This window comes from Hesperophylax consimilis, chromosome 5 (genome assembly GCF_061612785.1).
Source record: "Hesperophylax consimilis isolate HC1 chromosome 5, BYU_Hcon_1.0, whole genome shotgun sequence".
In the NCBI taxonomy this organism is placed as follows: Eukaryota; Metazoa; Arthropoda; class Insecta; order Trichoptera; family Limnephilidae; genus Hesperophylax; species Hesperophylax consimilis.
The window spans coordinates 37,714,431-37,786,519 of record NC_142840.1 but is presented as its reverse complement, the minus strand read 5'-3'; the positions used below and the strand labels follow the sequence as shown (position 1 = coordinate 37,786,519).

The 72,089-nt window shown below is 35.3% G+C and overlaps 2 protein-coding genes across 3 annotated transcripts; one reads left to right on the top strand and one right to left on the bottom strand.

The window, feature by feature from the left end:
* Positions 1-14,061: 14,061 nt before the first annotated feature.
* LOC149423908 (DNA repair protein complementing XP-C cells homolog) lies at positions 14,062-38,183 on the bottom strand. The gene is made up of 10 exons (XM_089632184.1): positions 37,591-38,183; positions 37,294-37,508; positions 35,993-36,254; positions 29,703-31,829; positions 28,906-29,204; positions 25,407-25,648; positions 22,317-22,539; positions 18,892-19,060; positions 18,046-18,200; positions 14,062-15,066 (listed from the first exon to the last, which is right to left on the bottom strand). The coding sequence occupies exons 1-10, from the start codon at positions 37,997-37,999 to the stop codon at positions 14,812-14,814; spliced, it is 4,356 nt and encodes a 1,451-aa protein (XP_089488310.1). The 5' UTR covers positions 38,000-38,183; the 3' UTR covers positions 14,062-14,811.
* Positions 38,184-39,750: 1,567 nt separating this feature from the next.
* Positions 39,751-59,201, top strand: LOC149423907 (D-3-phosphoglycerate dehydrogenase). Of its 2 annotated transcripts, none has more exons than XM_089632183.1 (8): positions 39,751-39,906; positions 48,845-48,994; positions 54,303-54,454; positions 54,999-55,218; positions 56,360-56,492; positions 57,921-58,036; positions 58,300-58,402; positions 58,970-59,201. In XM_089632183.1, exons 2-8 carry the CDS (start codon positions 48,857-48,859, stop codon positions 59,089-59,091), a joined length of 984 nt encoding a protein of 327 aa, XP_089488309.1. In that variant the 5' UTR covers positions 39,751-39,906; positions 48,845-48,856; the 3' UTR covers positions 59,092-59,201. The 2 variants fall into 2 exon arrangements, with proteins under 2 accessions (XP_089488309.1, XP_089488308.1); XM_089632182.1 differs by having other exon boundaries at positions 39,756-39,906; positions 48,841-48,994.
* The last annotated feature ends 12,888 nt before the right edge of the window (positions 59,202-72,089 follow it).

Here is a 72,089-nt window from a genome sequence, read left to right as displayed (position 1 = left end):
ATTTTTTTGGCGAGATTGTTCTGGGCAAGATGTGTTGATAGCTGTATGTGAGCCTGAGCAGTTAAAACATTTAGGTGAGGAGGAAGAAGGACATTGGTCAGCTGCGTGGTTATCTCCACATTTAAAACATCTGGGTTGAGATCTGCATGCAGCTTTGGTATGACCAAAACGGCAGCAATTGAAACATTGAGTGGTGGGATATGTATACATTTCAACTGGTAATGAGTTGAAGAATAAATATATATGGGAGGGAAGAGATTGACCTTCAAAGGTGATAACAACAGATTGGGAGGGATTCCAGGTAATTATACCCTCAGAGGAGTCCTTGTAATTTAGCCTCCTGGCTTTTATGGGATTGCCAATATGTTGGGGGGTTGAAAGTGAAGACAGAATTTCTTCGATGGACAGATCGGTCGAGATACCTCTGACCAGGCCCATGCGAGTGACATTAAAAGTAGGGATATATGCCTTGAACTTTGAATTAGATGAAATGAAGATATTTTTGATGAAACTGTTGGCAGCTGGCCCTGAGAGGAGTTCGACGGAGATTCGGAAGCGACCCTCGGCTTTTACACCTCCAGGTTTGATTGAAAGATTCTTGCTATTTGATAGGAATTTGCCAAATTCAAGAGGGTGGATGGTTTTTCCTTGCTCAGTTTTTTGGGCGTATGCTATGAATGGGCCACGGGAATGAGGAGAATAAAAGTTTGTTGGAGGAAGTTGAGAAAGTGCTGGTGGGGACAGTGAAGTCGAAGGCAAGTCAAGTTTTATTGGGGAAGAAGGAGTAAATTTCCTTTTTTTGGTAGAAGTCAAGATGACAGAATCACTGTCAGAAATTTCTACATTTTCCCCGTCTGGGGGGTCTGGAGAGGGATCTGGGGGCTTTGTAGGGGCTCCAGGGGGGAAATCTTCCTCCATTATTCACAACAGTAAACAACTACAATAATAGTATGAAAAATGACAGAAGTAAAAAAGTTTATAAATATCTGGAAATCAGCAGCGAAAAGTGACTCCTGGAAGATCAGGAGGGAGAAGAAGCCTCAAGGCACAACACACTACACTTTTTTTTGCCAGAAAACAAAAAAGAATGGTAAAAAATTAATTTTAGATAGAGCAAAACAAAACAACTGATGACAGCCAAATGTTATTGTTGCAATCAAAATAATGCTTCTAATTTTGGAAAAATCTGTTCTTTTTAATAACAAAAAATGCCCACTACTATTGTGCACAGGTTCCTATTTTTATAATTTTGTAATTACCCATTATTACCAGCTCTATATTGTTTTTGTTAAGTTATGTTTATGTTACACCCATGTTATGTTTATGGTAGGTTAATGTTTATGATATGTTATGTTCATGTTATGTGCATGTTATGTTATGATATGTTTATGTTATGTTCATAGTATGTTTGTGTTATTTTTATCTTTATGTTTTATAATCATATGCTGTGTTTGTTTATATGATTGCCAATTTCATAATTCTATTTTTAAAAAACGCTACTAATTACGCTGCTACTATTATTTCCACATTAAAATCATTTATTCAAAATGGCTCTTCAGGATGTCAGAATACTTCAGTGGAATAGCCGAAGTGCTATTTCTAACAAATCTGATCTCCTTAACCTATTAAATTCCAACTTTATTTCTTTGGCTGCTATCTCGGAGACTTGGTTTACTCCATCCACCCACTTTAATGTGGGAGGGTATTCCTGTCTCCGCGACGATCGCCCGGAAGGTTCGGGCGGCGGTGCTGCCCTTTTTATTAAAAAATCCATATCATTTTCCCCAATAAATAATATCAAACCCCCCAATGCTGACTTCCAAATGGTTGCAGCTAAAATAAAGGACACATCCTTTATTTCAGTCTATCTTCCCCCAACAGCCCACTTCAATAAACAAACTTGGTTGCAAATTGTAAGTCAACTAAGCCCTCCTTTCTTTATATTAGGCGATTTTAATGCCCATTCCCCCGTCTGGGGTTCTGCTTTCTCCGACCGAGATGGTCGAAGTGTGATGGATTTCCTAGATCAATCCAACCTTTTCCTTTTGAATGACGGATCTCCTACTAGGATCTCACGCCCCAGCACAAACCCCAGTGCAGTGGATCTCTCGATATGTTCTACTAGTCTGGCTTCTCTCTCCTCGTGGGTGGTGTCCCCCGACCCTTGCTCCAGTGATCATTTCCCGATCATCATTACTTATCAAACTTCTTTCCAATCGGACAAGTCTCATATTTCGACAAAGATTAAAACGAAACACACCAAATGGGATGAATTTAACTCTCATATGGACAAGTTCCTACTAATTTCACCCGCCACCGATATATTTTCCGTCAAAGATGATTATAATAACTTCAAATCAATGCTCATAACTGCAATAAATAAATCAAATCCTCCCCCTAAAACTAAATCTCTCAAAAAACTCCCTCCAACTCCCTGGTGGGATGAGGAATGTTCCAAAGTAGTAAGAATTCGGAAAGCTAAATCTCTTTCCTATCGTTACAATATGACTATGGAGAACTATCTTATATACAAAAACGCTGAATCCAATGCCAAAAGGGTATTGAGGTCAAAAAAAAGATCCGGGTGGTACAACTTTTGCAGTTCAGTATCTCCGAACACTCCAATTTCGGAAGTTTGGTCTATGATCCGAAGATTTCGATCCTCCTTCAGTTCACCATCTCCTCGAGCGTCCCATTCTAAATGGATAGATGAATTCTTGGACAAAATTGCCCCCCCTTCTGTTCCTAACTTAGATGAAATAACGCCCATCTATAATACTCCCATGTCTAATCATTGGCTAGACTCTCCATTCACCTTAATTGAGCTAAAAAATTGTTTATCAACAGTCATGGACTCATCTCCAGGCAGAGATGGTATACCTTACAGCATAATCAAAAATAGTAATGATAATGTTCTAAACCACTTCTTAAGCATCTTAAATAAAATCTTCCAGACTGGTATAATGCCTGATGACTGGAGTTCTCAAATAATCATCCCTATTTTAAAAACAAACAAATCTCCAAATTTTGGATCCAACTACAGGCCAATCGCTCTTTCATCCACCCTCAGTAAACTTTATGAAAAATTAATTAAAAACCGATTAGAATTTTTTGTCGAGAGTAAACAGCTTCTCTCTCCATCTCAATTTGGATTTAGGAAAAAAAAATCCACTCAGGATAACCTTGCCATCGTCAGCACTGATATTAATTTATCAATTTCTAAACAGGAAGTTTGTCTTGCCGTCTTTATAGATATAGAAGGCGCCTTTGACAATGTTTCCATCCCAATCCTGAAAAAAAAACTTCTAGGCCTTGGCCTTCCCCCCATGTTTGTCCAATCAATTATTAATCTATTTCTAGATAGAAAAATTTTCATTGAACTTCCAGATATTTCTCCTCAAAGTAGGTCTATTTGGAAGGGTTGGAGAAGATTTCATGGCTCCTAAGACAAGGCGAAGTGATTTTGACTGGATTTTATCTAATTTATGAGAATTTGAAGTGGACATTGGATCAAACAGACAAGATCCGTAATCGAGATGGCTTCGGATGAGGGCATTGTATAGAAGTTTTAATGAAGCTGGGTGGGATCCCCACCACACTCCTGCTAGAAATCTGAGGGGATTGATGTTGCTTTCACATTTTGTAACAACGTGATTTATATGAGAGTTCCAAGTAAGCTTGGAGTCCAAAAACATTCCAAGGAATTTAACTTCCTTCGAGATAGGGATCACTTCATCGCCAAATATTACCTGAATATCCGGAAGCTTTCGTCGACGAGTGAAGATGACAACTTTGCTTTTGGCAGGGGAAAGTTCAAGACCATTACTATTTAACCAAGCCAAGAGTTTTCTAAGAGCGTTGTTAATTGCTGATGCTGCGATGAAAAGATTGGCGGATATTTTGTAAAACGTTAAGTCGTCAGCATATTGGAGTATGTTGCACATGAAATTAATAGATTTTTCCAGATCGTATGTGTAAATATTATATAGTATCGGGCTTAAGACAGACCCTTGCGGGAGTCCTTTGAATATTTGTCTTATGTGGGGAGAGGATTCGGATCCATCTACAAAAACAGTTCTCTCGGAGAGCAAATTGATAATGAATTGAACCAATTTAGGAGGAATACCAATCGCCAGTAATTTTTCTTTAAGAATGGGTATATTTACATTGTCGTATGCTCCACAGATGTCTAAAAATACTGCAATACAATATTCGTTTTTAGATAACGCTAATTTGACATCTGTAACAAGAGAGGAAAGGTTGTCAAGGGTACTTTTACCCTTTCTAAATCCAAACTGAGAAGAAGGAAGAATATGATTTTTCTCTACAAACCAGTCTAATCTATTCTTAATCATTCTTTCAGCTACTTTGAAAAGTGTTGAAGAGAGAGCAATCGGTCTGTAACTTGAGCCTAGACTTGGATCTTTGGTACTTTTGCAAATGGGAATGATTTTTTGAATTTTCCAGTCCGGGGGAATAATACCAGAGTCCAGAAAGATACTGATGAGAGAGAGAAAGTCGGAAAGGGAATCGTCATCAGTGTGGCGAATGAATATGTTCAAGATTTCGTCATTGCCCGGAGCTGAGTCTTTTAGGTCTTCCGTGGCTCTTTTTAACTCGTCTATGGAAAATGGAGCATCTAGCCAAGATGAAGAATTTGGGGAGTAAGATAAAACAGGCACTTCGTCAAGATTAGGTACATAAGGGGGAGCAATTTTGTTAAGAAAGTCAGAAATCCAAATACCAGAATAGTGAGATGACTTCGGCAGGGAAAAGGAAGACCTAAACCTGCGAATCATGGACCAAACCTCCCCCGCCGGAGTAGCAGGGGATATATTAGTGCAGAAATTACGCCAGCTGTTTTTTTTTTAAAACGGAATGTACGTTTAGCAACAGCTTGGGCATTCTTGGCTTTCAAGAAATTTTCCATTGTCATCTGTTGGCAGTATATCTTATTGGCCGCATTCCTCTCCTTCAGCACTCGAAGGCATTCTTCATCCCACCAGGGGGGAGGGTGAGCCTTCGTGCCTACAGGGGATGATTTGGGAATAGACTTGTCTGCAGATTTTAGAATGGAATCAGACCAAGATTTGTAAGAGGAGGTGCAGTTATCTGAAGAAGGGGTAGGCAAGGAAAGGGTGTGACCCTGGACAGATTCTCTAAAATGGCACCAGTCGGCTTTTTTTGTGATAAATTTTGGCTTTCTTTTAAAGAGGTTAGTATTTAACCCTTGAGCCAGATTTATAATAATTGGATAGTGGTCACTTCCGCAGGGGTCTGATGAAGTTCTCCAGGAAATTATTGGATATATACTTGGGGAACAAAGAGTTATATCCACCGCACTAGGGCTCTGCCCAGGTAGACTTAACCTTGTTGGGGATCCGTCATTTAGAAGGCACATGTTCAAGGAGTCCATAAGGTCAATTATTTTGATTCCTGAGGGATCCGTTGATGAAGAACCCCAGAGAGGGGAGTGGGCATTGAAGTCACCCAGAATGACCAGGGGAGAAGATATTTTTCTAAACATGTGGATCCATAATGAAATGTCAAATGGGGTAGAAGGGGGAATGTAGAGGGATACAAACGTAATATTAGAGACAGTAGCTCCCACTAACTGGAAGGATGAATCTGGGGGTTTAATGGAAATAGGGGTGAAGGACAGGGAGTTTTTGATTAGAAGGGCTGCACCACCCTTCCCATCAATGCGGTCGTCCCGCAGACATTGGTAGCCACTCACCTTGAAGAGCTGAGATGGTTTAAACCAAGTCTCAGAGATGGCAGCAATAGAAATTGTGTGTAATTGTAGAAGGCGGATGAGGTCAGCCTTATTGGAGAAGGCGCTTCTACAATTCCACTGAAGAATCCCTGCTGTCAGGGCAGCCATTGGAAACAAGAGAATTTAAGGAGGAGAGTATAGAGGCAGCGTTGGACGGTAGGGAATTATTATTATTAATTATAGAAATAAGTAACATGATGAGAGTTTGAATAATATTAGAATTGTCATTAGAAATGATGTTGTTTGAGGAATTGGGATTTGAATCAGGGATAAAGGAATTGCAGTTCAAAGAATTGGTGTTAGAAAAGACGGTATTTTGTGGAAATGGGGAGCTGATGTTACCATTTGGGAACAAGAGCTGGGAGTTATAGCCGAGATGATCATATCCGGGGGATTTAAGAGGACGAGAAGCAGATTTTGTCATTACAGTCTTCCTGTATGACAAGTTTGGAGGAATAATGTTTTGAGTTAACTGGGGTTGAGAGGCGACTTCAGCAAAAGATTTTTTAGAGGGAGCTATTATTTTAGAAGCGTGGAAGTATGATACGCTATTGGAAGCCATATAACTTTTAATGTTTTTTTGGCGTGAAAGTTCGGGGCAGGATGGATTTATGGCTGTGTGAGAGCCTGAGCAGTTGATGCAAGTAGGGGGATTGGAAGGGGAGGGGCATTGCTCTGCTAAATGACTTTCTGCACATTTAAAGCAGCGAGGAGAAGAACGACATTGTACCGGACAGCAGGTGGATGGACATAATTATTAAAATAATTAAGGAAATGAATATTTACTGTTATCATGCAATTAACGATGCCGAATCCCTTTTGAAGCTTATCACCGGACACGTATCATGTTTCAAATGGGATTTAACCGTAGTAATTAAAATTTGGTTATTTTTCTTGGTTCCTTAATGCTCTCATGCATCCTGTTTAGAGATAAGAATATTTGATGTACATTAACACGTGTTCAATTCGAACTCAATAAATATGCAAACAACTGCCACAATCAGTCAGTTGTCCGACGACATTCGCAAGTTGTGTTTCTTTGAAAATCCTTACATAAGGTACCCCCGAGAGGAAACCGGCATTTACAGTCAATGTCACTGGCGTAGGTGTCCAGTACATTTATGGTCCTTCGAGCCGGATTTTCCTCAGAAAATCAAGAAACATGACACCGTCACTGCGCTCCTGGAAAGGCGCTGAAGCACCTGCTGCTTCCAGGAGAGGATTAGTGCCGGCACCCGAAGACAGCGGCAACTCATGCTCTACTTGGGAAACAGTAAGAGCACTACAGGAGGAGAATTGGCGCTTACAACGCCAATTAGAAGAAGATTGGCGCTTACAACGTCAACAGGAAGAGATTCGGTACTTACAAAGCCGGGAAAAAGAGTGTACACCATCACTGCGCTCCTGGAAAGGCGACGAAGCACCTACATCCAGGGGAGGATTAGTGACGTCACATGACAACAGCGATAACTCACAATTTATAGAGGAAATCGCTAGACCGTTGGGGGCAGAGCTTCGGAGACAAGAGAAGTCATTCTATCGTGGACAAGAGGCTGCACGACGTTTCCGCTGCCTACTAGAAGAATCTACTCGGCGCTTTTGGCTTAATCAAGATGAGCAAGAAGAGTGCAAACGGCGCTTCCGTCGTCTACAAGAAGAGTCTACACGGCGCTTCCATAATCAACAAGACGAGGCTGCACAGGAAATGGGTGCAGTAATGGCAGCTTACCTTTGTAGCGTCCCGTTGCTCCCCCGCTTAGTACCATCTGAGGAAAAACGGCAGACTTCGTTCTCACCTCAGCAGATTACGCCCGATGGATCCACGGCTGTGATGGACATTCCACAGTTACAGTCATCTTCTGAGCAGATGCTTCATAAAAATGAAGAAAATGAAAATGCACACAGTGCAACTCGTCAGGGTGGCTGGAAGTCCACCCTCACACTACTGCCTGAGGATAAACCGGAGACACCGTTCTCACTTCAGGATCCGCCAGAGGATTCTACAGCTGTGATAGAAAAGGCACAGCTACCGTTAACCCCTGTGCGGCAGCTTCATAAAAATGAAGAAAATGAAAATGCACACGGTGCAACTTGTCAGGGTGGCTGGATGTCTACCCTCACACTACTGCCTGAGGATATACGGGAGACACCGTTCCCGCCTCAGGATCCGCCTGAGGATTCCACGGCTGTGATAGAAAGGCCACAGCTACCGTTAACCCCCTTGCGGCAGCTTCATAAAAATGAAGAATATTATGAAACATTTTCGCTAAATAATGTTAGAGAAAAGAAACGACTCGCAAGGAAAAGGGTCGACAACCAGGCACATAATATGGCGCTGATGAAAAGTGAAATTAATGATGCCGCATTATCATCCGGAGACGTATGGAGCCCCGGAAACACCATTTACGAGGACGATTCAAGATTTGTAAAAATAGTGAAATCTGTGAAAATTGTGACATCTTTGAAAATTGTGAAATTAATAAATCTGCCGAATGATACTTATCAGCAAATTAATCCATGTGAAATCGAAACACTAGCGGCACAAGAAGTGTATCCACTAAAAATATTAATCGAACGAGATAATGGTGACAGCTTTGTTACACGAGAAAACAATGAAGATAATGTTTATGTTGCGCCCATCACGGCGCTCCAATGGAGAGAATCAACTCGGTTCCTAGATACGGGACAAAGAATTGCCGTTGCTGCAAACATGAAAGAAATATTTCTCCAGGTGGAAATGAAAACAGAATACCAGAAAAGGTTATTTCTGCCGGGGGAGAATCACCTGGAAGAACCGTGCACATATAATATGACGAAATCAAAGTTCATTGGCACGCCAGATGGAAAAAGTGAATTTTCCGACGCTACTGAAAATACTTATAGTCCTTGTGTTTTCCTGTACTTCCACTCCAAATCTACCGCTGAAGTAACCCAAATGGCACGAGAGTGGAAATCGTTTAAGAAAAAGGTTGTTGCTGTACAAGCTGCTAACTTTATCCTCTGAGCTGAGGAATAAAACTACACAGAGCGTAATTGAAATAAAGATTGGAATAAATAATAAGGTACCAGATAAGGTTCAGATAAACAATAACACTGATTCACGAACTTGAACTACAAACGAAAGATTTGTTTATTATAAACAAATACCACACGTGTAAACACTTGACATGTGGGTCACATAACTCGTTAATGGGTTAGAGGGCCTGAAGGCCGCCCGTTACATTCGTTCATTCATTTTTCTGAAATATGAAAGCTGATTACTTTAACGATCGCTTTATGCTGTGAAAAGATATGGATTTTTAATTGACACTGAAGACAACATATACGTCATCAACACGTACCTCTCAACGACAGAAACTTCAACGAATATCTACAGTTGGAAAACACCAACACACCTATGAAAACCTTAGTTCTTCTCACCTTAAGAAGATACCTTGCTGTCCGATGAAACTATTTGGTGAAAAATACTTTTTCACGTTGGGGGTGTACCGGACAGCAGGTGGATGGACATAATTATTAAAATAATTAAGGAAATGAATATTTACTGTTATCATGCAATTAACGATGCCGAATCCCTTTTGAAGCTTATCACCGGACACGTATCATGTTTCAAATGGGATTTAACCGTAGTAATTAAAATTTGGTTATTTTTCTTGGTTCCTTAATGCTCTCATGCATCCTGTTTAGAGATAAGAATATTTGATGTACATTAACACGTGTTCAATTCGAACTCAATAAATATGCAAACAACTGCCACAATCAGTCAGTTGTCCGACGACATTCGCAAGTTGTGTTTCTTTGAAAATCCTTACATAAGGTACCCCCGAGAGGAAACCGGCATTTACAGTCAATGTCACTGGCGTAGGTGTCCAGTACAGACATGATTGCTTGGAATGGCCGAACCGACAACAGTTAAAGCACTGAATTGTCGGGTATGAATAAATTTCCACTGGGAGAGAGTTGTGGAAAAGGTACACATGAGAGGGAAGAGATTGGCCTTCAAATGTAAGAACTACAGTTTGGGAGGGTTTCCAAACTATAGAATCGAAAGTTCTATCTTTATAATTCAGCCGCCTAGTCTTTAAAACTTTCCCCGAAGATGCTGGGATAATAAGTACCGTGATGAGTTCTTCCTCGGATAGGTCTGTGGGGATACCTCTCACTAGACCCATGCGGGAGACATTAAATGAAGGGATGTAAGCCTTGTATTTTTTGGCAGAGAGGTAGTCAATGGAATTTATAAATTTATTGGCATTGAGTGCAGTTGTGAACTCTACACAAATGCAGTATCTTCCTTCGGATCTGATACCACCTGGGGAAATGCCAAGTGGTTTTTTTCCTACAAATTTACCGAAATCAAGGGGATGCAGTGAGTGGCCTTGTGTGTTGTTTTGCACATACACGATGAAGGGGGCTTTTGCTGAAGTCGGGTACAGTGAAGCGAGTGGAGGAGCAACAGTCTCTACAGGAACTGTAACCTGAGAAGATTCCTTTTTCGGAAGGACGCTAACTTTTCGTTTTTTGGGAGTAGAGGAATCAGTCATTATTTCAACCTCGCTAGCAATGTCATTATCAAAATTAACAGGGTCAGGATCAGGGGGGACGGGATCTGGTGGTTTTTTACCCACGGCAAAGGCCATTGGGGCAAAAGGAATGTATATTAATATAAAATAACACTTACTGGACTTGGTCAGCAATAAAGGCACTCAAAGAGGACAAAAAATATAGTTTTAACCGACAAAAGGCAACAAATTAAGTGAGTTCTTCAACTGTCAAAGTTCGAATCATGGCGGAAGTTCTGTGAGAACCTGTCTCCGGAAACTCCCCAGTCTTCAGTTTGGTCTAGCTTAAAAAAATTCGGATCATCGTATTCTCCGTCGAGAATCAAACATTTATCAGAAGAAATTCTTATAGGATTTGCGGATAAAATAGCCCCCCATCAGTTGCCGGATGTGAAGAAATGCCTTCTATTAAGCCGTATCCATCTCACTCTAACTGGCTAGATGCTCCTTTCTCCATTGATGAGATGAAACGAGGGATAAGAGCCCTTTCTGACTCTGCTCCGGGTCCCGATGGAATATTTTATAGTTTTATTAAATCATTTTCCGATATGGCGGTTGAATATTTCTTATCTTTTATTAATAATATGTTTGAAACAGGACTAATTCCGGATGTTTGGAAAACTCAAAAAATCATTCCCATTTTAAAACCTGGAAAAAATCCATCTGAAATTTCGTCTTATCGGCCTATTGCTCTTTCATCATGTTTGATGAAAGTAGCGGAGCGTTTGATAAAAAACAGACTAGAGTGGTTTGTTGAAAGTCAAGATATTATCTCACCAAATCAGTATCGTTTTCGGAAAAAGAAATCTACAATGGATAATTTAAGTTTGTTCACAACTGATATCCGAGTTTCTCAATCCCTAAATTCTTATACATTGGCCACATTCCTTGACCTTTCATCAGCTTACGATGATGTTTTACTGAATTTTTTGAAAGAAAAGCTAATTAAAAAACAAATCCCCCCGAAACTAGTCCAATTTATTATTAATTTGCTCACAGATGGGTCCATTATTATTGAGTCTTCCTCTAAATGCTTAAGGCGCAAACTATGGAGAGGTTTACCCCAGGGTTCTGTTATCAGTCTTCTGTTGTTTAATATTTATATAAGCGGCCTAGACTCAGTAATTCCTTTTTCTATCAAGCGACTTTACTTTGCGGATGATATCCTTATATATTTGTTACATAAAAATATTATTCTTGCAGCTAAGGAAATGAATTTGGCTTTACAATATATTAAAAGCTGGTTGTCAATAAATGGGATGAATCTGGCGGCATCTAAAACAAGGGTCGTAGCTTTCACGCGCAAAAGAAAAATTCCCCACTTCTCAATCTCTTTTGATAATGTGCCTCTACAAACCGCTACTCAAATCAATTCCTTGGTCTTCTTTTGAACCATAAATTTTCCTGGCTTCCACACATTCAGATAATTTCTACAAAGTGTGAAAAGGGACTTAATATGATGCGAGCAGTTTCCAGAGTATGGTGGGGATCTCATCCTACCACTCTTAAATTAATGTATATTCCCCAGTTCGGAGCCACTTGGATTATGGCACATTCCTTTTTGACCCCCTCCCTAAATATTTAGATAAGAAAATGGAAAGAATTCAATCAAAAGCCCTCAGAATGATTATTGGAGCTATGAAGTCTTCTCCAATTAATGCGCTTCAGGTGGAATGTGAGGAGCCTCCATTATATTTCAGAAGGCAATTCCTTGCCAATAAATATATTTTCAAGGCTTTATCGTTATCACATCATCCTATTAAACAAAGTCTTAATCGGCTAAGTGTTAATTTGAATTCAAACAAAAGATTGAGAGAAAAAAAATGTTTTCCTCTCCTAATTAAAAGTTTTCATCTCTATAATTCTCAGTCATCTTCCCTCCAATATCTTCAAGAAGTTCCCAATCTCCCTATATACAATATTCCATTTAAGGCAATCACTTTTATGCCAAACACAATAACATCAGACTTTCGGAAGAATATTTTATCTTCCCCAAATAAATTTCAAATTGTGGACGGCTGTTTTAAAAGCATTGTGGCTTCAAAATTCCCTGGATTTTCCATCCTTTTCACAGATGGTTCCAAATTTGAAAATAAAAGATGTGGAGCATCGATATATAGTCCAGAATTCAACATCAATCTCACTTATAAATTACCGAAAGAAGTTTCCATATTTACAGCTGAATGCTTTGCAATTGAACAAAGGCTAAATCAAATCCAGGTTCTCAACATTCATCGAGCCTTACTATGTACTGATTCGCTAAGTGCTCTAACTAAAATTATGTCAAATATTCTATGTTATCCGGAAGACAATATTATATGTAAAATAAAAAATCTTCTCAATTCTCTAAGTGAATCTGGGTTTGAGACGATATTGGCCTGGGTCCCTGCCCATTTGGGTATCGAGGGAAATGAGATGGCCGATTCTCTCGCCAAATCTGGTTCAGATTCCGGAACTATCCCACTAAATTTTAGAATCCCTATCTCCGATGTCTTCCCGATTCTTAAATCCAGCATGACTCGTGCCTGGGAAGAAAATTGGGCAGTCTCCAAAATAAGAACTGGATCTTTCTATGCTGGAATTCAAAACCATACCCCTGCTAAGCCATGGTTTCACGATAAAAAACTTTCAAAACGATTCATTTCATGTATTTCGAGAATGAGAATTGGTCACTGTTCAATTGCATCTCACTTGGCTAGAATTAGAGTTTTGGATGATCCGGTCTGCCAGTGCGGTGTGGAAGAGGAAACCCTCGACCACCTTTTCTTTAAATGTAAAAACCATTCATCTTTCAAGAACATATACCGCCGTCTTATTAAAATCACACACCAGTCCCCCCTTAACATTTCATACCTTTTATCTCTTAACAATTCTCGTGTTCATACAGCTTTATGTAAGTTTATTAAGCTGAATGAATCCAACATTTAATTTGTTTTAGCGATCTAAATGAGTCCAATATTTAATTTGTTTTATTATTCTCCCAATAGATTAACGGAATTTTTTTATCCACTGTTTTTTTTTTAAACTGTTACCGGCACAAAGCACTCTTTTCAGGGTGAAATGCCTAAAACAAAAAAAAAAAAAGTTTTTTTCTTCTTGAGATGTTAATAATAGTATCCATTCAACAAGATGAGTAAATAAAATACTACGTTTGATTGAAAAGCATTTGTTATTGTATATTTTCTTTGAAAAGTACTAGTTTTGGTAGTAAAACTTCTTTGGTTAATCAACATAACTATAGTATCTTATAAATATAAATATAGAATCAAAGATAACTATAAATAACTATAACAATACTATAAAAATGTAACACCGACTACGAGGTCGGGTGTGACGTACCCTAACAACCTTTAGGCACGCGTATCTCCGCGCGACACTAAACAATACATCTCGCCCCCCACTCCCTTATCTCCAGCTACTATGACATCGGGATTTGCATGGCGACATTAACATTAAATAATCTGCATTTAAAAACTTCTCGGTCATGACATACCCGACTCTTTCACGCCGGGTTAAAATCATCTTAGGCGATTCACCTTTTCTTGTAACATATGTAATCAAGCGAAATCGCGCACTGTTACACAGATGGTGATGAGGTTGAAAAACACTGACAACATTTTTGATTAGTGCAAAAAAAACATTGTCAAAGTGCAGGTTTTGTTTTATTTTGTTATTTAACACACCTTATTTAATATCACAGCTTATGATTGTTATAATAATTAACTTGGCGATAATTTACATAGATATTTGATATATAATTTTTAAAAATTTTCAACGTGATTGAAAAAAATACATAATTTTGACTTGTTATCAACAGATTCGTATTTACATGTAACATTTTTAGCAAGAGAATGATTGAGCAATCAAAATAATTGATTAGATACAATTAACGCAGAAAACATTTGAACAAAGATTACACTTGCCTATTTAATAGCTATTAATGTGAAAATTAAAATTATAACATAATGAGGTAACACAACACAGAACACAGAACAAAAAACAAAATCACATACTTTACGAACAGGAGGATAATCCCACATTATATAATATATTATACTGTGTTAAAAATGAAATAAACATGTACAAATACAAATATGGAAAAAAATTTGCTACCAAAGTTTTCGCATTACATGCAAGTAAATGATTTGTAATTAAAAACAAGAATTTTTACAAAAAATAACTTAAAAAATGAAACATAACTGTGCCAGCAGATTCCAGGTATAAGAAACAGATGATGAAAACAAATAAATAGCAGAATGTATCCAACGTTTATAGAAAACATGTGCTTATAATCGGGGATATAGAATTGTAGAGGACCATCTTGTAAAGATAGAAAGATTCGAGCCTTTGTAATCCTAAAACTCAATGACATTATAATATGTATGCACAAGCAATAAAATTAAAATAACTAAACACTGTTCGAGTAACCTCGCTACTCTGAGGTAGGTGATGTGTAGATTTGATGATTTAGTATTAATCCGATTCCGAAGATCGTTCCGCTGACCTCCGTTTCTTGGCCAGAAACCGTGGCCCCTTGGGCCTCTTCTTGGCTTTGGAGCCCCCGGGCTCGATGGGCTCCGGGTTCTGGTTCTGCGGCAGTTCGGAGGCAAAGTCGTAGCGGGCCTTGAGGCGCTCCCGGATGAAGAGGCCGCGGATAATTCGTCGCCAGTTGCCGTACACTCGCTTGTCGATCTTTTCGCGGGCGCGGGCTTCGGCTTCTTCTTGTTCCTAAAGAAAGAAATCTTAAATAAAGCAGTATTTAGAACAAGTGAGCAATAAAGTAAAAATTGGTTTCGCAAACAAGGCTAAGCACAATTTCCACACAAAAGTTTTCTCAATTAAAGTCATTGTATTTTCATGTATTATCTCTGCTAAGCTTTAATAATAATAAGAGTTTATTCCAGAATGTATGCAGGGGTAGTGCAATGCAATACATTCCATATTTAAAAATAACAGACAAATAATAATAATAAGAGTTTATTCCAGAATGTATGCAGGGGTAGTGCAATGCAATACATTCCATATTTCGTCTCCAGAGGGATTCCATTAGAGGGGACTCCATTCTGACAGCCATGGCAGTGATGATAGTGTTGTTTGATTGGCGTAGTCTGCGCCATAATTTTTCCATGTGGTGGCGGAGAAGCGCTCTGAAAGAGTGCAATCGTCCCTCCAGGAGCATTTCCGTAGCACTGCAGTATCTCGGTAGGCGGAATAGTTGCCGATAAGCATTATTGTAAGCAACTTTTAGCTTATGCCATTGGGATGCAGTGTAATCTAACCACAGTTCTGACGTGTACAGCGAAGTGCAGAATGCGTTGAGCAGTATCCTTTTGACTTTTGTACTGCAAAAGTGAAAACGCGTTGACAGCGTACATGCTCTAACGGATATAGCTCTTCTTTGTCTTTCCATATCCTCAATGTCTTTCAAGTCGTCTGTGATAATATGTCCCAGGTATTTGACGCTACGACTAACATCCATTTTCCTTCCGTCTGGCCAAAGTGAAGGTGTTTGCATGATTTACCCGGCGTTGATGGGGATTACCTTAGGAGATAGACATATCATCACGGACTTTTCTGTAGGTCTTTTTAAGATATACAATTCCGTAGTACATTATTCTGATATATCTCAGAGGTTTAGCCAGCGTTATCAATGTAGTGCCTGAACATATATTTTTACGTCTTGATTATGAAACATCGATTTTTCTCTACTTGCTATAAATATAATATGCATGTATTATATGGTGACCGGATAACTCAATAAAATGACAATTTAACACACCTATAAAAAGTGTAATAAAGTTATGAAAAGTGATGAAACAAAAACTAGGTTAAATAGGTTACATATGTAGTTTTTGTTTCATCAGTTTTAATAACTTTATATCACCTTTTAAAGGTGTGTTGAATTGTCACTTTGAAGAGTTATCATGGAACCGTATTATATATGTAAACCTTGCGGAAAAAATTATCTAAATGGTAGTGAAAACCCAATCGAAATCCATTGCGTAGTTCCTTGATTTAGGGAGGGTAAAAAGTGAAGATATGTTGATCAATAGATAATCTCATTATAAAAAATTATAAAAAAATATATATGTACATTATTGTCAAAACACTGATACATAATTTTTTAAAGTCCATACAATACAAAAACACATATTTATCACCTCTGAACACAATTGTCAATTCTGTATTAATCTGTACTTTATTTATCAATGCTATCGTTTATTTTCTAATCATCCAACTATATTATAAACTTATAAACTACCCTTCCCATTTTTTCTACCTTATAACTCCTGTGGTGATCTGTCTTTTTATTACTACTATCTGGCTGTTATTTACTTTACCGGTTTTGTTTTATATTAAGTGCTAAATTATAATATGAACTAAACTTGTCAATTTGACTGGCCTAAAACAGGATCCATTCCTAGTTGGCTAGTCAAAGTTTCCGCATGTTTTATTGTATGATTTTTATGTGAAGTAAATTTATTATTATTATTATTAGTTTAGAAGAACTAAGCGCACAAACAAGAGACGCGGATAGCAACTTTATTTTATACTATTTAGAGATACTCATTGAACATGGCAACCTGTTTTAGTGTTATTAAGTCTTTGAATTAGTTCATCATTGTATATATTGAAGAGTGCTGGAGACATGCCTCCTCCTTGCCTTACGACATTTTTTAAATAAAATGGGTTGGAAAACTCGCCAGAACATTTCATCACATTTTTTTGATGTATGCGCCAAAATGAAAGAATCTCTATTATATCTTCTGAAACTGCTCTTTTCCTACGTTTTACCCAGAGTTTATTGTGACAAACAAGATCAAACGCTTTGCTTAGATCTAGAAAGCAGGTATAGATTGGTGTTTTCCTTAGTTTAAAAAAGCTGATGGTTTCTTTTAAAGAATTTATTACATTGAACTCTCAGAGATTATTATTATTTAGTGAGCAGGCAGCATTCAGCTGATCCACTAATATTTCACAATGAGTTTAACAATAATTGAGTTTTAAATTTTAATCCCTTTTTCTCTCCAAATAAAAATCCAATCGAGCTTATGGATTTATATTAGTAGCATGGATGACATGTTGTGAAAGTGTGTTCCGTGCTTCCACTACTCCATTTGCAAGGAAGTGTTTTCTAGGATTGGATTCAAAAAGTGTTTTGTTTGAGACGTCCACCGAGATTTTCATTTGCGTTGGTGGTGAAGATTTCTTGTATACCTTTTTGGTACAATAGTGGCACTGACAACAGAGTTTATTTACAATAATGCACAATAATAAAGTAAACAATATTGGTGTACGCATTCCAAGATGTCAAATAATAAAAACTGCAACCAAGTCATCTGGAACAAGGTCTTTAGGTAGAATAAGACTGTGCTATATGGACATTTTGCTGGCTGACTTATAGACAGAGAGATAGGAAAATCTGGGAGCTAGATTATAAGAGCTGTGTAACCTTCCAATGGTCAGGAGTAATTTAATTACCATTTTTAGTGGCAGAGGGGTCGACTAGAAACTTCAATAAATAAAAGGTTATTTTTGTTAAAGCCATCACATGGTCTTAATAAAGTGACATTTTTATTATCTTCAGCTAACTTAGTAGAGGAAATACAAAATGAATAGCCAAAGTCGACATTGCAATTTCAGTGCTTCATGGACATGATTCTTCAACACTGCAAATGCAGGGGTAGAGCCCCATGATGACATTACCTGTTCCCAAGCCTCAATGATCTGGTCCTTGAACTCCTCGCAGACCACAAAGCCGTCATACACCGGGTGCGACCAGCCCGAGTGGTGGTCGAAGCCGGTCATAGCCGAGGCGCAGTCGATGCCCAGCTTGCGGGCCACCTTGTTGAGGCCCGGCACTGCAACCAAATAAAACAAAATATATATTTTTCAATTTGTTTGAAAAAACAATTTATTGAGAAATAGTGTATAATTCATGACTTGATTTTAATTAGCACCATGACCATGGTTTTTGGGTTGTTAAAAAATAAAAAAATTACTCCAACCAAAAAAATATTGATAACGATGAACAGCTCCACCTCTAATCAACATGCCGATCATCTGTCAATATTATCTGCATTTAAACTCTTATTTTGCTATTAAAGTACACAATATATCTTCAATTTACTAATGAGATGCGGCCTTTCTTTAACCCCTCAGGCCTCTGGCATGTTCTGTTAGAAGGTCAGAGTATTTCTACTTTGCAATAAAATCCGAATAAAAGAAATACTTTGAATGTATCTGAAAGTTAAAAACTACAAAAATGTTTTTGAAATGTGATGAAATACGCTATGACACCTTTATGTGCTGTTCCCAAAAGCGAACAAGTTAGCCAGAGGGGTTAAGATTATAATATTCATAGCTGCTTTTATGTGTGAACAAAACGACAGGGTGGACTATCTACTGATGGACTGAATTTGTTATTGAATTTTAAGGAAATATTTTCCTTTATTTTGGCACATGTAATACTCCTACATAGATATAGACATTTCTACTTCATTATTCTATGTATGTATAATATTAATATGAATATAAATTAACATAACTTACATTGTAAATGGACAGTTCCTTTGGGCAGCATGCACATCTTGAAGAGTTCCACGTTTCCGTATGGATTTCTGGGCACCATTCCATTCTCCGCCTGCGGAGGGACATAGTCTTCCACCTGCCACGGTCCAAAGATCTCCAGCGGGATGTTCTTCATTATAGTGCGTGTTGCCTGGAAAATTAAACACAATACATACTAGACAATAAATTAAAATCCTTTGTTTCATAACATTGGTTGCTAACCTAACAAAGATTAACGACATGTTAATTTTTTTTTCTAGATACTGCTCTATAATTTTACTCTTGTAATATTTTGACACTTAAAAAAATAAGATGCTTACAAAAAAAAAAAGTGACGTAATTTACAATTCACACACAAAACCATGTATGTACAATGTGACCTCAGAAGGGGGACCCCAGTAATGTCACATTCTTTTCACCAGTTGTAAGGGATAATGTTTTCTTTTAATGAATAAAGAATGTTCCATTCAGCGCTCTGTCTCACTTACACTCGCCTGACACCATAGATCTCCATCCTATTTGAATTACATAAACACAGTTTTGTATTGGAAATTCAGGCCTTAATTGAGCACAGAAACAAACCGGGCGCTTATCGGGAAGTTACCATCTTATGGGATCCACCCAACCCTGCATAGTTGGATTGCGGACTTTCTGAGGGGAAGAACAATTCAAACCGTGGTTGACGGCTCTTCTTCCTCACCGCACCAAATCAATGCGGGGGTGCCACAAGGATCTGTGCTGTCTCCGACGCTGTTTTTATTGCACACCAACGATCTCGTTGAATGTGCACCAATTCACTGCTACGCTGATGACAGCACCGTTCACGAGGGTTATCTTTTTGACAAGCCCCCTTCCACCTATGATGTCCGAACAGCTCGTGAAGTTTTGAAGCAAAAAATTGACCACCACCTCGAGATGGTTCGTGCCTGGGGTAAGGCCAACTTGGTCAGTTTAAACGTCTCAAAAACCCAAGCGTGTCTGATTTCGGCAAAGATGGAGATCAATGACTGTCTGGTGCAATTTGATGGGAGCACTCTCCCCAATAAAGACTCCATTGAAATGCTTGGAGTTACTATATCAGACCAGCTCAAGTATCGGGGATCCATAGAAGCCCGAGTAAATCAGGCCTCCAAAAAGTTGGGCGTCTTGTACAGGGCTAGGAGATTCTTCAACAGTGACCAGCTGCTGACCCTGTACAAGTCTCAAGTCCGCCCAACTATTGAATTTGGGAGCCACCTTTGGGCTGGTGCCCCAAAATACTTAATAAACCTGCTTGAATCTGTGCAAAGGAGAGCGATCCGTCTGATTGACAATCCGTTGTTAACAGACCGATTGCCTTCTCTAATGCATAGACGCAATGTAGGCATGCTGTGTCTGTTCTACAGGTATTTCAATGGAGCCTGCTCCAAGGAGCTAGCAGCATTGATTCCTGATGCACCGGTGCACATGCGCGAAACTCGACGGACACGAACTGAACACCCGTTCACGGTTGACGTTGGCTTCATGAGAACGGGCCGTTTTTACGACTCGTTTTTGTGTAAGTCGGCTCGTATGTGGAACAAGCTACCGGCATCTGTTTTTCCTCCCTCCTATAATCCGAGCCTCTTCAAGGCCCGCATTAACAAATCCCTTCCTACAGCCCCTACCTTATTCCGCCTCACAACGCCGCCCAACCGGGTGGTGACATAGTTCCCCTGTCTGTACACTGCACAGGCAGGGACACTCTTGTGAGATGTCACATAAAAAAAAAAAAAATAAAAATAAAAATAAAAATAAAAAATAAAATAAAATAAATAAAAACACATTTCATGTGTTATTCTTTATTCTATGGTTGCACATTTACAGTAAAACTAACTAACCAACCATCCCGATGTTTCGCCCCAGGGGTTGGCAGAGAGGACGGACCGCCAAACAACTCGATCTTGGCACACACTCCTTACCTCGTTCACATTAATACATCGTCTCATTCACATTCTACTCTTCTATTATACTGACTCTTGACATGGGTGGACTCCCGTCGAAGTATTTGATTCACTTGATCGTGCCATGTCTTCCTCGGGCATCCCTGACTTCTTCTAACATTCACATTTGCATCATATATTCTCCTTACACTCCTTTCTTTGTTCATTCGCTCTACATGCCCAATGAATCTTTTATTTAATTCAAATAAATGACTGAGCTTAGCAGTCCTCGAGCACTTTGCATTTCGTCTGTCTGTAAATTTGTTTGTGCGTTCCATGTCCGGTCAACCTGTCAAGATGGTAGCCGTGTTGGATAGTACATTTTTAGCAATAATGGGCAATTTATCTTGTATGATTAATTTTCTCCTATTCCGCTTCACTCTTAATACGCAATATTTCACTTTCAAATAAATGGATTTAGCTTTATTAATTCAAAACATGATATATTATGTCGGGGGAGACGGAAATATATGCACTTTTAATTTTAATTTAGTTTATTAAGTCACTTACGCGATATGTCAATTAGTATGCGGCGCCGCCGAAAGCGACTATGTTCATATCAAGAGTTGGATTATATTCATAATATCGTAATTCATACCTACAAAATATTTCATAGACACTGCTGCCAATCAAAAAAAAATTAGTATTGCCATATAAAATAAATAATATCATCGTGTATAATTAATCCATATTAATATGTAAGTCAATGTATTATTTATGACAAATAATCAACATATAATTAAATAAAATAACCCGAATAACAAACAAATAGAATAAAATGTGATTAAACGTATTCCGTTTAGGTAGTTTAGGTTAGGTTAGGTTAGAACATGGAAAATAGGTATTAGAATTAAATCACAAACTAGTCTATACAAACCTAGCGTGGCCCACATACTATTTGAAAACTGGTATGTAACTCTAAAGGGGACGCGAGCAGGCGTTATTAAAGGGGCATTTTTTTGCTATAGAAAATAACAGTTAGATTAGGTTAGGTTATATATATTAATTTAATATTTTAAAGATTTTATTTTCTTTAACTGAATTTGTTCGCAGGTAGGTACTGTACCTAAGCCGCGCACTGGCTAGGTATATAACTAGTTGTGGTATTTCCGGCAAATGTCACATTATTTTGTTTCTTTGAAATCTCGTGTGACATATCGCGTAAGTGACTTAATAAACGATATCAAAATTAAAAGTGCGTATATTTCCGTCTCCCTAGACATAATAAATCATGTTTTGAATTAATAAAGCTAAATCTATTTATTTGAAAGTGAAATATTGCGTATTAAGAGTGAAGCGGAATTCGTAACCTTTACCCTTGTATGTTTACCAGTATGCTAACCGATCTATTAAAACTATTTTGTTATATAAATAGCGCTGGAGGCACTCATTAATTTTGCAGTAATGGCTGAGAAGAGTGGCGAATACTGTAAGTAGTTTCCTCACCTTGTCCCACTTGAGGCACGTCACAATCTTGTAGGGTTCTTCAGCCGGCCGCACCACCTTGGCCTCCTTGAACCACAACTCGCGCGAGTGGCACACGTGTACGCAGTCCCGCGCGTACACCGCCTCCTTCTTCACAAAGCCAAGCGTCATTGCGTCTGGCGGGTAGATCACCTCGAATTTCAGCAAGTGGCGCTTCAGGGCGTATAGGGGGTGATTTTTGTAGCTGAAAGTAGTGACAAATTAGGAATGTGTTCTGTTAAGACGAGACAATACCCTAAAATAAAGCTAGAATCTTAACGATGTAAGTGAAGCAGGCCCTTCGGAATTGTTATTAGAGTGTTATGTGGCGTTAATATTAATGTATATATTTTGGCTCATAATAAAACAATGTAATTTTGGATGTGATGTGAACATTCTAAAATTCAAAATTATATCATTCTTAACCACTCAGAACATTAGAACGTCAAAAGACGTAAATATGATAATAGCGGTCAAGACATTAGAACGTCTTTTCACGTAAACGCGCGAGATTTTACAAAAATCGATTTATTTCCATCACTAGTATACGGATTGTCATGATTTAAAAAACAGAGTATCGATAATGAATAACGCTACGCGTCTGTATTCAAGAATATCTATGGAAAGTAGAGGTGCATTATCTAAGCCGATTGGATCTGTCATCTTGTTCGTTCATAATTTATTGCGTTTCTAAATAATTTATTAAAAATATTTTAGTTTGGACGGTTAATATTTTGAGGTGACTAATAGTTTTTAATTATATTTCTTCAATATATAAAGTGTTATTTCTTTATGATACTCAGAAAAAAGTACATTTTTCACGGCTTTGAAATAATGCTAAGCGATTCTTGCATATTTTTGACGTTTTCATAAAATGTATATTTAGAAACGCAAATATTTACGTATTACAACATAATGCGATAGTGGATTTCATAATCTTTCCAAAACATTTTTTAGAATGAGGCTACGTTTCCCAAAACGTGAGTTATTAAGCTTTTAGCAAAACTCGAAAATAACACAAAAATTATTACGTTTTGACAGTTCTCAAAGGAACACATAGTATAAAAATGTCTTTGTCTGAGAGGTTAATTCTTTCAGTGATGGGAGGTGTTAATGGTCATCATAGTTTCTCAACCGTTGCAATTGAATTTTTATTTTTATTCTTAAATTTTCAGTACATAATTTGATTTTTAATTTTAAGAGAATAGAAAAACGTTTTTTTCTCTCTCTTATGTCATATAATAAAACAAACAAACAAAAAATTTCTTTTACAAAGGGAGTTTTATTATATTTTCCACCTATAATTTAATTTCCACAGTAAAAAGAAGTCATTTGAGGCATTCCTGTAAATAAATACATCACCGTGACTTGTGAAAATCAGTATTATGACATTTGACACAGAATTTTATAACGTGTTTTTCACACATAAAATAAATATGTTAGCAAGTGACGAGACAACAAGCCAGAATAATATTAATATATAAAAAATCAGCCTATGTAGGTTTGTGTAGTTGTAGTAGTAATTTGTACTTATTAGTGCCAGCAGTGTTTAGAGAGTTATTTGAATGGTAGAAGAGGTCAGGGACGCCCGAGGAATACTTAACGCAATTTCTCTGCACCGGAATAACATACGGAGTCGAATTAAAGCCGAGGTAATGTAGTTTTTTAACAGTAACATTGTGGTAACTTCAAGCTGAATTAATCATATTCATAAACGTAAGAATAATAGTATTTCCAGTCAAAATGTACTTTCAAAACGTGCATTAATGTGCAATTCCATATTAGACTATGGTTCCTTAGGTTGGGGAGGTTGTGCTAAAACCATACTCGATCCCTTAGCTAAATCCCAGAAATCGCTTATAAGAGTCATACTGAAAAAACCTTTCAGGTACCCCAGCAATTCATTGTTCGCAGAGTTTCGTGTTCTTGATGTAAGACAATTATACATGAGGAAAATCTTATTACATACTCAAAAACAGAGGCACTACTTAGCTTCCGTAAACCACTGTCATAATACAAGACATGCAAAAAAAAACCCAACAGTTCCGCCCACCACTTCCTCATCTTTAGCACAGAGACAATTCTCATACTTAGGCCCTAAACTGCTCAATCTCATACCTGATGCATGGAAGGCAAAGAGTACTAATATTCTGCGTATGCAGGTAAACAATTGGCTTCTGGTCTTGGGGAGAGCTGAATGCGAGAATATGCTAAAAAACAGTAATTGAATTGTAAATTTTGTTTTTCTTTACATTCTTCTTTACATTTTAATTTATATTGGTATTATATTAGCATTACAGGAACTGTATTTTTACATAAAGAAAGTTCGAAAATTGCTCAATTCTTCGTGATATTTTTCCTTAAAGGAAAAGTTCCTTCTTTACTTTCATTTTTTATTTTTTTTTTATTTTTCATTTCCTTGTTTTATCTTTTAATATTTCTTTAGTTTATTATATCAGCTAAACAATAGTATAAAAAAAAAAAATGTCGTGGTATAACTGAAAGTATACTAGATTATGAATATACATTTGTATTGTTTATTGTTGTTGTTATACGCCCATAGGGGCTTTTACATAGATTATAAATAAGTTTTACATAAGTTATCGAGTTAGAATTTATACTAAGAGTTATAAAAGTGAAGAATTTTAAAAAAAAATATACAAGTAGTTTTTGAAGAATATGGCGTAAAGAAACATTTTAAACAACATAATATTTAACAATAACAAAGAATTAATGTATTACTTTACCAACAGAATTTCTTCAATTCAGTTTCATTTTCAAATTCATTTTCTTGTTTTTATCTATTAATATTTCTTTAGTTTATTATGTCAGCTAAACAATAGTAAAATATATAGTGGTATAACTGAAAGTATTCTAGAATATGAATATACATATGTATTATTTTAACAACAGAATAGTCAACACTATAATTTACATGTAAAAACATTATCATATTGGAATGTCCTAAAACGGGCAATCGCCTAGTTGGACATTTTAAGTTCATTAATTGTATTATGTAATATTTACAAACAAACAATAAATAAAAATAAATAAAAACATCAGTCAACTCACTCTAAAATAGCAACAGGCAGCGGCGCATCTAACTGCATCCTCTCCAGCTGCTTATCCTCCTGTGTCTCCCTCATGCTGCGAGGAGCGAGCCACGGCTGCAGACCCTCGGAGTACCAGGCAGGGTCAGCCCTCAGCTTGCGGGTGGTGGTGTTCCAGTGCGGCACGTAGCGCCGCGTCACATCCTTTAGGTAACCTGCCGCGTCCCAGGAGACTATGTAGGTCACGGGGTGAGTGGCGCGTGTCTGCAATGAGGTCATAATAATGTAGAAAAAGAAGAAATTCATTGATCATGATAAGAGTATGATGGTTGAGAGAAATCAAATAAATCATAAAGTGTAAACTACACTACCGTTACCTTTTTGAGTGAAAACGTCTTTTATTCGTCACGGCATAATTTAATGAGAAAATAAAAGTCACATTTCCATGAATATATTTATTTGGTTTTGGCGAATCTTTCAATGACATTAAATTGAGCAGAGGGTAGGGAAATACACGGTGTCAGGAAACTTGTAGTACAAGCGGGAAACTGGTGAATCTACATCACATTTGGAGTCGATTTTGTAGAATAATTTTTTTTGATTTGAGTTTTCGTTTTTGAGTAAATCGAGTCAGAAGTTGTTTTTTTTTTTGATCAAATTCTTATAAATTATTACTAAAGATCAAAGTACCCAACTAATTAAAACTATTTAAAAGTAAAACAAATAAAGAAACCCGGATTTAAAGCATTATTTTGAAATCACCCTTCATTTAATCCGGTGTAATCATAAAATATTTCTGCTCTAAAGGGTTAAAACATCTGTTGTTTTGAATTGCATACCTATCTCTGACATATTCGCAAAATATAGCTTTCTCTTGTTTTCTGGGTTCAACTAACATATGAAGGAAAGAGACGCACGATAAGCAGATGTCACATTTCTGTTAAATCGTAAGTAGGTACTAGGTAGGTCAGTTTTGTTGTATGGGTCGCCGCACGTGGCTGTATTCATGTGATTGTTTACGAAGTTTTCTTAATTTAAACATAAAAGCGAATTGTGGTCGAAATTTTTTCTGTTTTAATACGGGTTATTATTGTTTTGATAGTGAATCGATGCGTTCGATGTGTTTGAAAACAGTTGTACATTTTTAATGTTTTGATTTTGAGACTTATCATCCAGCCTTCAACGAGGTAAAAGTTAACTCCGACATGATTCAAATAGTGCGATAATCAATCATCAGACGGACCCAACTGTGCTTGGAAGTTAACGGTGAACATTTATGTGACGTGTTTGTGTGTTTGAATTGGAGATCGGAACATCGCTACATATTGTGAGTAGGTACCTACCTATGGTAATAATAATATCTACCCGTTGCGTCGGCGTCTCAGATCGAATGACGAAAAAATTTTAACCCTGACATAGCCGAAAAATATTTTTTTTTGGTTTTTTTTTTTTGTTTTTTTTTATGAAAATGCTCAAATCAAAAAACTTTATATTTATTTGGGTTCCCCATGTGGTTCTCGCTTGTACTACGAGTTTCCGGACACCGTGTATAATTCATATTATCTGAAACTGGCAATTTTATAATACATATTATGTAAACTGTCACCCGGCACAATTTTTCACTCAACAACTTTAATATTATTCTGCTCAGCTTACTTTTTAGATCACCTCAAGATCTACACGACGACGTACGAATAACACATTTAAACCTTTCCATTGTGGAGTTGTGACTGATTTTTTTGGTTGCGCCGAGTGAATTTCAAGGCTCTTATCTGACCCCTCTCCCCGCTTGATGACGTAAGCGTAACACAATAAACAACTGATAATGGTCTATTTTTAGAATATTCACTCCATTTGGCGCCACAACCCTTGGGCCACGAGATACATTTGGCGACATCAAAAGCGTTTGATCGCTAACTTGACGGGACCTTAGTATAGGAACCTTTAAAAAAAAATGTTGAACATTAAAAAGTGTTGTACTGCTCCTATTTCTGCTACCGAAATGCATAAATTGTTCTTCAAATCAAACAATTTACGCTATTGGAAAAACATGGAAACCCTCTCGTAAGGGTTTTCAAGGGATCAGAACAAATTATTCTTGGGGTTCAAGAAATACTTAGCCATTTTTAAAATCTATGAGTCATTAAGAAACTGAAAAAAACGAAACTTTTCTGGGGAGTTAAAGATGTGGGACCTTTATATAATATGCAGGTGTTACTGTGTATGTTTAATTTATGAGAGCATCTTTTGCAGTATTTTTTAGGTTAACATAATATATTATTTGTGTAGCAAAGAGCTACTAGAATATTCGGGAATGTTTGCCCATGCAAAACGCATTGTATTAGAACCTACTAGCCAAACATCATAGGTACTACGCATCTACCTACTCACTGGATTATTCTCGATGCATTCGAGCCTATATAAAAACGGCAAGCGTGAAGGTACTTAGTCAGTCAGTCAGTCAGTCAGTCAGTCAGTAATAAATGAGTACCCTGCGAGCCCTGTGCTGCCCTGTTGCCAACCAGCCGGCCCTCGTGCCATGCCCAACTTCCTACCTCACCGCGCCGCTACAAGCTATGGGCCCATTACGCCCGGCGTTGCTCGGATCTTAAAGGAGTGGCTATGGATAATGATCAACTCTACAGGATTATGATAAGCGCCTTGGCCCATCCGCTAAACAGGTCAATCATACCTTCGGCTATCTTGCTTCACACTGGAGTACCTGGAAGACTTAACGTCATCCCCAGTGCTGAACGCATCCACAAGTTTGGTCTCCACCAACGCGGTGTCAAGCCACCGACTTCATCGCCTCGAACATTCCACCGCCGTCAACGTCGCTTATGCCTGGTGTTGATCTTCAACATGGAGGATTCGCCATTGACAATATCCACCGACGCGGTGTTGATCTTCGGCCTGGGAAATTCAACATCGATCTACATCTACCAACTACGTGAGCATCGGTCTGGAGCCAACTCACAGCTCTGTGACCTCAACAACCTCTTTCATTGTATCCTTACCACATAACCAAATTTGTTAAAAAAAATACACACAATGAGCTTATTTGCTAGTAAAAAAATTTAAACGTACACATTAAAAATTCTGTTTTGAATCCATTCGGTTGAGTAGTTACAATCCTCGGCTGTGAATCTGTTGGTCGCAGGTTCAAATGCAGGCAGGCACAACTAAATTATATTTGATTAATTTAAAAATTATTCAAAATAATATATTAAAGTATATTTGTGCCTGGAACATGAGTGGTAGATACATTCAGTATTACTCTGATGAAAGACTAGTATTTAGAATCGAAACATTGCTTGAAATGGCTTTAGCAGTGTTTGGTGACCAAATCTGAATAGCCAGGCACTTCCCACCTTCCTCTTCACTATCTCCTTTCCCTCCCCACTATCTTCAACATATCCCAAATGGAGATGCCAGTCTCACTAGCCCCAGACGGTTGGGAGCAGTAGCGCCTCTCTCTGTGTAAAAAAAATTAAAAATTGATGTGTATTTAAATTACTTACATAAATTTCTCGAGAGCAATGCACCTGCGCCTTCACCACATCCACGGAAATCCACTGCTCCTCCTCTTCCACGTAAACCTCGCACCACACGTCCACTCCTCGCTTCTTGGCTCCGTCGGTGGGCTGGTCATCATCGCTGGAGAGCACCCGCCTGTCCGGTATGTTCTTCAGGCCGGGTCGCTTCTTGCTCTTGGGCTTAAAGTCGGCATCACTGCCGCGGGAGTCTTTGCGTCTTCGCCCCCTTGGGACTTCTTCTATTTCCATGTTGTCGCTGTCATCTGAAGAATGTTGTATTTTGCCTAGCAATGAAAAAGAAACTATTAGATTAACCTCCTGTTCGCCAGCAATCCAAGGAAAGGATACTATTAAAAAAATCATCTGTCTGAATATAACTAGCTAATTTGGGGAAACTACTTATGGTAGTATGTAATATTTTTATAAATACATAAACGCCGGTATTATTTACAAAAACATAATTTTGCAAAACAACAACAAATATATTACGAAAATAGAATCAGCATACAGCGAAAATTTTGCATTGGCGATCAAGAATTTAAGATTAAATTACTTGCCGTGGCTTTCCTAACATCAAAACTTAACGATGAGGATGATCACAGCCTGAGATCAGATTTATCTGCTGAGAGAGAAAATAAGTTAATCACCACATTTGAATACATAAATGTATACAAAAACCAAAAACTATATTATTTATAAGTTTATTATTCATAGATGTAAAAAAAATCTGTTCTCCTAAATCAGTTTTCCTAAATAAATAAATGAATTGAAAAATTTCTCACCTTTCACCAACTTGGATTTTGCTTGCGCCTTGCTCTCTCTGATCCGATCCTTGACAAGTGAAACTATATCTTTAGTGACATCAACACCGCTTCTAACTCTACTGCTGGTTCCTGGTAGGGACTTGTTCAGCAGGTCTCTGTGGCTGACCCTCTTGTCCGCAGACTTGGACAGCCCTTCTGGAGGCTTCTTCAGATTGGCTGCTTTTTCAGGAGAGCTGAAGTATCTACTAACTTCTGCAGGAACGGTGCATCTAGATATTCTTTGAGTGCCTTTTGATTGGCTTCCAGGATTATCATTACCCTTTTGTTTACTTGAACTCGGAGAAGCATTTGAAGATCTTTTTTTTGGAGGTGCTTTAGTCTTGCTTTGTGATGGTTTTGGAATTGAATTTGCAACAGCGGCTGATTTTCTTTTATTAGGCAATGATTTAGTAACTACACTGTTATCAGAAACAGATGATTTTGTAGTACCACCGTGATCAGAAACTGGTCTGGTTCGGCTTCTGGTTGATATTGCTGCATTATGTTCTTCAACAGACTGTGTTTCCTTAATTTTTTCGGGTAAAGAAGTTTTCTTGACAATTTTTCCTTTTGTCACAACCGGAGTTGCTGTTTTAGAAGTTGTTACTTTGGAAGTTGTTGCCTTAGGAGTTATTGCCTTTGTAGTCGTATTTACTTTGTTCTGTACATCTAAATCATCATTCATATCCTTATTTGTAGTCAAGACTGCTTTTTTAACTACTCTCGCCCTTTTAGAGCAGGACACAGTTTCCGTATCTGAATTAGGAGACTCGCTTTTCCTGACAACCTTGGGAACATTCAAAACATCTTTTTGTGTTAGTGTTTGTTCAGTCTTCTTAGTCCTTAGACTAGCTCTGGATCCCTTTTCATCCAAGTTTTTAGTTTTGGCTGCTGAAGAAGATTTTCGACCTGTTGAAGATGTTGCAGCTTGTGCATTATTATTCACTTTTGCAGTTCCAGCATTTTTTACAGGAGACACATCCAGAAAATTTTTCAATGCACTTGAGAAATCTCTTTTTTTTTCCGATGCTTTAAGAAAAGGTGGATTACCTAGTGAGATTGTAGATTCATTAAAAATAGATGAAGGTTCGACTTTGATTTTGGACACAGATGGAGGACTTTTTAAACTTAAATTCCTATGACTTATCCTTTTTTCAACTTTAGACTCTTCCTCTAATGTGTTCTGCATAATTTGATCCCAGTACGACACGGTACTAGAGGAGCAAGAAGCTTTGGGTGAGGCAGATTCTGTTTTGGATGATTGTGTTGTATTAGTTTTCTTTAATGCCAGAGACTTTTTGCTGTGTGCTTGTCGGGTCCCACGACGGTTACTTTTAGGTAAATCTCGATCATCCAATCCATCCAATTGTGAAATGTCTTCAAATAATTCACCTTTTGAAGCATTTTTAGACTTACTAACGGGTTTAGCAGTTGCTGAAGACGTTATTCCTTTCTTATTTTTATTGGCAGTACTAGTGGCTGGTGTGTTCTCAAAGTGCTTTGACGTCTTCCCATCTTTACCAATTCCTTTTTTGGGAGGATCTTTGTTCTTGACTGCAAGTGAACACAGTTCTGTATCAGGTGGCCTTAGTGGAACCACCCTGAATGAAAACACTACCCTACACTTAACTCCTAGGGCTCTCAACATGCTGGCAAATATAAGAGTGAGATTCTTCTTGCTCGTTGCAGTTTTTTTACCAATCTGTTGAAGCAATGCAAGTTCTAATGGACGTTTGTTTGGTTTGTATTTGAACTCGGCCTTGTCTTCTTTGAGGTTCATGGCTTCATTGTACCATTTTGTGATTTGTTCTACGTATTTGATGTCGATACGAGCACTGGGATAGCATTGCTCCGAGGGAATGAGTGACAACGCTGCAGCCATGATGTTTTGATTGTTAACAATATTATTGACAAAGTTTCCATGTCCGAGCCAGCAGAGGACATGGACTTTGTGCGTGAAGACCTGGTACTCCTTCTTCACTCGGTTCATGCGGCGTTTCAGCATCATCTCGAGATCCAGCTGCTTGTTCTTGGCTTTGGGGCGGTTGGTAGGCAAGTCCAGAACCAGCTGGATGCCTCCCTTTGGAATGGAAGATTTTGCTTCTCCTGTAATGAAAATATAAAAATTCTAAAATGTATTTAAAACAATTTTATTTTTATTTTTTATTTATTACACACTTTACAAATATAAGGCAAAAAAGTCCGGATAAACTGTTTTTTAGCAGTTTGTCTAACAGGTTCTTTACATTGTACATCTTATTATGGTGAGTTTACAGTTACATTTTTACAATTATTTATAAAACAAAAAAATTAAAAATTTTCAGAAATATAGCAAAAGAAAATTGTGAAAAAAATAAAATAACAATTTTAAAAGTCTTTAGAATAATATATCATTGTAAACTAATGCAAATTAATTCTTTCAGTAAGCTAAGTCTTCAGTAAGTTCACCAATTTTTTGTTTTGGGCACAGTTTTTAATTTCAGCAGGTAACATTATCAAAACAACTGTGAATCGTATAGTTTAATGTTCTTTGTCCATATTTATTTGTATGCTTAGGAACAATAAGTCCTTCATTAAAGTTAAAATGAGTATTACGATTGTGTTCTAGCCTGTTTATATATAAGGGGTTATTTATGTGCTGAAATATAATTTTGCACCACAGAACTAAAATGAGTATTACGATTGTGTTCTAGCCTGTTTATACACGGTGTCCGGAAACTCGTAGTACAAGCGGGAAACTGGAGAATCTACACCACATGGGGAACCCAAAAAAACATAAAGTTTTTTGATTTGAGCATTTTCAAAAAAAAAAAAAAAAACCAAAAAAAAATATTTTTCGGCTATTTTAGGGTTAAAGTTTTTTCTGGTGTTTAGGGTTGAATAACAGATGTTTTAACCCTGCAGAGCAGAAATATTTTATGATTACACCGGGTTAAATGAAGGGTGATTTCAAAATAATGCTTCAAATCCGAGTTTCTTCATTTGTTTTACTTTCAAATAGTTTTAATTAGTTGGGTACTTTGATCTTCAGTAATAATTTATAAGAATTTGATTAAAAAAATAAAAAAAAAAATAAAAAAAAATCAACTTCAAACTCGATTTACTCGATAACGAAACCTCAAATAAAAAAAAAATATACTACAAAATCGACTCCAAATGTGATGTAGATTCACCAGTTTCCCGCTTGTACTACGAGTTTCCGGACACCCTGTATATAAGGGGTTATTTATGTGCTGAAATATAATTTTGCACCACAGAACTAAAATGAGTATTACGATTGTGTTCTAGCCTGTTTATATATAAGGGGTTATTTATGTGCTGAAATATAATTTTGCACCACAGAACTGCTCTCACTGAAATAATTTTGAGACTGATAGAAGTATGGAATATTATGCCTTTCTTTGTATAAATTTTTTTCAGCTAATAATTTAAAACAAATGAATTTTGCACGGATTGAACATGGTCGATATTAGTTTTACAGGAAAATCCCCAAGCTGTTATTCCATACCGTATAACAGATTCAGCTAGAGATAAATAAATTATTCGAAGTGTGCAGATTGGAATAAAAAAAATTAGTTTATACAATCTGCTTACAATTGAGTCGTGTAATTTCTATACCCGCTATATCAACTTTCATTGATTTGGAGAAAACCGCAAAAAACTGTCACATCTCTAGCGTACATAAGTAAATGCATTACAATTTTTTATATAATGAATTGGAGTAATAAAATTTCGAAAAGCATTTATTTTTCTATATATGTCTAGCAATAATTAAGTAATTTCGATAAATAAAATGGATATAGCGGATTTTGATATTCACTTCGTGATTTTGAAAGTCAACTGAGCCGACATGGCGGGTTTAGAAACTCACGCGTAGATCATTTTGACACACGAGCGTGGCGTCAGAGCGGCGGCCATATTGTATTTTGGCAAAATAACTGCTTGCGATTCGTTGAATCCGATATAGCGGGTTTTGATAGTAACTTTCTGTATGATATAGCGGATTTGGTTTCTCACTCGCAGTTTTAACATGGTTTTTGGTCGCGATAAGGAGGGTTTTGAAACTCAATTTTAGGCTCCTCTTGTTGCTCGCAAAAATGTGAACAAGATGTCATACTCAGATCATTTTGTCAAAAAATCGGATATAGCGGGTATAGAAATTATAGGATTCAATTGATCTTAGTCATGCACAAACTTTGTTTATTTGTATATCCCACTTGAAAAAGCAATCAATATTGACACCTAAATAAACATATTCTTGAACTAGTTCACATGTACACATTGCAGGAATACCAGTAAAGATTGATTTAAAAGAAAATACAAAGGATATGCTAGATTGGTGGCAAAATTAATCAAAACATAGGAGGTATATTATCTGGTCCACCACTTTTGCCTTGATCCTGTAGTTTTAGTTCAGTCAAGATATCATTATATTCTATGTGAACAAGAGATAAATTAAGATTATGATCAGTAACAAAATTTTATCTAGGATTAAAAAAATTGGAATATCACAGTCATAAACATTTTTAAAGAACTCGGCGAAAAGGTCAACGATACTTTGACTGTCAGTGGCTTTTTTGCCTGCATATTTCAAGTTGGTAGGTATACCCAGATTGTTATTTTTCGTTGATTTTGCATAGTTTCAAAAATACTTTACACTATTGTTTATTGAGTTTTCAACATTATTAATAAAAGAATTATAGCATATTTTTGAGAAGATTTTACAATTCAATGTAATTTGATAAAGATCTCTCTTCTTTATATTTCTTATGGAAATCCTTTTTAAAAGCAATTAACCCATTGGCCTCAAACGACGCCGTCCCGGCGTGTGTACGGCGGTGTGTCTTAAAATCAAACGACGCCGTCCCGGCGGGTCTGATGTCTGTCGGCTTAAAAACGAAAAAGGGATACATTATTGACATCTGTGTTAAAATTTTTAAATGCCAATCGCTCTGTAGATAATTAAGCATTTATTTCGTAGTAATTGGCAGGACTCCGTTGATACAATTTTTTCCTGGTATTTACGAATGAAATTTTGTTATATTTCAGCTTCATTGAATTATTTCAAAATGGCGTGTGGTTCGGGAATTGACAAGCTTGTTCGTAAAACGCATGGTGGGCGGCTAACAAGAGCCCAAATGGCAAAAAATATATATTATGGTAATAAGTATGATTAATGTACAACTTTTCTTATTCCAATTATAAAAAATGAAGAAAAAAAATTGGTTTTTGAAAAAAAAAATTTTCATATCCTCTTTTAATCATATTATTATTTTTTTTCTAAACAATGCATACATTTTTTACATACCTTGATTCAATGCACAAGTAAATTAAATAAGATTGTTTTGTTTGCATGTTTAGTTTAAAAGTTATGTACGATTTAGAACACCACTGCACTTAAAACTTTTGGTACAAAATTAATTCGGATGTGAAGGACAATTTTTTAGCCAAACAATTCGGATGCCAATGGGTTAATTGAACTAAATCTTTAGTGAACCATCTCGGATACTTAGATTCATTAAAATGAGTGAGTGGGATAAAATTATAAATGATTCATCCAGCAAAGCATAAAATGATTCCACATTTTGACTAATATCACCTTCTTTGAAATGACCAGTCTACCTTGTGGAGGCAATCATATCTTGGATAATTAGCATTTTTGAAATTAAACGTAGGAGTTGTAAGTTTTCGATTGACTTCTTTGGTGTAAAGGATGAGAATAGTTAGTGGAGGATGGTGGTTGTCTATTGGAAGAATATACTCTAATGATCTATTAAAAATTATATCAACCTCATTCGAGAAAACTAAATCAAGTACACAATCATTGATATAAAATACGTTATCAAATTGGGTTAAATTAAAAACTAAAGACATATCCAAGATACTCATTCGCAAGCAGTTAATGGTGGTGGGAATAAAACACGTGGTGGGAATAGCTGCCGATATGAGAGGCTGCCCTATACCAACTAAAGAACGGTAAAGACGTTGTAATGGCAAAACAGCATATTCAAAGGGATTGTCCTTTTTTATGTCCTGGGAGAATGCTGTATTTTAAGATGCAATGTTCTGTTGTTATAGAAGTTTTTTTCAGTTACATAAGTAACCACAATAAACAAATAAAAGTAAGTTTTTATGATGTGGCTCGACGAATGGAATTGATTGAGCATAGTAAAGCAAAAGTGTCGTATCTATAATAAATATCTACAGATACAGCATTTTGCCATAACTCAAATGCAATAAGAGGAAAAATCATGGCCAAAATAACCAACCTTTAACTTCTTCCAAGTCTTCCACATCAGAGTCTCCACTGTCCTCCGCTTCCGAAGAAGACCCCGGCACCTTCTCCAACGGTTCCGTCTCCCCCATGGCCAGCAGCTCATGGATGTTAAACGCTTCTTCCGTTTTCTTCGAGTCCGAGTACCTCTTGTTGTAAGACTCGAGGCTCTCTTTGGCATCAGTCAACTTTTTTGCCTGTTCTTGGAGGTGGGAGAAGTTCAACTTTTTGGATGGTGTGCCTTCGCCTTTTTTCCCCTGAATACATAAACATTGAACAGAAAAAGGAAAATAAATGTTATTACCATAAAGCTTTAAAAAATCCATGAAATTTTTTATTTTTATTTTATTTTATACAAATTATCCCATATAATACTGTTTTAATTTATACTATATACTACAGGTCCATTAAAAGCATTTGCTTGTGGATGGAAGAGGAGTGTACATTTGCGAAAAAATAATATAACTTGGTTACAAAGTAAAAAATAATTACGAAATTAAAAACAATACAAATTGTTGTATTTCAAATAAAGAAAAAAAAAGTATGTATATTATGGAGGATAAGTAGAGTATTGTGGGATAATTTGTGAAATTTTCAAGTAAAACTAGGGGAATCAGTTTTTTTGCTAATGATTTCCCTAAAATATTTTTTTTATATAGTTCAATATTTGTTTTTTATCATTAATGTTTCTGATTTCTTCTGGTAATTTATTAAAGATATGTTTTCCTTTTTTATCTCTCAAGATATTATCTTATTTAAACATTAAAAAAACAAGATTTTTTATCAGTGAAGGGTCAAATTGTAGTCAACTATGTCACAAGCTACATGTCGCAACCCCAAGTAAACTACCGATGTGCTACTTTTTAAAACTGGTTTCCGTACACGGCGCTACCCGAATTACACTGGACCGGATCATTTTTTTAAGTGCAGCCGTGGAATTAATACAATGTCAAGTGACTCTAATATATATTTTTACTAGGAGACAATAATATATTTTTGTTTATATTTGCAAGCTTAAAAAACGATCTAAAGAAGGTTTTGGATTCACCAATAAAATTAAAAAAATGTTAATTGTAGGGCTTTCGTCGCTGCCAAGGAACTACATGAGAATGATGTCAAAAGGACTTCTTTTTCCAACCTCAATCCAAGTGGCCTTATTAAATAATCCCACGTCGCTATTATTTGCACAATAAAATGTATTTTAAAAACTTTAATATGGAAGTCTCTGAGTTTCCTAATGTAAAGACATGATTTAATCAAATGTAAATACTACAAATTTGTGAATCAAAAATTTACTTGTGTTTCTGTTTCCACATCTTCCATTTCACTATCGGTCCCCGAATCGCTGAGACGTGCCTCATCTTTGACAGCCTTTTCAACTGTAACTTCTTCGTCTTTCTTCTTATTTTTTGATATTTCATCTTCTGGTTCATTTTTCAGGACAAAGGTCTTGAACGGTAGAGGGTCCTTAGAAGTGGATGCTTTTGTTTCACTGTCGCTGTCATCAGTATCTAGACGAGGAGAAATCGTTTAATAGTACAAATACAGCCAAAAAACATTTGTAGGTATCAATTCTATATTCCATTTACTTACCGCTCTCTGACAGATTCAAGAAAGTTGGCAACAACTTCTCAGTATCCGTTAAAAGTTTGACATTAAACGGAATTTCTGGATCAGAGGGCGAATCACCTGGTGAATTGAGCTTGTCGCCTACAGATTTGAGATTCTTTTTGATGGTTGCCATTGAAATCCCACTTTTGTGTGGCATTTTAGGAACGGTGGGTTTCTGGCGAAATATTGAAGTTTTCTTAATGATGGGCCTTTTTGGTAACTCTTCTTCAAAGTCGTCCTCAGAAATGACGGGAGAATCGTCATCATCTTGCGCATCTTTGGGAATAGAAGCTTCTGATCCTGAATCTTCAAAATCTCCACCGCTCTCAGATTCGTCACTATCTTTATATTTGGGCGCATTTTTTTGTGGACGTTTCCCTCGGGTCGGCATTTTAACTCAGAATGCGCAATTTGGTGATGATAGATATTTTTTGATAGTAAATGTAAAATGTTTATTGATGGAAATAGAAATTCCTCTGTACATGTTCTATAAAACCTAAAATATTATTGCCATGGTTATTTAAATTATTTAAAGCCCGCGAAACTGTCACAACCGAAAAACACGATTTCCATAGACTAAATCAACATGTTAAAACTTGAACCACTTGAACAAATTATGATTTCATAGCATAGACAAATAATATTTTAATTATAATGTTACCAGCGTAAACTTAAAGCAGAAAGTACCTAAATACCGGAATGAATAACCTTCGGTGATTCATTGTGACGCATTAGGCTTAAAAATTAAAAATCGTTAGAACTTTTTCTACACCCTAAAAAATAAACTTATCTTTGCTATCTCACACTTTCAACTTGGTTTCCTTCACAATAATTCACTCTCTTTATTTTAGACGGTCACCAGACTTTGATCGGTAGAATGATATTTTGAATACAAACAATTAATTATTAGAAACGGAGAAGAAAAATTGTTGCAATATTTCTAATTCTAAACACATAGCTGTCGCTATTTATGAAAATGAAACACTTTGGTAATAATAAATCTCGGTTTTTATAATACCCAACCAAAAGAAGTTTGGTGGACAAATATAAATTATGGGCCAAAATTTGATTAATAAAAGCCTTAAATTGTTTAAAGGTTCTAGTTACAACTTTCGTTGTAATTTTATGAGATTTAAAACACAAATGAATTAGCAAAACAAAAACAGTTTTTCCAATAATATACTTTCTTCCACTATTTTAATTAAAAAAAAACAAATTAAGTACCTCGATTGTAGTTTTTATTTTGCAATAACATAATATAATGTATTTAATTTAAAAAAAAGTTTTTATTAAATTGAATTCGTGGTCGAGGGGTAAAGAGTATGACTCTCGACTAGCAAGCCGAAGGCAGCGGGTTCGAATCCTGGCGTGCACAAGTAAATTATATTTGATGCACTGGTGTTATTTCACCATTTATTAATTAAAAATAATCCATAGCATACTTTCTGCACGTTTCAGAGTGGAAGATACTTTTACTTTCGCCCTGGTGTAAGACGATTATTCAGAATTGAAACTTTGCTTGAAATGACTTTAGTCGTGTTTTGTGACCAAATCTAAATAGCCAAGTACCTCCCCCACCTTTATTTTCCCCATTTCCTTCCCTTCTCTACTACCTTCAGCCTCACAAGATACCCCAATTGGAAGTGTCATAGTCTCACTGGACCCAAACGGTTGGGAGCAGTCGTAACTCGTGTGCGGTATGTACATAAAGAAAGTATACCGTATAAAGATGAATTTATTTATATTTTACTTTAAAATTACGATTATTTCTGAGATAAATTGACTGGGTTACACGTTACATGAATGTTTCTTAGCCAGACAAGTTAGTTTCAGAAGTCGCTGAACTCGACCAACAATTTAATGATAGGTCCTGATAATTCCTTGGGCGGGAACCAAGCGAGATAAATTTCGGATGGGTTTAACTGGTTTTTTCGTTGCCACGGTCCAAGAAGATTGGTACAGAATCTAACTGCAAAAATATGGGCACCTATTCAACATAAGATGGGACTCGAAAACTATATTGAATACTGTTCACTCATTTATGATTAGGTGCCTCTTTTTGCTGCAATTTGATGTTTAATCGGGATCGTATGAATGCTTGGTTTTAGGCTTGACGGCTTGCTGGCTTGACTATACAATTTTATTGGTTCAATTGTTTGTGTTGTCAGTCGGGTCGTCTGGAGATTGCTATAGTCATTAGTCTGCCTTTACAATATTAATAATAAATTTGTTTTAGTCAAGTGTGAGATTCGAAGTGCGTTGGACGTATTCTTGTTTTCAGTTGTTTTGTTGACTCAGGTAACATTTATTTGTTCTTGTTTGTTTGAGCTGGCGTGAAATTATATTGTTGTTTAGTATTCAATACTGTTGTTGAAGCATGCCTGTTCTCATTACAATAGCCGGCTTATTATACTTGCAGATTGCGTGTTGTAAATTATAAAGCAAGCGGTCAAAGTTACTAAAATCTTCGACAATAATAATCAACTAATATAATCATTATTTTTCTATTCGGAATTAAGTCAGAAAGGTTTTTGTTTATAAATTCTCATAGGACAGTAGTTTGATATGTAGGTACTAATCATCATTTTCGCCAATTATGTATTTATTGCTATGAAAGTGAGGAAAAAGTTCTTTCAGATTTAAGAATCCTTGCGTCGGTTTTATAAAAAGACTAGCTGACGTGTACCCGGCGTTACTAGAGGTTATCCTTAGGAGATACACATATACCACCAAGGACTTTTCTGTAGGCCTTTTTAAGATATACAATTCCGTAGTACATTATTTTGGTGTATCTCGTAAGGTTTAGACAGCGTTGGCAATGTAGTGACCGAAAATATATTTTTACGACTTGATCATAAAACATCGAATTTTCTATACTTTCTATAAATATAATATGCAAGTATCATATATGTAAACCTTCCGGAAGAAATTTTCTAAATGATAGTGAAAACCATATCAAAATCCGTTGCGTAGTTTAGAAGAACGAAGAGCACAAACAAACAGACGTGGATAGCGACTTTATTTCATACGATAATAGGTTGTTTTTTATTTCGTAATATGTTCTGATTATTTTACTTATTTTTTATGATAATTATTCGGGATCACTGGTCACGTTTACCATGAACCTTTTTAAAAATAAAACCTTTTGACTCACCTTAATAACTATAAAGTGCAACTAACTGCATTCGAGAAATTTTAATTTTAAAATTCTAATTTATATGATCATTCTCTTTCGCTGTATGGGATGACAGCCATTTACAATAAATTAATTAAGCGTGGCCAGCGATCCCGAATATAAACCTTTTTTATTTGTGCCCGGAACATTTATTTGAGCCCCGCTATACGGCTCCTACCAGATTATGATGTTTCCCGTAGCAGAGTGAAACCGGTTTGGAGCCAGATAAATATCTAAGTGGAACGAAATTATGAGTTTTTTATCACAATAATTTTACTAGGGCATTCTACCATATTTAAGTTGAATTACGCTTGTTGAATGTTATTCATAAATAAATTAAAATTTTAACTACTTATGTTTTCCGTGATAAGCGTTTTGGAGGACAAAGTTACACGACTTTTTGTCACGATTAAGTCATAGTAGTTACATGTGTGTTATTTTCTTAACCCCTTACTAATAATCTTTTTTTTTTAATTTTACACAACTGATAAACAACCGTCTTCCATACTTCCATGCATTAATGTTTGTTTAACGGTTGTGTAAAATTTAAAACGCCTTTATTAGCAAAGCCCTTAATATATTTTAAAAATCAGACTGTATATGTTTGTGTTCGAAAAATCTGCGTGAAGCGCGGGAAACGTCGGGATCAGCTATAAATTATCTATTAATATTTACATATATAAATAAGAGTCCCGGTGTGGCTTGGTTTTTTATACAAGTCTACAGTTTTATTCCAGTTATTATCGAAATTTCGCACAATTGACCTGCAAAATGAGAGGACTTATCTCTTGTTCTCTATAACTAATTTGAGTTTTATATTTAAATTATTTTACACTATTTCATACTAACTGACAAAGACAATTTCTTGGTAAAGGTTCGATAACTTAGTTTTGTTCATACCGAAATGGAATTGACAGATGGAGAACGAAAGGAAATAGATTAATGCGGAGAAATAGGATGCTATGTATGCTTGTGCGATGCATTACTGAAAAGCGTAATAAGAACATGACATTTTTAAAAAGGTGTGCAAGGAGAATAAATGAACCCAACCTAAATAAATGAAGAAATTTGGTTGAAAATTAGAACGATGTATGAAAAATACTTGTTACTTATCTACCTAATATTGTTAACTAACTAACTAACTAACTAGGCAGAGAGGACCCAAACAACTCGGTCTTGACACACGCTCCTTGCCTCATACACATTCATACATCGTCTCATACATACTCATCTATTATTCTGACTCTTGACATGGCCAGACTCAAGTATCTGATTCACTTGGTCGTTCCATCTCTTCCTCGGGCGCCCCCGACTTCTGCTACAATACCATGCCATAATTACAATATTGCGGTTTTTTAACTACTTAAATTTATCTTCGGGAGCGATCTCCGTGCACGTTTATCGAGTGCATTTAAAATGTAATGAATTTAATTATATTTATTAAATTCTAGTTTTTTGAGGACAGGCCCGAACCACTGGAATCCAACCAGAATCCAGTTGGAATATTTCACTAACAATAAAACGTATTAGAATAGTTTATGGTTTGTGTATCTATGACACTATGACGATATTAAACGTAAGTACTAATTTCGGCTGTTGGTGCATTTGTAAATAAAATAAACTAACTTTTAATTTAAAAGATTGGAACCACTTGTCATAAATCAGACAAGCGATAAAGTAGGTACCAACATTATTTAACGAATCAGTAAATTCATGATTTTATTTTCATTAAATTATAATATTCTTTAGTAGAAATGCGTATTTGTTTTGTTTGAATTGTCAACAGACCTAAATTTGTCAAATTGTCAAAATAATTAAACACGAAGAAAATGAAATGATTTACTAGGGAAATTTTAATAAGATTGTAAATGGATTTCCACTTTCTCAGGGCGCTGATAATACCTAATACCCATAGACATGAATATTAGTAGACCTGCCCTAAAGCATCGATGACACGGAGCTAGTTTACGAGCTGCTAGTCGACGAGTCTAGCGAGTAAGCGAGTTAGCGAGTGTCGATGACACACAAAACTTTCCACTCGCTCAGTAGCGAACTAGCTAGCGAGTTGGAATCACGTGTTATTTTGCGTGACGTGTTGTTTGCATTCTATCGTTTATTTTTTTTAAGTTGAAAAATGAAGTGGAACACGCGTGATATTACAGAGTTTCTCAACATCTACGAACAATACCCTATTTTATGGAATATAAAAGACAAAGAGTATTGTAACACAAAAGTAAAGGATGAAATTTTCAAATACCTCTTAATTAAACTTAACGAAAAACAACTAACTGTCGGTATGGATGTGAAGCAACTGAAGACAAAAATAAAATCAATAAAATACGTATACAGACAAGAAATAAATAAAATTGAAAAATCCAAGTTTTCGTTGTAAATCCTTCTTGATAGCATAAGCTAAGATAACTACTGCCGCGCGAACTACTTCCGTTGACATTTTTTGCTGACTGCCAAAACGCAAAGATACTCGCAACTAGTTACTAGCAGCGATGATGACACATGGCTAGTTAACTAGCTTATAAGCCAACACGCCAGCGAATGGCGAGTAAATTAGCCCGTCTTTCTATTTTACTCGCTGCTTTTTTACAATCGGATAGTCAACTAGCAGATTGTAAAAAAGCCGATGACACGGGGCTAGTTTACAAGCTGCTAGCGAACTCGCTGGCTTGTAGCTTGTAAACTAGCCCCGTGTCATCGATGCTTAAGTGATTAAAAGCGTATTATCCCCACTCCCCATACCAGTTCCATTGGAGAATAAGGTTGTCTTTTTTGGTAACTCTTACTCTACTCGGCTATAAAAAATAAAAGGATTGACTTAAAATTTCTTCCGTTTTCCAATTAATTTATTAGTATTTAATCTCAGTTTCAGACAAAAACATACTGTTAAATAAGCGTAGTATTGTACAGTAGAATCATTTGAAAGAGATTATTGCTTTTGCAGTGATGTACTACATCTTGCAGGGTAAGAGAGGACTGCGGGCAGGTGTTACAAACTATTTCGAACCAATTTGAACCACTATCGGTTTGCACAAATACATCCAAACACCCGCTCTTTAAAAAGATTTGCTTTTACATCTGCAGCTTTTAGTGTAATAACCATAGACATATGAATATTAGTAGACCTGCCCTAAGTGATTAAAAGCGTATTATCCCCACTCCCCATACCGGTTCCATTGAGCCGGCTGGGCTCGCATATGGCCTCAAGTGAAATTTGAAAATGTGACGTCATTATTCTTGTGCGAACTATGGTCGAGGCATCATCGGTTCATTTTACGAAATAACACGGCAAAATGTTGACCTAATGCTATGAAAACTTGTAAAAATAGATGTGAAAAAGAGAATAAACCCAATTGTCGTATTACATTCCATATATAAGCATTATTTTACTTTATTTTAAGCATATTCACATCGTATAATATAGATCAGTTTTAGAAACATATACTATCACACCGAGAAACGTCTGGACGCGAAACACAAAGCTGGTTGGTTGCTGGGAAGTAAATTATGAACATTTATAAAAGTGTCTTAACTAAATACTTAAACGAAATATTCGACTCTGAAAATAGAACCGAATTTTTTTGCCGAATTTGGACTTCGCAAATTTGTTCATAACGTGGCGAGTAATTTGCGCTCCCATGTAAAAATGTCTATTCATTCAAAAGCAGGTTTTACTTTTAAGAAGTAAATGGTGATATTATAATGCGAGATGCCTATTTACTGTCAGATTGATTTATTGACGAATCACAGTCAGCCTTACTCCCTTCGTTCTTCAACAGTTGATTTTACCCCTCGCCATTATCTTCTCGTCTATTAATTCCTATGTCTGTGCTAATACCTAATAATCATAACTCATGACCCTTGAGATTATTTTTCACAAAAAACGGCGCTACACAAAAATATCATTCGAATTATATTATTGATCACAGCTATCACCGGAGATCGAATTTGAAGTTGCGTTCATTACACGCGGAACAAGCAAATGGTTTTTCTCGGAATTTCAGAAATTTAACTCCACACTGAACAAGCGAATGGTTCGAAATGCGTCAGCAGATGAATCCAAAACTGGAGTTTTAACATTCGAAAGACATAACTGATTTTAACTTAAGGCGAAGCTTACTGCTAAATCACTATTTTGATTAATCTTTATAACGAATCGGTGTACATTACGAATACCAAAAATAAGCTTTAGATAAGTTGAAGGTTTTGTTATCGTTGCGTTTGAGTAGAATACAGTTGGTCGGGTGGTTATAGCGCAATACATTGGTCCTAGGGCCTGGACCGACATAGCTTCTCCCACCCTCGCTTCTCATACCTCCACGCGGTGACCAACGGGCAACGGACTGGAGGGTGAAGTTGATGGTAACAATACGGCTAAAGTGAGAAGCAGTGAGCGTCTGTTCCGCATGTTAGTGGCGGCTCACAAATGGTGGGTGTGGCAACTCGACATATTCGGGTACTAGTCGCATACACCATATCTAATGGGTATCCAGGCTCATTAGTTTAATCCGATAATTGACCATAAACGGGCAATGATAGCGGATCCAGCCCTAGTTAGTTGGGTCACTCTGGTTCCACGTCTGACGACCATCGGTGGATAAAAACCATAGTCAATCAACCAAAGCTTCATGGAAAAACATACGCAAAGATGCACTACCCTGTCTGGCAGCGAGGGGGAATCTCTCCTCGGTGATCCAGAGACTGACATTATGTTAGGGTCAGCTTGCAGGACTCCAGGGGCAAGCAAAATGAAGCGGAGGAAAGCCAGTCGTTCTGGGTTTGAAAAGATAAGAGGCATTACTTGGAATCTGGGAACGCTTACAGCAAAGCTCACGCATTCGTGGTAGCCTGGGTGTCACTGACATAAACAGTAAGCTAGAGGAACGACAGTTAAGATGGTATGGGCACATAAGACGGAGACCACCAGACCACACAGTGAAGCAGGCAATGTCTATAGAGCTTCAAAGACAGTCATCCAGAGATAGACCAAAGAACTCCTGGATGACCCAATGCTCCAAAATCCTACAAAGAAACGGCCTAGATGAAAGCGACACTCAGAACCGAAGAAGCTATAACCTGAGAACGAGAAGAGCCGACCCCAACAGCCTACCTAGGCAATGAGTTGGGATAGTGCTAGGAAGAAGAAGCGTTTGAGTAGAATACAAATAAAAAATAAATTACTCAATAAAAAATATAAATGTAAACTACTTAAAAAATATTTTTTAAATAGAAATGCATGAACGCCTAAACGAAACAACTTAAAAAAATACAGTATTATAGCTAAGATTATCTGTGACAGTTTCACTTGATTAATTATTTTGCTTTCTTATAAAATTATTTACAAAATAAATAAAAAAAACCAATTTGTGCTTGAAATCGAACGTTTCTAGACTCCGTTTGTCAAGCGATTTTAATGCATATTACCCACAATATAAGGTATACCAAGTGAATCTTTGTGCTAATCTTTGAGCACATGAAAATTCACGTTATGAAAATAAAAAAATTCACGTTATGAATTTAGGAAAATTGATTAATGATTAATAAAAAAATAAATATATATATAAACAAAATTTAATATTTAAAAAAAAATACATATCCTCTAAAGTTATATTATCCGCTTCCCAATATGTGCTAATATGCGTTTATTGTTGTTGCATTTTATGTACCCATTTCATACAAGATTGCCAGCTCGGTCTTTGAACAATTTACTACCAGTACCTACTGTACCTACCTACTATTATTTCGTACCTAATAAGTACATTTTTATTTTTATATCTTATTTTTTCTAAGTTTAATAACTATTATATTATTTAAGTTATATTTTTATTTTTTAGTTTGTAATTAAATTTCTTATTTTCTTAATTATATAGTGTTGTCAAATTTATCATCTAGTTTTATAGCTATTTGTTAATTTTTAGCTACATCAACTAATGAAATTTTACAACCTATAAACCATAATGACTCACAACACTCCCCAACTCAAACACGAGAAATAATTTCTCAATTGAGTTGGGCAATTTGTTGTTAAAAATTTCTAATTTTTTCGCAATCAGCCTCGAAATATCTACATTTGTAAATTATTGTAATGTGTTTGTATATTCAATAAAAAAAATGAAAATGGTTTCTTCCGAGCATCCTTTTTGCAGCACACAATCTGCATTTTGGATTTTATTTTCATTAAATATGCGTTAGCTGATGAATACACAACAGGAATTTTATCGTTACATTCTGAATACAACATTAGTTTTAATAAAATAAAATACTTTTTTGTTTTAAAACCACGATATTTATTAATTTAAGAACCGACCGGTTTCGCTTTACTTAAGCATCATCAGGGTACAAATTAATACTAAACAAGAAGTACATAATGTGTGCATATATATAACAAAATATAGAGGGAGACAACATGATACAAATATAAGCAACACAAAGACGGTCATAAAATACATTAACATAAGTGCACAAGTAATGGAAAAACAGCCAGATAATTATGTAGACTAATGGTTATACCAATAAATCGGGAGAAACAAAGCATCAACTGGCATGGTGGTAAGGAGGTAAGGAGAACTGGGATTTTTTTTAATGGGTTTATTGGAAACAGACCTAATATTAGACTACTTGATATGTCTAATTGATTATTAAGTATCTGACTTTTGGTTTTTACAGCTTTTTTAATTTCTAGTGCCTCTAAGTTGTTTAGTCTGTTATCATGCCCGTTTTTATGTAAGATGTTAGCACCGGTGCTATGACAGAATGTATGATCTTTATCGATCAAATGATTTGCGAATTCGGAAAAACCGTTATTGTTTAATAATACTCCGACTCCGACTCCGACAATAATAAACCTTTGAGAAGTTAATATTTAACATAATAATAACGGCCGATTTTGTTTTGTTTGTGGTAAAGGAAATGAATAATAAGTAATGATGAAATAAACCTATAAACAATATAAGATTGATTATGTACTGTGCGTAAATTTACATACGTACTTAGACACGTAACTGATGCAATCGAAAACGATATTATACAGGATTTTCCAATAAGAGGTGTTATTTTGAATAGCCCGTTATTTCGGTAGATGTTACTTTTGAAGCTGTCATTTTTTGACATTTGACAAGTAGAAACTACGCCATTGATAAAAATGGAACGATACACGCTTCACAACGCATTGAAATTATTAAAATTCTCTTGAGTGAATCAAATGCAAATCATCTTGAGTGATGAGGCCCATTTCCACCTCGGTGTCTTCGTCAACAAGCAAAATTGTCGCATCTGGGGCTCGGAAAACACAAGAGTTATTGTTGAAAAGCCTCTCTTTCTTCAATGTGTGACTTTTTGGTGCGGTTTATGGTCCGGCGGAGTCATTGGACCTTACTTTTTCGAAAATGATGCTGGAGTAACAGTTACGGTGAATGGATTGCGCTATCGAGATATGATTAATGATTTTTTATGGCCGGAATTGGATTGTATTGATCTGGACAACGTTTACTTTCAACAAGACGGCGCAACGTGCCACACAAGCAACGAAACCATTGATCTTTTACCATTGAATATCAAAATAACACCTCTTATTGGAAAACCCTGTTCTTCTTGCACTAGGTTTAGTGAATATCGTTAGGATGTCATTACAAAGTTTAGTGTCAATTTCAATTTATATTTTTTCAACTTTTGAATTCAGACACGTATGCTATCTCAAAAGTTGCGTCTTGAAAAGAAAATAAAAACGGCATTTAAATTTATTTAAAAAAACTGTTATTAGCTCGCTAAAACGCCTTGAAATTCACATGTGACAAAGGTTCCGTTTTGTTTTTTGACATTTGAAAGGTTCTCGTTGAACGCCGATTCTAGGTGCGTTTTAGCTTACGACAAACTTAACAACATGATAGTTGTCCTCTTCTGCTGATCACAATTTGTTCAAAAGCTGAACTAATAATCGGCATTTAAAGGGAACCTCTCAACTGGTCATTTGATGACAATGTCACATTTGATTTCTGTAAAACAACCGGTAAATATAAAAATTACAAAATGTTTTTTATTTGTTTCAGATAAAATTAAGCAACGATGGTCAAGGTCAATATTGTATCCGTCCTCATCGCTGATGCCGTGGATCCTAAATGTGCTGAACTCCTGGAGAAGCATGGCATTAAGTGCACCACTAAAACTAAGTTGAAGAAGGAAGAACTTCTTGAGGAAATTAAGGTAAATATTTCAAATCTGTTATTTAATTGACATAATATCTGTGTATCTAAGTGCAAGGGACGCCCAGACAAGGGAACTACACGGCATCCAAGTCTTGTTTTTCAGAAGTTGGGCGTGTGATAATACAGAGCCAGTTTCTTTAATAATACATAACTTTCATCATTCTAAGCTACAAGCCAAAAATATATTCTTAGTTTATTCTTGGTATACCTTATATCGTAGGTAATAGGCATTAAAATCGCTTGATAAACGGAGTCTAGAAACGTTCGATTTCAAGCAAAAAACTGGTTTTTATTTATTTTTTAAATAATTTTATAAGAAAGCAAAAAAATTAATCAATATCAATCAATCAAGTGGAACTGTCACAGATAATCTTAGCCATAATACTGTATTTTTTAAAAGTTGTTTCCTTTATGCGTTCATACGTTTCTACTGAAAAAAAAATTAGTAGGTTGCATTCACATTTTTTATTGAGTAATTTTTATTTTTATTCCTATTCTACTTACGCGAAGCGATAGGAAAACCTTCAATTTATCTAAAGCATATTTTTTGGTATATGTTCACCAATTCGTTATAAAGTTTAATCAAAATAGTGATTTGGCATTAAGCTTCGCCTTAGGGTGCCGCCACACTATTTAGTTCAGCATTTACTTTTGGTTCGGAGCCGGACCTCACTTAGTACCTGAAAAATCCTATTATTAAGGCTGGCCGCATACATACGTTTTCCGTATTCGATTTCCGAATTCGTATTCCGTATTCGGACATCCGAATGCACGGAATCAGTAGAAAATACATTAACTGCCGCACACGTTCGTTTTAGTTCCGAACGGAACAAATTCCTTACGCACGTTCCGAATGCGAGCCGGCGCGTTCGGAGAAACCGAATGGAAAAAACCTAATGACGTCATGCGTAACGCAGCTATTGCATACACTTTGTTTGTGCCGACGCAAACGTTCGGAAATTTCTGTTCAGTAATTCAGTGTTGCCAACGGATCTTGACCTAATATCGCCGTTTCTCATACATAAGGTAGCGTAAAGTAGCCGAATTTGCTGTTAGGTGGGACATGTTTAAAATTGATGTTTTTACGTGAAAATAAAAATTTCGTGGGGGGGTGGCTAGAGAATTTCAAAAAAATAAAATTTGTTCCCAGAAAATAAACAAATTTCAAGAAAATAGGCTAGAGAATTTCGGGACATGTTTAAAATTGATGTTTTTGAAGTAGCTTAATTGGCGACCAGTCGCCTTTTAGATTTTTTCGGCGCCGATTCTCGCTCTGAGTAGCCTAAATGGCGATATATCGCCCTTGTTGGCAACACTGGTACTGACGTTTATACATTCCGAATGAAGAAAAACGAACGTTTGCGCTAGTCTCACGGAATTCCGAATACGGAAAACGAATTCGGAAATCGAATACGGAAAACGTATGTATGCGGCCAGACTTAATAACCGCGCGTCTGATAGATAGGTACCTATCAGTGCATTTAATACAGCACGGACTATATTATTAAAGATGGCGGTAGTTTTATCGATATTCCAATGCGAATAAAGGAGGTAGGTACTACAAAACTCCAACGCGCGTCGTCACTAATCCCACTGACATCAGTTCAGCTCTCATTCGTAATGGAATACATATAAGAAAACGGTGACTCGTTTATGTTATAAAGGAGGATCTTAGGCTGATGGTTGATGTTGTGTAACAATTATCGTTGGAGCACAATCTCTTCGTAACTATTGACCCAGTTGTTTTCATGAAATAAAGTTGATAACACACTTTATTTGTGTTTGCCATCACTTCTTTATCACTGTTGCTTGTTGCTTGGAGCAATCTGCGTAGGGATACATTATTTATTATTGTTTATTCAGAAAACGTAGGAATTTGGCAGTGAATTTTGTTTATGCAATAATTTAGTATCCAACTAATTGATAAGTGTTAAATAGAACAAATTGAAAAATTGTCTTTCAAATTGAAATTATTTACATCCTAGCAAACTAGCAAGTAAAGTTATCATAGATTGTTAAAATTATTTTTTTAAATGATTTATTTATTCAGTTGTTTTTACATTTGTATTTTACATAGTATCTTATAAAACTGAGTAGTATTCAGTTTGATTCTAAGAAATCTCAAATTAAACATACAGCATGAATATATCGCCCATAGAATGCAAAAGAAACGTAAGAAACGACGTTGGTCATTCCGCCGTTTCGTTAAGGCAAAAATCATTTTGGGCTGATATTTTTTTTTGCTTTTCTACGATATATTTTGATAAAAATGTGTTCCCGTATCTATCAGCTGTAGTAACGCGAAAATGGCACCTTTTACAACCTTTAACAAAATTAAATGCTTCATTCAGACTTTTGAGCATTGGAGACAAGAAATACATTTTTTTCGCCTGTAATCAGTTCTGCCTACTGATGTTTTTGGAATATTTGTATGAAATATTAAAAAAAATATGGACACAATATCAAAATACATCAAAATGATAAAATGCGGCTGGAACATTAGAGGCATCAAACACAATACAACAAAAAATTCGCCACCAAATATTCAGATTTTTAAATAATGTATATGAGAAAAACAACCTTTTGCACAAGTAATGAAGAAATTATCATAACCCAATTAGAATGCAGTTAATAACAACATCAGATGTACTCAACAAACACAGCAGAACTAATATGTACCATACACATATTCTTATACATACCAAAATAGCAACACATGTAAGGAACTTTAATGATCGCGAGTTGCGATTACGGTGAATATCGTCACTCGAAAACTATTTAAAAAGAAAGTTTGGCAAATTTATGAAGGTTAATTGTCCTCTTATCTCGAATGGATCTTGCAAGCGTTGAAAAATTTGTGATTCCAGACTAAAATCTTCGTCGCTAATTGTTGGCCAGCCATTTTTATTGTACTTTCTTGAGCTTTTTTCTAAAAAATTACTACTTGAATGTGTACTCATGCTTTCCGATGATTTTCCCAATGTAATTAATTATTCCGTTTTGTTACTAATTTTATATTGAACCACTATCCAATATATATATATACTGATTTCAGAAAAGCGTTTGATAAGGTTTGCCATAAAATTCTTGTTAGCAAACTGGCGAAAATTGGCATAATCGGTAACGTACTATCCTGGTTTAAAAATTATCTGTCTAATCGAGAGCTTACTGTCTGCACTAAAGGTCAACTGTCCTACACTTTTACAGCTACAAGCGGCGTGCCTCAGGGATCACATCTAGGACCCATTCTTTTCAACATATTTATAAATGACGTTACAAATGTATTTAAACGTGTCTTTATTTTGATGTTCGCAGATGATATGAAAATTTACCGAATTATTGACAATATTAATGACTGCTTATTATTACAATCAAATCTCATTAGCTTTTCTGATTGGTGTTTCCTAAATAAATTAACCCTTAATGTAAAAAAGTGCCAAGTCATGAAATTTTATAGGAAGAAAAACCCATTGATTTTCACATACTGTATGAATAATCAAGTCTTAGTATCTGTACCCGAAATAAAAGACCTGGGGATAATATTTGACACCAAATTAAAATTTATCTTCCACATTAACAATATAACCACTAAAGCGATGCAAATGTTGGGTTTCATATTAAGAACTTCAAAAGATTTCAAAAATTTAAAAACTTCAAAAATATTGTATTCATCCATTGTCAGAAGCCATTTAGAATTCAACTCAACCATTTGGAATCCATTTTACAATATTCATGAAAAATCTATCGAGCGAATCCAACATAAATTTTTACGAAACATAAATTATAGATTAGGTATTTCTATTGAAAACATTAACTTCACCTCACTGTTGAAAGTCATGGGCCTTGCCACATTAAAAGAAAGAAGAATATGTTCTGATCTCTTTTTTCTTTATAAAATTGTTAATAACATGTTTGACTTCCCTGAACTCCTTAGGTTGATCGACTTTCATGTGCCTAGTAGAACGGTTCGTCAGAAGGTACCTTACCATTGTAACATTGCAGGTACCAAAGCAGAAATAAATTCAGTAATGAACCGACTACACAGTGCAGGGAATAAATATTGGGTGAACACTAACGGTACTGAATGTCTATCAGCCTATAAACACATTATTATTAAATCTGTATGTCAAATATGAACTTGGCAAACATTAAACGGAGTATGTGCGAACTATTTCTACCACTCTGCAAACTATTTTTATACTTTCCTGTAATCATTATCATCGATTTGGAGGATTTTGGCAGATTTTCTATTTTTCATCTCAATTATTTGTACCTATATTTTGTTAACTCGGATTTTTTTTTATATAACCTATATTTATCATATAAGATATAAGATCTGTATAATTAAAAAAATATATAGATACATAAATAAAGATGTACATTATTATCTGTAAAAGCCCTATGGACGTTTAAATAAATAAAATAAATAAATAAGTAAAAGTCTGAATAGTTAAAAACATTAAAATAAATTTGTTTAAAGCCTGAAGGGTTAAAAATTTGGTTAAAAGCCTGAAGGGTTAAAAATATTAAAATAAATTTCTCTAAAAGCCTGAAAGGTTAAAATTATTAAAATAAATTTCTTTAAAAGCCTGAAAGTTTAAATAAATTATTATAAATTTTGTTAAATGTTAAAAATAAGCCGGGTTAAAAATATTAAAATAAATTTTTTTAAAAGCTTTATGGGTTAAGAATTTAAAGGTAAATATGGTTAAAAGCCTGGAGGGTTAGAAATATTAAAATAAATTTGTTTAAAAGCGTGAAGGGTTAAAAATAATATAATAAATTTGGTTAAAAGCCTGAAGTGTTAAAATATTATAATAAATTTGTTATAATTGCAAATAAATACTTTATATTATTCAAAATTAAAAAGAAATTGATCTTATATTTGAAATTCAGAATTAACAACATCACCTTGCAACTAATTGTTGTATTATTTTTGAGTTTTATAGTATCTCATATAAATAAAAATCGGTTATGTTTATCCGAGACACTATTTAGGTTACAAACCAATTCATTAGAACGTTGTGATCATTTAAAAAGGTAGCTGCCAAAAATATGGGAAAAATTAGTTGCAAGATGATAATCCTGAATTTAAAATATGAGATCCACAAATACGACAATTATTAACAACTAAGTCCCAATGGTCGAGTATTTAAGATGCAGTCCCGGTAAGACAAGAGATTCTGAGCTCGATTCCTAGTTGTTACCGTTATCTTTATATTTTCTGTGTATTGTTCTGTTTCATGTTTAGTTTAGATTTATTGGTATTATCTTCTTCTTCAATGTTTATTTTGTTGTTGTTCCAGAACCACGATGCCCTGATCGTCCGCTCCAGCACCCAGGTCACCAAGGAAGTCTTGGAAGCAGGAGACAGACTGAAGGTGGTGGGAAGGGCCGGAGCGGGAGTAGATAACATCGACTGCAATGCTGCCACAGCCAGAAAGATTATCGTACTCAAGTAAGACCCGGTGAATCAATTGATTTTAAGCTCGGCTTGTTTGGAATATCGAGCTTAGTGCGGATTAATTTTATTATATCATTCCACGCACTTATGTAGGTTTGTACAAACCACAACATACTTTGAACACATCACCATTACATATTTCACTGCCACTTCTAGTCTGAAGACCCAAAAGACTTGAAAAACCCTTGACGTAGTGCAGAAACAGGTAGTCTATTTGATAGAGTTGCTTGACGCCACTTGTATTGCAGTAAATTCAAATCTCCCGGTGGAAAACAAACTTCAAGCTATGTCACGGCTTTCTAACCAATCAACTGTCTAACCCTCGATGAGCCAAACTTGTTAAATATATTTTCTATGATCCTTGATTGATACCATAATAGAGATTGTTCCGAATTGAGATTGTATGAACCACGATCCCGCAAACTCTGGCAATTTAAAAAGGTAGTATCCAACAAGGTCACCATCTTAGGAAGGAACATAACAAAGATGTTAAAACCGGACTTCTTGCACATTTATTAAATTGACTGTTATATTCCAGCACCCCTGGAGGCAACGCCATTAGCGCCTGCGAGCTGACCTGCTCCCTGCTGACCTGCCTGGCCCGCAAAGTGGTGTGGGCGGCGGCCGCCCTTCGCGCTGGTCGCTGGGAGCGCGCTAAGTACCTCGGCCAGGAGGCTCAGGGCAAGACTCTGGCCGTGCTGGGGCTCGGCAGGGTGGGTCGGGAGGTGGCCATCAGGATGAACGGCTTCGGAATGAGGGTAATTCCATCATATGTGTCTCCAAAATGGGAGCTCTTTAAATAAGCACCATATTTTCAGTAGATAACCGTTCTATATTATCTATACAGGGTGTATCGGCACTAACCCGACAAACTTTAACCAGCTATTCCTTAGCACATTTGGAGTAAAAAATGTTATGGGCACTTTGCTGTCCGGTAGCATTTTTTTTTTCAATTAAAAACAAAAAAATTAAAAATTTCCACACTACATCACTGTCATTGGCATTGCTTTTCGTGTTCAACAGCTGTTATAAGCAAGTATGTCGAAAAGCGTCTTCGCTCTTTCGCACACACTAAATAATAATAGTTAAAAATGAGACGAATGTTGCCGTGCCATTTCGTTGTGATTGTAAAAGTGCGCCAATATAGGCACACACGTGCATTATTCAACGGAATTCGAATAAAATATTGCCAGATTGGTTTTCAAATTTTGACAAAGGATAAAACAGTGGTGACATGTGGTGAAAATATGAATAATAAATTTTTTATGAAAAAAAAACTTTACCGGACAGCAAAGTGCACATAAGATTTTTTACTCCAAATATGCTAAGGAATAGCTGGTTAAAGTTTGTCGGGTACGTGCCGATACACCCTGATACGTAATAGGACGTCAATGATGATGTGATGTTTCTGGAAAATTCACATAGGTTTATTGTTAAGTAGGTACGTACCTAAATGTTATAATGGTCTTTTACACAATATGGGATATTTTTTACATAAATGTCAAATATGACGTTTAATACATAAATAGTTCCCAATGGTCGAGTGGTTAAGATTTCTAGTTGTGATTGTTATCTTTTTTATTTTCTGCATCGTATTTTAGATTTCTTAATTTAGATTTATTAGTATTATTTTCTTCTTCAATGATATTTTACATTAGGGGTATAACCCACGGCCTTGCGTATGCAGTTAATTTAAAGAGATATACTTCTTCTCTTCACCATACTATATCAATCTATGTCATTCAATGTCCGTTGTCGTTAACTAATATTATTATTTGATTTGAGATTTTCACGGCCAAAAGTATTATAGTGATTTGTTTTTGGGCAACACATAAAGCGGAACATGGCGTAATACCCCAAAAACAAATCACTATAATATGATTATTTGTTCATTTTCAGGTTATCGGATACGATCCCATTGTAACGGCCGAAGATACCAAGAAGTACAACACAGAGAAGATGGAACTGAGCGAAATCTGGCCATTGGCTGATTACATCACAGTACACACACCTCTTATGCCATCCACAAGAAGTAAAAACTATTTTTTTAATCTACTTGTCCTTCTATTGTACAGGTAGTCTAGCACGGTTGGTCGATAAACCTCCATGTCAATACGATATTGACTGAATTAGTCCTATATGGTCAGTTAGCGATATTTGCTAGCACGGAGATAGACAAATTTTAGCGCAGCCTCCATAGTATCAGATAAGCTTTAACTGTCGATATACGCATCTTTTTAGATAATGTCATTCAGTCAATCAAAAGTACTGGCTTATTCGAATGGAATTGAACTAATGACGCTCATAGAATTGAAAGAAGTCGTATACACGGTGAGTTGAATCCGCTCGGGCCAATGACGCTGCATTAATTCGGGCTTGGAGAAGCAAAAGTTGTTCACATAACAAGTTGTGAATAAAAACCACTACCCAATAGCTATACAGGGTGTATCAGCACTAACCCGACAAAATTTAACCAGCTATTCCTTAGCACATTTGGAATAAAAAATGTTATGGGCACTTTGCTGTCCGGTAGCATTTTTTTTTCAATTAAAAACAAAAAAATTAAAAATTTCCACACTACATCACTGTCATTGGCATTGCTTTTCGTGTTCAACAGCTGTTATAAGCAAGTATGTCGAAAAGCGTCTTCGCTCTTTCGCACACACTAAATAATAATAGTTTAAAATGAGACAAATGTTGCCGTGCCATTTCGTTGTGATTGTAAAAGTGCGCCAATATAGGTACACACATGCATTATTCAACGGAATTCGAATAAATACTGCCAGACGGGTTTTCAAACTTTGACAAAGGATAAAACAGTGGTGACATGTGGTGAAAATATGAAAAATAAATTTTTTATGAAAAAAAAACTTTACCGGACAGCAAAGTGCACATAAGATTTTTTACTCCAAATATGCTAAGGAATAGCTGGTTAAAGTTTGTCGGGTACGTGCCGATACACCCTGTATATAATAACTCCCTTCGACGGCCAATGCATATTTAGGTTAGTATTTCAAATTAACACTGTCAATTTCTTAATATTTTAATGTAACTGTTTGACATTTCGGAATATCATTTCATGGACAATACCTTCAGTGTTCAGTGCCAGCGCATATTGATTTATTATTTATTACATTATCAATATCGGTCTAGTTATCGACAGCACAACCGTGCTCAAGAAATCGGCAGTTACGCCTATCGATCCGAAATTGTAAAGTTTTCAATTTCGCTGTTTCACCCCTTAGTGTTCCTTAGACCTCCAATTATTTTGATTTCCCGCTTCTCCTATTGATGTACTATATTTTCTTTCGGCTTATTCAATAATAGTTCTGGATTATTATTTTTTCGCCTTCAAAATTCCATCCAATTTCTATAGCAAATCAATGATAAATTAAAAACATCATTTATTGTAGTAGACACTAAATTAATATTTTTCGATAACAATGGAAAACCTTTTCAGATTTGATAAACGCTGATGTCCTTTCCAAGTGCAAACAAGGAGTCTGCATTATCAACGTAGGACGAGGAGGGCTAGTCAATGAAAAGGACCTCCTTGCAGGACTAAATAGTGGACATGTAAGGATTTCACCATTTACTTAACGTTTGACATACATACATCTGACACTGATCTCACAACTCCTACAAATACTGTCACTGTAATTAAAACTGTAACTAAAAAGACAGTGTCTTCCTTGAGAATCTCTGTAACTAAAAACACAGTGTCTTCCTTGAGACTTTCAATTAAGACTATATGTTTTAGTTACCGCAGAAAATGTTTTGTCATGTTTTATGTAGCCATTTGTTTTTGTTGAACTATTAATGATTTTCTCTTTTTCTAGGTTGGAGGAGCAGCTCTCGATGTGTTCGAGCAGGAACCACCAACAGATCCCATCACCCTTGAACTCATCCAGCATCCTTGCGTCATTGCTACTCCTCATCTTGGTGAGAGTCAATCATAATTAAAACAAACGTAAAAATGTTGATAATGTTGAAAACAAAATAGTTTACTGTAATTCCGACAGGTGGCTGAAATTTCCACTTCTGAACAGTCTTCTCTATTTCCATAAGAAATTCAATTGTTTGTCGCTAGATGGCACTAGTGTTGAGAATTAAACTACAACTAAACATTTTTCTTGAAATACTTGAATGCTAAATGTTTATATAAAGTCATTTGAAAGCGATGGAAAAAACTGAATTATAAACCTAAACTACGTAACCTATTTAACCTAGTTTATTTTTCATCACTATTCATGACTTCATTATCACTTTTTGAAAGTGTGTTGAATTGTCATTTTGGTGAGTTATCCTGCCACTGTACTTTATAGCTTGTCTGAATTCTCTACACAATCAGTTCCAATTATGAAAATAACACAAATTCAAAACGAATCAGAGTTCATTGAACCAGGGTTAGAATCACAGACAGACCAACATTATTGATGATGGATGATGATTTGAAAAATAAAAATTTGTTGAGAGAGATATTTTATAATCCTTTTTCTTATTTTTCAGGAGCGTCAACTGTGGAAGCCCAGATTAGGGTTGCCGTCGAGGTTGGTGAACAGTTCGTGACCCTGGCTAACCCAGAGAATCCCCTGGCACAGATCTGCGCTGTCAACCCTCAACTCCTCTGAGGCACCCCTGCCCAATGTTACATCTTCCAGGTTACTGAAATAGTAGCCTGTGGCGCACCAAGATGCTATTTTTTATGATTTTTTGAATAAAATTATACTCTATATTTTAATATTGTGAGTTTTATTAATATATTATATGTAGTCAGTATTATGTGGTGTCCTGAAGCTGGATCTTCCAGCAGTACATTGTAAGAAGTATCTAAGAAAAAAACCAATTTGTAAAAAACAAAGTTTTTTTAGCTTTATACTCACATCTATTTGAAAAAAAAAAGGTTTGACTGAGGATCGAACCTTCCTACCCAGAAACTGTAGTCAACAACTCTACCAACCTCGCCAAATGCTGATCGGGTAGGACTGACTTTTATTTCGTATAATTGTCAGTCTTCCACAGTCGAGGGGTAAGGCTCTCGCCTAGCAATCTGAATGTCGTGGGTTCAAATCATCTTTAACCCGGTGTGAATGAGGGGAGAAATTGTTACACCAGCCATGAGGCGGGTAGGAGATACCCCAAACTTTGATGCCGAATTTTTGATACCATAATTGTGTATCAAGTCTTTTTTTTACTTGAGATGTTAATAATAGTATCCATTCAACGAGATGGGTAAATAAAATACTACGTTTGATTGAAAAGCATTCTTTATTGTATATTTTCTATAAAAAAAGTACTAGTTTTGGTAGTACAACTTCATTGGTTAATCAACACAACTATAGTATCTTATAACTATAAATATAGAATCAAAGAACACTATAAATAACTATAACAATACTATAAAAATGTGACACCGAATACGAGGTCGGGTGTGACGTACCCTAGCCACCTTTGCACACGTGTATATCCGCACGACACTAAACAATACATCTCGCCCTTATTTCCAGTTATCATAACGTCGGGATTTGCATGGCAACATTAAAATTAAATAATCTGCGTTTAAAAACTTCTCGGGCATGACATACCCGACTCAGCCACGCCGGGTTAAAATCGTCTTAGGCGATTCACCTCTACTTGTAACATACGAAATCAAGCGAAATCGCGCACTCTTACACAGATGCTGATGAGGTTGAAAGACACCGACAACATTTTTTGATTAGTGCAAAAAAAATATTGTCAAAGTGCAGGTTTCGTTTTATTTTGTTAGGTTCAGGGACAAATATTAAAATATTTTCCGTTCACAATATCAATAACTTAATTTTCTACATTATACAATTAAACCATATTCGAAAAAATACCGAACATTTTCAAAAAACTCTACCAATTGTCACCAAACAGTACCTACAAATTAACTCTATTAACAAACATATTATATTTCATTACTGCCAGTTTTAATTCAGGTCGGAAAAGGTAAATGCTGCTTGTCGAGAAGAAGAAAGTTGGGTTTAGATTTTCGTATTTTTCCAGAGCAAAAATGATTTTGAAAAACTATCAGAAATCTTTTAGAAATACACTTAAATTTTTGGTAACTCTTAACTCTACTCGGCTATAAAAAATTAAAAAGGATTAACTTAAAATTTCTTCCGTTTTCCAATTAATTTATTAGTATTTAATCTCAGTTTCAGACAAAAACATACTGTTAAATAAGCGTAGTATTGTACAGTAGAATCATTTGAAAGAGATTATTGCTTTTGCAGTGATGTACTACATCTTGCAGGGTAAGAGAGGACTGCGGGCAGGTGTTACAAACTATTTCGAACCAATTTGAACCACTATCGGTTTGCACAAATACATCCAAACACCCGCTCTTTAAAAAGATTTGCTTTTACATCTGCAGCTTTTAGTGTAATAACCATAGACATATGAATATTAGTAGACCTGCCCTAAGTGATTAAAAGCGTATTATCCCCACTCCCCATACCGGTTCCATTGAGCCGGCTGGGCTCGCATATGGCCTCAAGTGAAATTTGAAAATGTGACGTCATTATTCTTGTGCGAACTATGGTCGAGGCATCATCGGTTCATTTTACGAAATAACACGGCAAAATGTTGACTTGTGATATGAAAACTTGTAAAAATAGATGTGAAAAAGAGAATAAACCCAATTGTCGTATTACATTCCATAAGTAAGCATTATTTTACTTTATTTTAAGCTTATTCACACCGTATTATATGGATCAGTTTTAGAAACATATACTATCACATCACAATGTAGCGATTCTCAAGTGTGCTCATCGTTGTTTACTGGGGTAAGTAAATTATGAGACATTTGTAAAAGTAGTAGTAACTCTGAAAATAGAAGCTGCCTTACTTTGCCGAATTTGGACTTCGCAAATTAGTTCATAACGTGGCGAGTAATTTGCGCTCCCATGTAGAAATGTCTATTCATTCAAAAGCAGATTTTACTTTTAAGAACTAAATGGTGATATTATAATGCGAGATGCCTATTTACTGTCAGATTGATTTATTGACGAATCACAGTCAGCCTTACTCCCTTCGTTCTTCAATAGTTGATTTTACCCCTCGCCATTATCTTCTCGTCTATTAATTCCTATGTCTGTGGTAATAACATTACCTTGTTTAGCTAATTTATCGGGGTATTAGTTTTAATGGATATCTAATCACATAAACCCGTGAGAAAATTTACATAAAATGCGTAGCAAATTGCCACAGCATTTAGAATGTTCCGAATCGAACTGTGCTAAGTGCATTTTTGCAATTAATTTATTGTGCGGCTGTGGAACGATATGACGGCCTATGTGTTTCCTCTCACCTACAGCATGAGTCTCTCTTCAAGACCCATGTTCACTCCTTCTCTTCAAAACAACCACACAGCATTTCCAAAGATGACATAGTCTCCGAGGAAAATAATTTTCCTCTGGAGTTATTGTAAGGACTGGAGTTATTGGCGGCAGACCGCAAACCGAAACGGCAAACCGCAGACTTCATGCAAGACACAATAATTAAAATAATAGTTTCTCATAACATTTAGTATCAAGAGGAAGGACTGTGAAGCCTTTTTCACACAAAACTTAAATTTGGATATGAGATCAAATACAAAATAGACCAAACAGAAAAATATTTTTCTTTGTCCAAAAGGTATAACAAATTTCTAGTACGGATATATGCTACTTTATTTAAATTATAAATTTAAATTTATTAAAGAATACATTTTTTTACGATTTTAGAAGCAACACTGGTAATTTATTGTGAGTAATTATTAAAATAATAATTGTGCCTAATTCACTGTGTTAATATAATCTAATCTAGTACATATTATAAAAAGAAGCCCATGTTTTCCCACCCGCAATCTTCACTGTCACCCGCCGGTGGTTATGGTGGTAGATAGCCCTTGGTGTCACATCGAAAGTTTGTTGGGAGTGGCTGAACGTGGGTGACAAAAATGTGCTTTGTTACGGGAAGGCCGCGAATGCTTCAGATTGTTTCAGAATAGACCCACCGACTGTGTCGGTGAGTCTGGAAGGTTTTAGAAAGTTCATGAATGTTCTCCAATGCTTTAGAAGGTTCTGGAAGGAGAAAGTTCAAGAAGAGAATGCTCTAGAAAGTTCTGGAAGGGGCCAAAGAGTGTGGCGGGGTACGGCCAGTGGAATATACAAAAAAACACAGTAAAAAGCGTTTTTAGAGGCGAAATTTTAAATTTATGTACTTAAATTAGGTGTTACAACGTAAATCGGTCGTTTGTAATTTGATTTTTAAGCCTATCAAAAGCCCCTTTAATAATTTTTATTTTTTATATTTCCATAGTTGGTAAGGCAAATTAAAAATGAATTATTATTAACTGAAAAATAATTGCCAAAAGTGCCTCTGAAATCGTGATATCGATTCCTTTAATAGCCCATATTATAAAATTTGAAATACAAATAAATAAAGTAGCACATTTCCGTATCAGATATTTGCCACTCGTTTTGATTAAAAAAAATATTTGTTAGATTATTTTAAAGTAAAGTGCAAAACGCATGTTTTGTATGGAAAAGGCAGCACTGCCGTTCCCCTAAGTCTGCGGTCTGCAGCAGTCTACATAAATAATTATTTTATTGTTACCAAAAGAGCCAGAGACATCAATTAAGCACGAATAATAATACCATTTATCTAAAGGTGATTTAGTATAGTCCGATTCGTAGCAGTGGATTTAAAATGATAAATATTCACTTCTAATCTCGATTTATTAAATGCAGTTTAAACGAGTTTTTATAAGAAAATGTGTTTTCCATTTGCACTGATTTATTGAAGTAACATATAGTTTCCAGAACTGACCGTAAACGGCTCTGATTACTAAATGACCGATGAATATAAATCGGTTTAATTAAAATAATACTTGCAACAAAATGCTTACCATACTGGACGCAATTACAGTTGTTGACTTGTAACGCAATTAAATGATGGTTAATGAAGGCTTGAGCTTGCCTGGAAAGATAGTGCTTTAATAGAGTATAACAAAATACACACATCTATGTAAAGTACGAAGATATGAGTCAAATACGTGTGACCGAATAATAGCGTTGAGTTCACAAACTCGAAGGTAAAATAAAATAACACACGAATACTTCCTTTTACGATTCTGCCAAAATATAACATCACAACAGCCAATCTACAAATAGTTCTACACTCCTCACACACCAACAGTAAACCAGCCTTTAAATCCAACATACACCAGCACAAAACACGATTACAAAATCCAAATAAACTTATCGTCATCTACTCACACGACTAAATTTGGTATTGACTCCTTACAATAATATATCGCATGTACTCAACACATTACCTAGTGACCTAAAACATCCAGTAACAAACTAAAAACGTTGGCAAAAGCTGCACATATACTTGCTAGATATTTCTTATACCCTTTGATTACATAAATAATTATTCAGTTTGGTCGTGTATTCTATCCTCAAATCCAAATGCAAGTTTTGTATGAAGAAGGACGTGACGCCGTTCCTTTTAAGGCTCCGTAGTAAGCGTTCAAAAAGACGAAGAAGATGGTTTGACTGTAAGAGGTAATATAATATAATAAAAAAATTAAGCGAAAATTATGAAAATGTTTAATAAAACACGATTTGTTTACAATACAGCAGAAATCACTCGACAAATTCCCGACCCACTGTGAATTATTTCATACCTACATATACAACATATTATATAAAAGAAAAAAATTGTTTTAAACAATTTTCGGATCATACTTAGGGATATTTTTCTATCGAAGGAATTTGATATTATTACCATTTCAGCTTTACAAATGTACAGATCTCCAAAAATAACATACTTTTAAGGGAACTTGTAAACTTAAAGTGTTCAAGAGAAATATATTATAAATCTGTAGAAATTCAGGATGCTGAGGTTTTTTTTTCAGCAACTTTATTAATCCTTCAGTACTTTCAACATTTTTGTTCAGTTTGCAATGTTTTCTGTATATTTCAAATGCGCTATATACATCATAACCAGTGACACAATCTTTCTCTGGAATTAATTTCGGGCATTTTACAATTATAGTCATTTTTACATAAGAGTACGATTTTAAAAAAGAATACAGACTTAACACAAATAGTTGAAAAATATTTCGAAAATACAATAAAATAAAAAAAAACATCAATACGCACAAAATAATTAATGGATAAATTCATGCATTCATGAAACTTTGGTCTTACTTTCATCTTTGCAATATATACCCTCCACACAGAACTATCATCAAAGATGGCATATGCTCTGAGGGAAATATTTTTTTTCAATGCCTCCCGTGTGGATCTACTGTAAAAAATGTTTACGTAATTAAAAAGGTTAAATAATTAATTTATTTTAACGTCTTCAATAATTGCAAAAAACTTTATAATATAAGTCATAGTTGTGAACCTTCGTCGTAAGTTACTAGAAATACGTCTCAGGACGGGTTGTTTCGGAGAATTTGAACAATTCTTCAAATTTCTTTTTCTTCAAACAACTTCTCTCTTACCTTTAGAAATCATCCAAAGAATATTAATAAAAATAATTTTGAAAAAACCGTACGATTACCCCACAGTTAGATTATTTCAAGAATTTAAAGTCCCTTCACTTCATATTATTTATAAAAAAATAACTCTTTTTCAAATACATAAAGATTGTTTCAACAATGACAACTTAATAACTTTTTCGAACAGCAATAGACAAAGTATTCTTGGCTCTATAACTATTCCACGCTGTAACACCACCACAGCCCAACAATTTTATAAATATTTTGGTGTCAAATGGTTTAACCAATTACCTCTTAACTTAAGATTGGAAACGAATTATAAAAAATTCAAAAACTCAATAAAAACACTTTATCAATAGCATAACAAAATCGTATATACTTAAAAAAAACAATATAATCTCTCATTTTATTATTATATTGAAAACCTTTTCTCTTATTTCTTATTCTTATTTTCTTATTCTCATCTCTTTCCTTCTTTTACATCCTTTTCTGTTTTGTATTTGATATAATTATGTTATATATATATGTTAAATTATTATTTACACGCGTTTTCTCCGCCTTTTCAACTCGAGCATTTGCTCTAAAAAAATGTGTATCAAGATGTACTAAAAAGAAAACAAACTCAATGTAATGTAATAACATGTTATTGTAAATTTAATGTTATATTTGAACTTCATCATAACTTGAAATAACCTAGTAAAAAAAAAAAAAAAAAATTTTCAACGTTCATTTTCGGGTTCTGTGAAAGTCCTATTCAATTTCTGTTATTATGTCAGTAAAGGCCAGTTGCTTGACAGAACTGAAATAGTAACAGAAATTGAAAAAACCTTTCATAGTACGTTGAAATTCTCAATGATCAAATTCTCCAAAACAACCCATCCTAAGATGTAAGTCACTAGGAATCATAGTCGTAAGCCAATTATTCAATAAATATATTTGTACAGCGCCCTTGAATTAATTTTTCACAATAACGGCGCTATATAAATCAGCCAAATACTATTATTATTAAATACAATACATAACTTTGTATACACCACTATTTGATCAAAAAGTATCGACTTGTTTCAAGACCAATGGTTTCTTACAAATACAATGGGTTTACAATTTGAAAACTTTGAAATTAGAAAAGTCTTTATCGACAATAAAACATAAAAAAAAATAGAGAACTCTCAAATTTATTTTCATATTGATAAAAAATATTTTTATCTTTCGTTATTTAGACATCTTAGTTACTTTTTGATTCTGTTATGAAAGTTTATTAAACTTTTTGATTTAGACATATAAGTAATTTTTGGTCCATATTATGTAGGTTCTTATTTGTTTGTCCATTCTTACTTTGTTCATTTTCATTACGTTTATCCTGACGAAGAAACCATTGGATTTGTAACACGTCGATCCTTTTTGATTGAATAGTGGTGAATACAAAGTAATTTATTTAAAATTCACATACATTGAAGTAATTTCATACGTTTAAAAACATCAGCAGCAATAAAGTCGGCCATGGTAATCTTAGAAATGTTAGCATTACCACACTAACATGCCATTATAACAAAGCCATGAAGGATATACGTAACGCAAGCAAACCTTAGTTCAAACAGTTTGAAATAATGCATTAAAAAGTGGTTTCAATAATCACCGTCAAGTTCTCCATTGCTGTAACATGACGTCTTGTTAGCGTGGCTTAATTATATACCACTCTGTATAAAGCAAGTAGAGATCGACCGAAAACTCTTCACTCATTTTTAAAATAACGAATATAATGTTTTATTGGTAACCGGGTAAAATGGAATAGAATACGATACAATAATAGGTGAGGTTATGTTAGTTTTATTGGTAACTGGGAAAATAGAATAGAATACGATACAATAATATATTAGGTTATGTTAGTTTTTTCTTCACTTTTTTTCAATGTTCTGTTTTGTCTTGGAAATTTCAGACAGAAAAAATGAACTTGTAGAAAAAAAAACTTTGTTTTTTACGGGTCAGTAAAATTATTTTTTTTTTGGTTTGTTTGAGGATTGGATCTTCGTACCCAGGAACTGGAGTTTACAACTCCAATAACCTCACCAAATGCCGATCGGGTAGGTAGTACGACATTTATTTCGTACATTAACTGCTGTAATATCAAAATGCGTTTATGTCCGCGTATGCATGCGTCCGCAATAATAAAATATACCGGAAAAGGAAATTGTTATTGTAAAACAAAAACTGAAATATCATATGCATCAATAGGCACATGATTATACATCAATATGCACATGATTATAGAAACCATATTAGAAATAGAAATAACTATAAAACTAAATAAATGATACAGTTAATACTTTTTTTTAAAACAGTGAATAAGAATTCATGCATTCCTTAAAGAAGGATCGTCCCCTTTCAAACAGCCAATTAAATTTTATTTTATTCCGAGATTTATGAAAATTTTCACACATGATGTTTAAAACAGGATAAAGGTCACTGTCCAACCTCAAAGCAGAATTTTGACAAATTTTGCACACTTTATATTCAAAGTAAGAGGAAAACTACCGTCTATACTGACTTCAACAACTCTGTGTAAAGCCCGGGCGAAGTACCGGGCCCTTCAGTGAGTAATATATACAGTATCAGGTATCAGTAACCGAATACCGACCCAAAAATTGCGTTCTCTTCAGAAATCCAAAAAAGATTTTAATGTGTCACTAGAAACTCGTTATCCTTAAAATTGAATCTCGCTAAAGAGTGCAAATCATATATAGGCCTCGTGAAATTTGAAAATCTCACATATGACCCTTGTAGAAACTAGCCAAAGAATTATTAAGTTACTCAGATATCCAAAAAATGGTGCCCTGAAAAAACAACGTATTTTCTAGAACGCATTCTCCGTTCTGCGTTCGTACGTTGAACGTTTGATGCGCTATACCGTTTGTCTGCAATGTGTTTTCGGTCGGTCTCTACTTGTAAATGGTACAGAAGTGTGGTTTCTCAGAAGAACGAAGAACACTGACGTGACAGAAGCGAGAAGAGTGTGGAGAGGGGTGGAGAGGGGCTGAAGTGCGACTTGCATGTTCAGCGAATATAAGGAAATTGTAAACCTTTCTCAGTGCCTATTACCTACTGCAATAACTAGATAATATGACGAGATAAGGCCTAAGAGAGGAACGTTGGAGAAGGAAGAGATTTACATAGAAATGCATTTTGGATGGTAATACGAAGATTATAATATCAGTGGAAATTTAATTGTTTGGTGTAGCTTCTTACGACAGTTGTGAGGCAATTTAGCAATGTCCATCAGATCTTGTCTGGAGCCAGTGAGACTATGGCATCCTCAAAAGGGGTATGTTGTGATGTAGTGGGGAGGGGGAGAAGATGGGTAAGCGAAAGGTGGGTAAGTGTCTTGATGTAATGAACGTATGTAGCATGATTAGCCCAACAGGTTTAAATGGGAGTGTCTTCTGTTTTTTCTTGTCTTTTTAGCAGTAGCTTCCTTGTGAGTAACAATTATCAGTAGTGCGACAATAAACGTGTATTTACACGTTTATAGTACTACTAGAGTATTTACTCTACTAGTGACCCATTCGGTAATCACCACGCTTGATGACATTTCAAAGCAATGTGTCGATTCTGAAAGGTTTTCTTTCACCGGAAATGTTGCACAAGTCCCAACTGTTTCTGAGCCAGTGGGACTGTAGCATCCCCAATTGGGGTATGTTGTAAGGCTGAATGTAGTGATGTAGAGTGTAAGATAAAAGTGGGGAAGTACCCGGCTATTTAGATCTGGACACCAAACACGTCTAAAGCCATTTCAAGAAAAGTTTCGACTTTAAATAGTGGCCTAACAAGAGTCCCAACTGCTTTGAAGCCAGTAGTACCATGGTATCCCCAATTGGTTTGACTTTTGATTTATCAATATACACATAGAATATACATAGTATTACAAAAACAGGAACCAGTCCATTACAAAGTGACCCATTCGGTAATTACCACACTTGATGACCACCAAACACAGCTAAAGCCATTTCAAAGCAAAGTTTCGATTCTGAAAGGCGGTCCTTCACCAATGCACATACATTCAGGTAAAAAAATAAAAATGAATTCAGTAAGAACTAGGTAATTGGAGGAAGACTCTTCTTGCACAAAACTAGTTAGTAAAGTGCATCTATTTATACCAAGAAGAGTGTCTGTGGCAGGTGGCGAGGATTTAATTCAGTTTAAGCGTCGATAAATCGGCGTTTATTGAACTATCGCGATAATTGCTACATTCTTTAATTTACATCGCTAGGTGTAACCTTTTCTGAAGCATTTACATTTTATTACGTTTTTTAGATTACATTTTATCGCACTGATAATAATGAGTATTGCTGATTTATTAAAATCCTGTTAACGAGACTGTAGCAGTTTCCTAATAAAAAAAATAGTACATTCATAATATATAGAAACACGTGTTTATGCATTTGCTTTTATCCTGATAATATACAATGACGAAATGAAAAAAATATTATAATTTTTATGAACATGTGTTCCGAAGTTGCGATAACATATTCGTGTTTTACTGAAAGTTTATTAGGATTTCTGTCAATTCATTCGCTAACGGCCTGCAATTCCGTTTTTAACCGTATTGCGAATAATTTGAAGAGATTCTTAATAAATTAGCAATATTTAATATCAGTAAGTTTTCTCCGTGTGATCTTCCTTACTTGCTACGCTAGTTTGGGCCGTGATGAATTAAAAGTTCTCTAAAATTCTCTATTATTACACTACTATTCTACTTTCACAAGCTTGCAAATATTCAATCTTTACAATATGCTGGTGATTGTCGAATTCAGCTGTTTGAAACATTATATTATTGTTTCCACTTTTATAAGGTTTATGATTACTTGGTAATGAATTACATGATAAAAAACGTACCTGGCTTCTTCGCCTCATTAACTACAGCAACGAAAAAGTAAAAAAAACCTTTAAAAAGATTCATAAAAATCCCTTTGTTTTGAAAATACGATTTATATAAATAGTTTTCAGCACTCCACGAATATCAATATTAAATGATATCTCTAGTCAGAGCCTTCTTCGTACATTAGCAGATTAAGACAAAAGCAGTGAAGCAAATGAAAAAGTTGTAAATATTTAACAATTCCGCCATATTCCTGTGCGATTGTATTGCCGTAGCTTGAAAGCAAAGCGAGTGCTGCAAGGGCGGTTCGTGGAAATAATTAACTAACTAATTAAAAATGTTCTCTCTGTTTATCTACCATTCAGGCATTTAAATATTTTTTGTAATAATAATTAGCCTGAAACACAAATATAAATTTAAAAAATCTTCCGAGAGAAAATAAATGCCGTCGATGGGAATTGAACACGTACCTTCTGATTGCCGGTCAGGTGCACGGAACCACTATGCTACGTCTATGGCTTATTTGATCGGCAAACAGAAGGTGCAGGTTCAATTCCCGTTAGCGGCATTTATTTTTTCTCAGAAAATTTTTTCATTTTAAATTTGTGTTTCAGTCTAATAATTATTACTTATAATGTTTTTTATCGTTTTTACATTGAATAAAACCTTGTCTTGTAAACATATATTTTACCTTTAATAAATATTTATATTTTTAAATAATTTTATTTTAATATCAAATTTGAAAATGTAAACAAAAAACTTATCGAAACATTTTGATTCGAAATGTACATAATTTTGATAAAATTAAACATTTAAAAAACATACTGCTTTTACGTAGGGATTTAGTAAGAAAACTGTCACTTTAATTTTTATGCAATTTATATAATAAAAAATGTAAACATAACGTCTTTTCATAATTTACATAAATGAACTTTGCAGCATGGAAATAGATGGAGAAATAATTAGTTACGCAGACGACACAGTTTTATTATTTAAATCTAAGGATTGGAATAAGGTTTATAACATAGCGAATCTAGGAATCACGCAAGTGAAAAAATGGTTGGACTCAAATACACTCACACTAAACATATCGAAAACAAAATTCACAACGTACAGCATAACTAACACAGGACAGCCAAAAAACAATACAAACACCATAAAAATACACGAATGCATAAACACCAACATCTGCGATTGCCCCCCTCTAGAAAAAACAGAACAAATAAAGTATCTAGGAATCCTAATTGACCATAATCTTAGATGGACACATCACATCAAACAAATCACAAATAGACTCCTCAGAACAATACACATTTTCCTAAACATAAGAAACATATATAAAATAAAACAATTGAAAACAATATATTATGCACTATGCCAATCAATAATAGAATATGGAATAATTGCTTGGGCAGGAGCGACAAACGCAGCTATCGCTCAAATAGAAATCGCACAGAAAACGATATTAAAGGTAATACTCAAAAAACATAAACTAACCGACACAGACCAAATATTTAAAAGCTGTGACGTACTTGATATACGCCAATTATATGTTAAAACACTACTAAACTACATTTTCGACCAAAAAAACAAACCCCAACAAACACAAAATATCACTAATAGACCGGTCAGACAAGCGTACAAAGAAAACATAAAAACTCCGACGGTAAACACTACCTTTGGACAAAGACACCATAAATACCACGCTATTAAAGCATTCAACAGTCTTCCACTTGAAACAAAAATTGAGGAAAATAAAAATAAATTCAAACACAAAATAAAAAAATGGATTAAAGAACAAAAAGACATTATTACCAAAATACTATAACATAAAAGAATAAAACATATACACGCAACACAAAAAAAAAAAAAAAAACACACAACACACACAAACACATATATCATTATAAATGCCGATTTACATTCTCTTTTGATATTTTTCTTTTAGTGTTATAATTATATTTTAATTTTTAATCTTTATTTTTTATTTTAAATTTATCTTTATTTTAATGTTGTTTTTCTTTTCTTTTATTTTTTTTAAATGTATAAATTCTTAAATTATAACATGGGGGCCTCAGCACGGGTAAACAACCCAGTGAGGCCAACATTACTAAATTGAAATATAAAATATTGTAAAAAAAAAATGTATCAATAATAATAATAACGTGAATAAAAAAATCCTTTAAATTTTTTGGATTTTATTCATGGAATCATGAATATACATATGAGTCAAA

Bases quoted from the DNA above. Each gene is read 5' to 3' on its own strand.
- LOC149423908 (XM_089632184.1), bottom strand. From the start codon at position 37,999: ATGCCGACCCGAGGGAAACGTCCACAAAAAAATGCGCCCAAATATAAA. The intron at 29,205-29,702 runs GTGAGAAATTTT...TTTCATTGCTAG, and splicing joins AAAATCCAAGTTGGTGAAAG to GCAAAATACAACATTCTTCA. The intron at 25,649-28,905 runs GTAAGTAATTTA...ACCTCATTGCAG, and splicing joins ATTGCTCTCGAGAAATTTAT to ACACGCGCCACTCACCCCGT.
- LOC149423907 (XM_089632183.1), top strand. From the start codon at position 48,857: ATGGTCAAGGTCAATATTGTATCCGTCCTCATCGCTGATGCCGTGGAT. The intron at 48,995-54,302 runs GTAAATATTTCA...TTGTTGTTCCAG, and splicing joins AACTTCTTGAGGAAATTAAG to AACCACGATGCCCTGATCGT. The intron at 56,493-57,920 runs GTAAAAACTATT...AAACCTTTTCAG, and splicing joins TCTTATGCCATCCACAAGAA to ATTTGATAAACGCTGATGTC.